A 72,089-nucleotide genomic window follows, 5' to 3' on the forward strand; every position below is an offset into this window, starting at 1 on the left:
GTTTCCCAAAGCGTTCCTGGTTTTTTTCATATGCAAAAAGGTCTTTGGGTGCAAGGAATGCTCTGGAAGGTAGTTAACATTTTAAAAGTTAAATTCAGAATTATGATCATAGATGACTTAAGTCATAGAAATTGTAATTTATACATTCATTTAGAATTTAAAGGTTTAAAAATCCTATTATTGAGGAAAAACAGCTTTAAAGTTGTTCAGATTAATCACTTGGCAATGTATAATGCTAATTAAATAATATGTTTCATACATTTATTGCAGGAACTGTACAAAACTATCTTAAATGGAACATGATGTTTATTAATATACTAATGAATTTTTGGCATGAAGAGAAAGAATGACCTTTAAAATACATGTTTGGCTATTGCCAAAAATATACTTGTGGAACAAAAGACTGCATTTGTGGTCCAGGGTCACATATTAAATAGTATTATGTTTTCATGACACCTTTCATCCAAACACACAAGACTTTTTTGTGTTTGGGTTACTCATATAAACAACATCTTCATTTTTGTGGCCGGAAAAGTCTGTAATTTACAGTGGAATATCCAGTCACAACACTTTGTTTACATGTAAGAGGTAAAAAATAACTATTTAATCCACAAATCTTATTTTCACAATGAGATGCATAACAGACAGCTGGACAATAGATACACTAACTTTTCATTTCATGTTGAGATGACATGTTTGTTTTTAAATCAAAAAGATATGAACCTCAGCTTACAAATAACTAAAAATCTTTATAATATCATCCTAAGCAATAAAAACTGCAAACCAAAATGAAAGAAGAAAGGAAATCCACATATGGACTGTGCACAGAAGTTATGCCTTAAAAAGGGTCCTACACTTGCACCTGTTGACTTGTGGGGTTAGATAAGATTACTCCATGCACGTTTTGCACAAACCACACTTTTAAAAATAATTCTTTAGTCAACATTAAGAAAAAGAATACAGTAAACCTCATAACGAGATCTTTACTCGTTAATAGCAACCTGGTGCACACTTAACAAAATAATGTTTACGTACGTTTCATGAGTCCCAAAGAAGAAAATGGGGATCTTATTAGGAGGTGGTTTGACAGCCCCGTCTGCAACATCTTCAATCTGCAAGAACAAAAAACGTATAATATAAGGTGATTTGCATGTTCATTGGTTTTTTTAAAGCTCATAAAAACAAAAATCCTTTTACACATGAATATTCCACTTTGCACAGAGTGAAACACGTGCAGCAAAGTATCTCCATGTGTAAACATTACAACTCAACACCCCTTCATTTACACTTTCCATGTGATTAAATCAAAACAATGCAAAACTCTCATCTCCAAATAAAGGACTTATTCCCATTTCCCAAATTATGCATCTAAAAACGACCCCCAACTAAAATAAACAGGACTTTGCGATCACGCGACCTTAGCTGCTCCTCCAGCAAACAAGTTAGCCAGCCTGCTAGCTTCATACATTCATTACCAAGCAAATACTACAAAACAAAACATCCCTTCACCCGCTTAGCTTCTAAATCAGCATACACTGCAGGTTTATCTGCACATATGCAGAGTACATTCGGAAATTAGAGGGTAATTAGAGGTAAAGCTGGTTGCGGAGGGTCTGTTGGGGGGTGTGCGCTCAAAGCACCGCAAACCCTGCGCGAGCTCCCGCTGCTCTTACCCGGGCCGGCCAGTGAGGGTAACCCTTCATTTTAGCGAAGACAAGATCCCCGGGCCGGAAGTTGTGCGGCATCTTGTCGTCCCTCTATGCACCGCTCCTCGTTCTGCTCGTTTCTATCCGTCCACGGTCCGTTTTTCAGGCCGACAGACAGCGAGACCTGGATCTGATACAGTACGTGAGGAAAGGCGGTTGGTTACTGCAGGCGGTTTCCGCCAATTCCATTTTTCGTCAGCGGAAGTCCCTCCCTCCAAGGACCGCTGATTGAAGGAACCGTCTGTCACTCTTTGCACAATGTGTACGCCGTTACACTGTAATTTTAATAAAATTTTATCAAGATTCGCGCTGACCTGATTATGAAACAAGTGTTAAAAATTACCTTAGAGTAAACGTGTATTTTATTTTTTAAATTTGCAAAGAGATTGCATTTCTTTACAAGTTTTTGTTCGAATTTAATAAAAATACAAAATATTTAGCGATTTATTTTTCATATCTGGGATCTTTATGAGGATTTTAGTAATTTTACATAAAGTAGTTTTAAGTAAAATGAAACATTTTTACACAGATAATAAAAAAGAGCCATTCATAACAAAAATTCTGTTCCACGTAACTTACTGCTGTGATCAGGTTTTACATGTTTGGGCAAGATAAAAGTACTTAAAACAAAAATATGATAACATTTCGCTCATCTATTCTAAAATGTATGAATATATTTTAGAGACTTTACAATGATATTTCATATTCTGCGGTAACATGTACAACAAAAACTTGATTTTCCTCTATAGAAAGTAAAAATAGAAACCAAAATGTGGTAATTTCGTTTACATGAAATATTACACATTTGAGTTTATTTCTCTTTTCCTAATTTATTATTTCAGTATGATGCACCCCAAAACTGTTATCATGCAAAGTAAAATAAAGAAACGTTTATTACAATTTATTTAATTTGTTTCTAACATCTGATTTTATTCTCACAATAAAAATACTTTTTGAGAGGAATGAATACATACAATTAAGTCTTAATACAATTTAATATTTTATGAAAAAACGACCGCTTATTTATTTTCATGCACAGGTATGAATATCTCTGATTTTCAGCTCATATAAACCATTGTCATTTTTCTTCCCTCCACTTGGTGTCGCTAAAACTCCACGTTTGCGTCACGACCTCTCCATGACCACATTTCCGGTTCAGAAACAGTCCCTTTCCCGTTGTAAACACATCGCTTGGGTGGTGGTGTGTCTGACAGTTATAAATAATTAAAAACAAGTTATCTTGCATTTTAAAAAAGCTCGTTAGCATACAGTTTATCTCTAAGAATGAAGAAGTTTTTCGACGACATCAAGAAAGACATCAAGTTCAAGTCAGCAGGGCCAGGGAAGAAACTTACAGATGAATCAAGGTAAAAACAAAACAAACATCAGATGTGTGTACGAGGTCTGTCATGAAAACTGCTCTACATTACGTCAACATTAATATGGTGAGATTAAAATGCCATTATAGACCTTCTCGCAATAGAAGTGAATGCCATTTTTACTGATATACGACAACATATATGCATGTTTACATTTCTCCTGATCCCAACATTGACTACATATATAGCACAGGCTACACATTTAGGTTTACATTGCTAGTTTTGGATCCAGAACACGGAACAGGATCGAGCTGTGAGACTATCCTTTTATAACGCTATAATTACGCATAGGTTAACAGGCTTAGTGTGTCAGTCACGTGGGAGTGACTTTTTTTAGAGTGTTATTAGTCACAATAAGGGCTTTAACTAGAGAAATGAGTGAAATCTGTTGTTGTTGTTTTTTGCAGCTCTAAACCTCAGGCCTCACAGGCTTCTCATGCAGCGTCCAGGAAGGCACCGACAGCGGGAGCACAGATGGCAGGGGCCGCGGCCCTCGCCAGGATCGAGCAGCAGCACCGGCCCAAGGTGCACACGTCCCAGGATGCCATAAGAAATCAGGGTAAACTATTTGTTAAGTTTTTTTTTTTTTTTACTTTTACAACTGGTGTGTGATATTTACGGTAAAAAAAAACATTTGGGAGAGGAGATTTTGTTTCAGTAATAATGGTTTGTTTTGATGTGGCCAAGTATGGTGACCCATATTCAGAAGTTGTGCTCTGCATTTAACCCATCCAAGGGTGCACACACACAGCAGTGAACACACATTTTGAGCAATGGGCAATCATTGGTTAATAATTAATATAGGGATGCACCAATATTTTTAGACCGATATTGATAATCGATAACTCTAAGATTTGGAGGCCGATATCTGAAATATTCCGATAAATATAAATATTTCAAAATGTTATATTTTTATACAATAATAACTTATTTTATTTAAAACGCTTCATAAAAGTTTGAACTGATCTTATGAAACGAATAGCCTACAATTACAAATAATTTAGCTGCTTTTATGATTACACCATAGACTGTAAAAGATATGGACGTAGTATTCGTGACGTCACCCATGGGTTTCTGAAGAGCGCAAATGAAGCTCAGGTGGGCGTGGCCAACCTGGGCCATTTTGTTTGCACGTCATCGCACCGATCGGGGGTAACCAAATAAGGGCAAAGAGGCGGAGTGTGAGTGGAGCTACAGACGCATGCTAGCATTTTGCTTAGACAGGCTTTTCTTTGGGAGAAATGCTTAAAGAGCATGAAATCCCCTCGTTTCAGCAGGGTGTTTTCACACCTCTACTTTGGAAAAAGTCAGAAAATTGGGCGTGTCCAGCTCTGTTTAGGGGGGAGTGTCGGAGGAACTAAAGTGGGAGAGTGTGGGAGTGTCTATTTGGGCACGCGAGAGTTTCAGTCAAAATACACACACACAGGAGAAAGTGATTTTAAAAAGTGTTTAACCTACATGGACATCTGTAGTGGAATTATTTGCCAAATTATTAAATGGTATTTAACTGCAGTTTGGCTCTTTCATTCAGGGAAGTCATTCATGCCCCTCGCAACAAACGAGATATTTGATTCGAGGATCTGCTCTAAGCGTGTATTTTTCATGCAATGTTTGATACCGCACGGCGAATGAGAGAAAAAAAAACTCAGCATTTTCCGGAAACTTAGATGCACACGGCAGGTAGCGTCAGAAAGCCGCGTGTGTTATTCCGGTCACTAAATGCGGTTAAAAACCCTACACGAGGTTAAAGTTTGGTTGTGGTCCTAACATGTTACGGTGCAATAGTTAACTTAGTTCGATACGAACAAACTGAATAAACAAAGAGCACTGGTCGCTCACTTACCAAATCTGTAGAGACAGGACAATCCACAGCAACTAGAGCCGTGTCTTTATTTAGAGGAGACTACAAGCGAATCCGATCTCAGCGTTAGCAGATGAGAACAGCTCTCAGGTAAACAATAATCCTCCTTAGACACGTAAGTTATTGTTGTCGCGCGTCGCGTACACTGTTAATCCACGCGTGAGTCTGAGCTCTCACAGAGAGAAAATGAAAACGAAACTTAACGGCAGCAAACTATAAAAGCAACACTTCACGCTTGTTTTGCCAACACAACGTGGCGTCTATGTCGTTTAAACACAGTAATGAATATTAATGAAGTTGCACAATAGAGCGCGCTGATTGGTTTGAACCAAGCCTTACTCATGCATTAATGTATCACACTGTAAGACGTAATAAGACTCACTCTGGCACAGACACCCAGTCTGCAAGCTGGAATACACGCTATTATGTCATGACCGTGACGCAGCTTCAAAAATTTGTTTCAAACCGGAAGTACGAATTTGCTCGAAATAACGCAAAAACAACCAATTTACACATTTTAGTGAAATATAGGTGTCCTAATAGTGTTTTTAGCAGTGTGGGACACATATACGACTGTCAACAGCTCAAAAAATGTGTTTTGGTGTTTCGTGACCCTTTAATACTTCTTTCAATACCTTTGACTCGTTTGTTTCTGACCACGTGCTTGGTTGTGTACTATATCAATAAAGTGTTTGGTCCCGGAACAGACTGGGTTAACGCAGGGGTCTCAAACTCAATTTACCTGGGGGCCGCAGGAGGCAAAGTCTGGGTGAGGCTGGGCCGCATAAGGGATTTCACACAAAAAAAGTCCTCAAATGTCATTATTAACAGTTTTAATTATTTCTTCTGAACATGAAGTGTCCTGAACATTAATAGAACATTGAGTGAAGATTATGAACAGTTCTTCTGAACATGGCATCTTTTGCCTACTCCTTGCTGCCAGAGACTTGACAGCGCTTCTTCTCACAAATCTGAACCACATTTGGCTTTAGAGCGGAAGCAGTTGAGACCCTCAGTATGGCTTGAAGATGATCATCATTAAGTCTAGACCTGTACTTTGACTTATTGAAGTTCAAGGTGGAGAATAACTTCTCACACACTTCTCACACACTCAAAACTTCCATTCCCTCACCTAAAAAAAGGCGTATATATGTATAAATAAAACACCCCCACCCCACTCCAGTCACATCAGTCTGTGCCAGTCTGTATCTACCTATAATATATATAAGATGCAGGCTGTAGCTAGGTAGGTGGCAGGCTGCAGATATGTAGCTAAGTGGCAGGCAGGGGCGGGAACAGCTTACCTTGGTTCTGGCCGGCGCGAGTTCCCTCCTACACTTCTCGCCCGTCACAGCGTCTAACAAAGGGGCGGGGTGCGTGGTGACGTCACCGGCTCCCGGCTCTCTCTCTCCGCTCCGCTGATTCTGTCAGTGTACAGCGGTCGGCGCGGGCCACAAAATATTGCACTAAGGGCCGCAAATGGCCCGCGGGCCGCGAGTTTGAGACCCCTGGGTTAACGGATCCGACATGTTACCCAAGGATGGAGAGGTGTCGAGCACTAAAGGGTTGGGGTGTTGGTGCCGTGAATGGTGTAGGGGTGTTGTGGATGTAAGTGTGCGGGGTGGGAGTGTCGCAGACGACAGTGAAGAGGGTTGGGGAGTCGCGGAAGAAAGCGAAAGTGAACAGCAGACGAGGGAGAATTGCGTGAGGGGGGTCTGTAAAATGAGGTGCCAGACCAGATTTCAGAGGTTCCGGATCTGGCATGTTCTGGCACAAATTATGCCCTGTGTATATGCTAAGTTCAGCAGCTAATCAGCCAGAATCAGCTGAGGTAACATGATGGTGACCAGCGAGACCTAGCTGTCTCTCAGGTGGCCACGCTCTAAATTATGCAGACTTAATATAAACAAAACGAATGAGGTATAAAGAAATTTACCCCTCTAACAGTTGTCATGAAGGGTAATATTAACTATATGAACCAAAATTGTTCTTTGTACCAGGCTGTACACAGCTTTTTTCTGTTGTAAAGTTGGCCATTTTAAATGTGGGGTCAATAGAAATTTGCTCTATTATGGAGCCAGGACTAGCAGAATTCGATGTATTGCAGTTTCAGTTACTTCCTTATTCCATTACGAGGGAGAGCGGGAGGTTGCCGCTTGGTTTACATGTGTAATATTTTTCCTGAGGTGATTTAAACCAAAAGATTACTCAATGACACTCTATCAAACATATCTACAGTGACAAGGAATATGGTTACTTACTGATTGAATTTAACGCACAGGAATACCACATAAAGAAAAGACGGACTTTGAAGGAATAAACAATGTGAGGAAAGCTCCTTTATAGTGCACTGGACAAGTCTGAACAAGTTTGACCCTCACATGCACGAAGCAGGGAGTTCTGTACAATTACATAATCTATCACAGGGCTCAACAATAAGGACTGTCCGGCGGCCCGTGGCCAGCGTGAAAGACGCTCGGGACAGTAGACAGGATTTTTACTGGCTCCTATTGGCCAGTAACGATGAGCACAATATTTTTTTTCGTAGCCTGGTAACAACACGTACAGCGAAAAAATGACAACATGGCAGCAACATCAAACGTCTGAAAAGAAAACGTCTGTTTCTAAAGTCTTGGAAGCAGCCAATTACTTATGTACAAAATTGAAACTGGAAAAAAAAAAAAGAGTTGTCGTCAGTTTGGCAAGCCATTTTTGTAAAAGTAATTTAGAATTGCAATAAAATAGCAGCACATTTTCCATACTGCTCTTTCATTTGCATAAATGTATAATAAATTATACATTTATTAACACTTTTAAAATGTTTAAATACTAGATTCACAGACATTATTATTATTTTTCCACAATATTCAAAATATGTGGCTAAGAAATAGCTATTTACTTTTCTTTGGCAGGGCAAGTAAAAATCTCAACCACTGGCCCGATCGGCCCAGTAGAACAAGTCCTTAGCATTGAACCCTGTATCAGCTTAAAGATATTGGCCTAATTTTGATATCAGACTGATAACAATAACATTAAAAATAGCATTTATCAGCCGATAACGAAATGGCCGTAGATATATCGTGCATCCCTAATTAAATGGTACCATTTTGTGTTGATTTGGTTTGTTGAAGATAATTAAATATAACACTAAAACTGCCAGCAGGTGTTAACAAGTCCCATTCTTCAAGTGTTAGTTCACCCAAAAATGACAATTCTTAATAATAAATATTTAATAATTTCTATTTTTTGTTGTTACAAACCACTGAGACCTTCGTTTGTCTTCAAAACACAAATCAAGATATTTTAGGTGAAATGTGAGAGGTCCCTCATCCTTCATAGACATCAACAGTCTGGACTCGTTCAGAGTTTACAGAATACACCAAAAGTAACATACCCTAAACCACAGATGTCCAAACTAGGGTCTGCGGGCCAAAGTTAGCCTATAGTAACTTTCGATTTGGCCCACCATCCCATCTGAGAAGAGAAGGAGAATGAATGGGATGGTTTAGAGATTTCAAATTCAAACGTGGCCTTTTATTAGTTTGTTTTATTGTTAAGCTACAACTAAAATTAAATATATCAGTTTAAATGCTTTAATTTAGTTTAAAATGTTCATACTGTCACCTGACGGATAGAGGACAATGCAGAGACTTTGGTGAGCAAATTAAGGCAAAGGCAGATTCTGCTTGACTAGAGTATTCAGCATTGAACACCACCGTGTTATAAATGTGATTGTTTTTATTGTAATAAATTGTAATTAAAAAAGTGCTACTGCATTAGTTAATACAGTTCAAAGTGATGTTTCTCTGTATTTTTAAATATTATGAAACAAATTATGAAATTAGCCATAGCAACTTTAAGGTAAAATAGTTTGCCATATTTGTCTGTGGCCCACAGCTATCGATGAGATTTAGTTTTTGTCCCTTCATATGAAAATTTTTGGGCACTCCTGCTCTAAACAGCCCAGTCTTCAGTGGTTCAACTGGAATATTATCAAGCTTCGAATATATGTTTGTGCGCACATAAAACAAAAATAACGCCTTTATTCAACAGTTTCTTTTCCTCAGTGTCAGTATAGGGTGCGCATTCATTTGTTGCGCTTAGTCGTTCCTCTGATGTATTAACTCAGATGTGTCAGTGCTTGGTTTTAAACAGATGAGTTGCACTCGGGTATCTGGTGGTATACATCAGTGCACAGTGCTTGTGAATATGCTCTCTATATACTGACACTAAGGAAATGAAGCTGAATAAAGTTTTATTTATGCTTTATGGATGGACATATGTAGTAACAGCATTTCGTTTGTGATTTGCGCATAGTTCGAATTGCATGCAAGTTTTGAATTTATTGTAAAGTTAACCTATAATATCATTTATTTGTCATTGTTTATAAGACCTGTCACTGTATAAATGCAGGCAAGTTTAAAGCAATAAAATACAAGAAACAATAAAGTTTGTAACTTAAAGATTATTTGAATTTTATAAAAATTTATTAGATTTTTTTGAAGGTTTTGCTCTTTTTTTACATTTCATTATTCAATTTATTTAACTAAAAAACTCCTAGCATCCCCAGAAAATGAAAATAATCAAATGAAAATGTAAATGATATCACATTCCTGTTAGTTAAAGAGCACCTACTGTAGGTTATACCTTTTTTTAGATTTAATATAAGTGTTTTGCATCTCCAGTAGGGCTGTTTATTCAAAACGAATAATTTTAACAGTATTTTCTCTAATATTTTTTCTTCTGGAGAAAGGCTTATTTGTTTTATTTTGACTAGAAAAAAAGCAGGTTTAAATATTTTGAAACCCATTTTAAGGTCAATATTATTAGCCCCTTTAAGCTATATATTGTTTGATTGTCTGCAGAAGAAATTACTGTTATACAATGACTTGCCTAATTACCCTAATTAAGCCTTTGAATCGCCCTTTTTTAATCTGTGTGAATAAATCAGGTATTAAAAATGAGGGATTAAAACTACTATGTTCGGAAATAATTTGAAAAAAAATCTTCTTTCCATTAAACAGAAATTGGGGAGGAAAAGGGCTGCTAATATTCAGGAGGGCTAATAATTCTGACTTCAACTGCATATATATACAGTTATTTTCCACCCTGCGAAGGAAAGAGAAATAAATACAATAGAATAAAAATATGAAACAAACTGTGCTTTAAGCATCTTCGCCCTAAGAAAAACACTTTAGCTACAAAAATCCTTTAGTCAAGAGCAGCGAGGGATTTTTTCATTTGTTTAATTAATAAGCATAAAAACAGGCGGCAGTAGGAATAATGCACTGTAGCTTTAATAGTTTCTCTGTCTCGTGTCTTTTGATTCTCAACTCGTTTGTTTATTACACAAATGAGGGTAAATATGAATAATCACTAAACACCGCATTTTGACACCTATTTGACCATTAAAGCGCTCACGTTAAGATGACTTTATATGCGTGCTCTGCTCGTCTCAGTGAGCAAATGAGAGCGAATGCTGACCACATGCTTCTGACTGTGTGTGTGCTGGCCGCATACACACAAACATAAGCATGCGGTCTTTTGCGCTTTTAAGAGCAACACATGTGTTCAGCAGCTGCAAAGGGGCGGTATATGATGCAATAATCATTTATCTCGATTAATGGTTTTTCATAATCGTTAGAAGCTAAAATCGAAATCGGATTTTCAATTAATTGCACAGCCCTAGTCTTAAAAATGTGTCTGTAAAGTTTCAGCTCAAAACACCCATCAGATTTTTCATTATACCTTTTACAAGATCCTTTTTTTTTACATTTTTCCACAAGGGGGCCATTTAGTCGTACTGCACCTTTAAGGATAGTCTGACCCGTTTCTACATGTCTTTCTGCGTGCCTTAATCTCCTCCCTCGGCTGCGTCAGACAACAGACAGGAAGAAGATCTCACGTAGCGTTTGTGAGAAATACTACAGTAAGAACTTTACCAATGAGGAATTTGTTGTGGAGATGCATCGATGAGTCACACACACACAATGTCAATGGACAAAGTTTATGTGCGCGTGCACACACAGATAAACAAACACACAAACAGACCGACACACACACACACACACACACACACACACTGACAGACAGAGCGCGTTTAGCTTCCCACTCTTTTTGCACGCATGTGACAGGATACAGGCTAATCTCCACTGCTGTATGGATATCTGTTATGTTTATGTACAAAATAAACCTGATTTAACGTCCACAAACTGGGATTGAAGCATCTTCCTTTATAATGTTCTGACACGCGGCTGTGCTGATGAAGTAATGCTGAAGTAAATCTCTGTACTTCATTACACACGTGCACTGTTTTAAAACATTTTAAACATGTGAAACTCACTCTTGATCACATTTGATGATGATTGATGATCCTAGCGAACTGAACAGACCTTTTATTACCGGTTGCTTTGCGCACGTCTGGTCTTGTTGACATGATTATTATACATGTGACTACCGGGACATGCTACGTGAAGCTGTCAATCAATTCGGTGGGCGGGGGGAGCGTACTCCTACGTCAAGTTGCGGTCGGTATGAAAACCGCTCCAATTGGTCCACCGTTTTTATGTTGTTAAATTGAAAAATTAAAAAAGGACTGAGTGTGTTTATTTCACCCCAATATGATGGTCTATACACTATATCAACATATATGTCTGTCCAAACAGCTTGAAAAGTAGATTTTTCACTATAGGTGCCCTTTAATGGTTTGTTGTTATGTTTCAGTAAAGCGAGAACTGGAAGCAGAGGCGGCTGCCGTAGTGGCCAGTCTTAAGAACACAGAGATCGAGGTAAGTCTGAGGGTTTTACTGGGTATTGTTCTCCTCCTCCGTGTGTATACGCATTATTTTACATTAAACTGATCATCAACTCTTAACACTGGACTGAGGCAGTTTCAATTTACTAGAACTTCTTTGCTAAGCTGCTTTGACACAATCTACATTGTAAAAGGGCTATAGAAATAAAGATGACTTTAACTGAATTTTAAACATCAATTAAAATGGTTAATTAATTACTATACATCTAAAGTTTTGCATATTGTGTATTTGTATATAAATTAATAGTATAAATGGAAAATGTTATTACATTGAAAGGAATTGAAAATGTTTGTGTTTCTTATTGATTGTATTTATTAACTTATTATTAATAATAAGAAACAATGTGTAAAATATAGGGAAATTTTATTTACTTGTAAATAAAAACACTCCAAAATATTTACAACTTCCAAATGCTTACATTTTCTTAAATCCTATTAGAAACATGAAAAAAAACAAGTAATTATGTTGTAATATGAAGTGGGATTATGAGGTGCGGATCCAAACCCAGGTTTATTATGAGAATGGCTTGGCAAGCAACGGTCAACACAGGGGTAAACAGATGTATACAGGCAATCCAGAGTCATAGTCAAATATCAGGCGATAGGTCAGTACAGGCAGGCCACAGACAACATAAACAAACAAACATAGTGAGGCAAGGAAAACGCGTCATAATGTCACAAAACTGTCAAATAAGACTCCGCAAAGGCTGTGTGTTAGTGTGCTGTATAAATAGTCCAACTATTCAGTCTTTGAGCAGCTTCAGCTGTGCGAGTGAGCAATCAGCCAGGATTAGCAACCGGTGTGTCAGTGCAGTGCATGACTGGATCTTGTAGTCCATATAATGGCAGATTCTATGCGATACTCTGCGTTTACTTACGATCTGCACAATCTGACACATATCATATTTTATATTTCTTTTTATTTCAAACAATAATTCAATTCAAGTTTATTTGTATAGTTTTATTTGTATTTTTTGTATATCGCTTTTCACAGTAATTATTAATAAAAGTATTAATAAAAGTCTATTCACAATAAAAGTGAATAGAGACTGGAGCCAATGAATTGAAATATATTTTTAGTCTGTCATATTCATTTACAAACAAATAAATTATTGACTTGGGGTATGTTGGGGTATGTAACTCGCCGCTGAACTATCATAGTATGATGCATCGTTTGGGAAAAGAACAATGTAGTGACGAGTGTTTCCCATTATAAAAAGAAATATAATATTTATTAAAAATGAAAAAAAAAAATCATACTTTAATAAAAATATTAATGATCATGATTATTATTATTATTAAGTAGAAACTTGTTTTTTTTTTTTTTTTTTTTTTTGAAAAGTCTACTTTTACAATTTGACACTTGTAAACTACTGCAGAAAGTTCTATCCAGCAGGCCCATGTCATATACAGTACAGATACTTAATAAATAACCTACTATAAATTAAAGGAATTAACGTCTGCTATATATTTTGTTTTCACAAGCTTTGGAGACGTAACATAAATTCCGCTTTTACATATTAGGTCACCTATAGCTTTCATCATGAGCCACGGCTGTGTTCAAAATGACATCAATGTTTACAAAGGGCACTGCGAAGGGAGCACAATTGTAAACATGAAGATCACTAAAACTGAACTGTCAAAATAGTTTGAAAGCAAATTACACCTAAGAGAGATGACCTTAATGCTTTTTTTAAATAATTCCAACTTTGAATGTTAAAATGTTCTAAATGAATAGGGCATAGGGGGGATAAGTGGGAATAGAACACAGCCAGGAACTATGTTTCTAACTACAGCTCCAGAGGTTTAGTTGCGAGTGCTCAAGTTTGCGATGCAGTTTGCGAATGTGCGTTGGAGCAACGGATTTGGGAAACGGCAAATCAACAAACTATGTTTGTAACGACGGAACTTGCAACCTTAGTTTGCTAACGATAGTTTTGGGAAACGCACCCCTGTACAGTTGCCTTTCATCTGTGGAATATAATTTGTCGCTTTAAAAATTCTGTGCTGACCAGTATTATATTTTAATATCAAAATATGATTTGAAATGCGATACAGAGGCAGAGCTGACAAACCTCACAGTCTCTTTTTTGAAACCACGTCATGTTTTGTGAGGAAAAGACAGATCGACCTTTTTACAGATTGATGATTTATAAAATTTAAGTCATTTGTACTCTTGAAGAGTCTGACGAACAAAACACCTAGTGTTATTAAAAAAGTTATTAAAAATAATTAACATATTTTTTGTAACCATTTAATCCCAGCATAACTTTTTTCTACTTTCTATACCTTCTTAAGGGCTCGGCTGTTCCACAGAGGGATCCATCGTCTTTCTCAGTGTCAGGAGTTTTCTTCACCTGTCCTCTTACCGGAAAAACCGTCACAAAGGCTGAAAGAGAGTTGCACATCAAAGAAGCCATTCTAATGGTGAGGATATGGCAACCATAATCTTGAACAATTACTTGTCTATTTCATTTATCTCAAGTACCTGTTTTTTTTTTCTTCGCAGAGATTCTCAGAGGATGCGATAGAGGCCTCCATTATGATGATTCACACCTTTAACAAAGACAAAGAGAAAGTCAAAGCTGCCATAGACATTATTAGCAAGTACGACTGTTTAATGCTAACAACATAAAGTAAATAATAACCAATTATTAATTATTAGAAAAATAATACACAAGTTGGTGATGCGGCTAGAATGTGAAATAGTGAGTTTGCATTATTTTCTAATAATTAAATAGACCAGTGTTGATTATTGTGAATATACCACATACACACTTAAAGACATTGTTAAGATGTTGTGCTTCAAGACATTTCTCAAGATATTATCTTAAAACAGCTCCTGTGTGCAGTCCTAGTTTATTATACGCCTTATTGAATGTTTTGAGTTGATTTTAGGCAAACTGAAATCATTCAGCGCAGTGATATGCAATAAAAATAAATGATTATTGTGAAAAGCACTATACAAATAAACCTGAATTGAATGTGGATCAGTAATTCAGTCAAGAACTGACTGCAACTACTTTAGCCGTGTGTTTACCTGGAAATAACTGCACGCCTCAGAATGTTCATCAGCCAATCAGAATCGTGCATTCAACAGCGCAGTAGTGTAATGATGCGATTATGTGTGAACAGGTATATCGAAAACATCTGTAAGAACCCAACTGAGGAAAAGTACAGGAAGATCAAAGTTGGCAACAAAGTGTTTCAGGTATGATCCTTTTCATTGTCTGGAAACTATATTAGGTAAACAAGTGCACGCATCTTATATTGATGCGGATTGACCTGTGTTTACTAAAGGAGAAGGTCAGTGGGATTGAAGGAGCTCGAGAGTATCTGCAGGCTGTGGGCTTTGAAAGCAGCACGCTGCCGATTGATGGAGAAGGTAATAATAATAACATTATATTCAAAGAACAATGCAATTACGTGGTCTGCTGATGAATTAATTGCATGTAAATATTGGCTTTGAAAGTGAACTCCAAAAGAATATTTAATATTATGTTTGAGGAAGATATGATAATGTTATTATTTACTGTCATCATGGTAAAGATAAAATAAATCAGTTATTAGACATAAGTTATTAAAACTCAAGGGGGAAGTGCTAATAATTTTGAGGTCAACCGTATATATATATATATATATATATATATATATATATATATATATATATATATATATATATATATATATTGTGTTTGGAGACTGGAGAGACGGGACAGGGTGAAATATTAATAAAAACTTTTACAAAATTTTTTAAATAAATAATCTAAATAGTTTGTAAATAAATATGCGTAATTTAAAGTCTGCATGATCCAGGAGTTCCTATTTCACAATAGGAACTATTGTAAAAAAGAAATTTTCAATGGAAATGGCTTCTCAAACGATAAATAATGTATGTCGGGGCTTGAATTTTGTTCTTTGAGAATTGATTAGATTAAAATTGTTTAATTCCCACCTCTAGGTCTTTCTGTCATAGTAATTAAAGGTGAAAACCCTTTAAAAAACTATAATAACAAAAATTGTTTGCTCTCTTTGCAATCTTGTGATGTAAAGCTGTTTAGTGAATTACAGTTTTTTATTATTATTATTTTATGTTTACAAAATGCTTCAATTTTTTTTTTCTTGAATACATTTTTTTACAGTAAAAAAATTCCTGGACTTTAATTTAATGGTTAAATAAATCAAAAAGTCGGTGGTCAACCTAATTTAAACAGAAAAAAAAAACATTCTATTCATTTCTATTGAACACAAAAGAACATATTGTAAAGAATGGAAAACAAATAATGTGGCGACTCGGTGGTGCAGTGGGTAGCATGATCGCCTTACAGCAAGAAGGTCGCTGGGTTCTCCGGTTTCCCCCGCAATTGCGGGATCCCTATAGTGTGTGTGTGAATAAGTGTATGAATGTTTCCGCTGCATAAAACATGTGCTGGATAAGTTGGTGGTTCATTCTGCTGTGGCGACCCCAGATTAATAAAAGGGCTAAGCTGAAAAGAAAATGAAAGAATCAAAACGTCTGTCATCAACCTAAACTAAAGGGATAGTTCCTTTCTGTTGAACAAAAGATTTTCAAGAATTATGGGATTATAACTGTGTTTTTTTTATCACTGTAACCTCATGATTTTGTGCAACAGATAAGTAAAGTACTTTTTCTTTCTTTTGTACATATTTTTATCAATAGATTTTGAATGTTTTTGCAGTTTGACATTTTCTGGACATTAATAGTTAAATGAATCAAAAAGTCTGTCTTCAGCTAAATGAAATGAATAGTTCATTTCTGTTGAACACAAAAGAAGATCTCTTCAAGAATGTTTGAGACATTTAAAGTAGGTAAACAAATACTACAGATGTCAATGGCTACAGTTTTTTAACATTCTTCAAAATGTCTTCATTTCTTCTCAGGCGTAAGAAAACTCATAAGGGTTTGGTGACAGTGGATGAGTAAACTTTCACTTTAAAGGTAACGTGTTTACTTTTTTTTTTTTTTTTTTGCTTCTCAGAAAAGACTGAGGATTTCCTGGTGTTGCCTGAGCAGGATTCGGATGCTCTGGAGCAGATGAAGATTCATCTGGAGCGGCTGCAGAAAGGCGAAGCAGTTCGAGCCAAGCTGGACCGTCAGCTGCAGGTCTTCAGGCCATCCCAGAACGCCACACACTTTGAGCTGCCGCCAGACTTCTATAACCTCAGCGCAGAGGAGCTGAAGAAGGAACAACAGCTGAAGTAAAGGCATAAAACATGTGTGAACAAGCTGATGAATTCCTGGCATGTTTTAACGAGCTTCTTTCTTCACAGGAGTGAAATGGTGGAGAGAAACGCAATGCTGCGAACGAAAGCCATGCGCGAGAAAGACGAGCAGAGAGAGAGACGGAAATACAACTATGCGCTTTTGAGAGTGAGGCTACCAGATGGAAATATACTCCAGGGTGGGTAGCTTTGGATTGTTAGTAAATTTACATAACATTACTAGCATGTCTGTCCCGTACTAATCTGTAGTGATGGTGAAATTAAGCTTTCTGAACCAGTGAACCGTTTTAGTCACTCGAAGCTTTACGAATCAGAGCTCGCTGAGGACCTCTGCTGGGTAAATTGTGGGAAAGCGCGGTGTTGCAAAAATGTCAAACGTTCACAACTGAACAACTCTTTCATGTAGTAATACAACAATAGTAATATAAACAAATTATTAGTCATTTATTCATTATAAGTAATTAGTAAATAAATTATATTAGTAATATAAACTTAATTACTGTAGTTTTTTTAAATATAAGGTTTGTTACATTACACCACCGATGACTGTAGTAAAATACAAGGTGTTCAAAATTATTTACATTTATTGTATTCCAACCAGTCCTACACCCACCCATTCCTTAAAGAGGGGATCGAACCAGTGATTCCTGCATGAGAGGCGAATGCTCTAAGGATGAGGCTATGGTAGTGAGGCTTTCATGGTGAACTCGCCAGCGGCATGGCCTCCGTTAAACACTTTACCAAGTATGCAGTGGCCTATTTTTAAAAAATAAGTTGTAAATAATAAAACAATCGTAACCCCTATTTTTCACGATTTTTCACAATTAAAAATGGCTGATAATACAGCAGTTATTCCCAGAAATGTGCGGACAATTTTGCAATTAAAAATATATATGTAAACGTAAAACATTATATGTATTTACTATATTAGGTAGCCTACTATGTTAGGTGTGCAATCTGAAACAATGACACAAATCATAAAAATAAAGCTTCTTTATTTTGGTCTCTTGTAAAGACTCTTATTAAGCCAAAGGAAGGTTGTATTACTCTTCTTTTTATCCACGATCTTACTTTCTCTCAGATTTCACTCCCTGTGCATCTGACATCATGTCACACTTATGACACGTGTTAGGGCTTCCCCTACCGTAATACACCTAAAGCAGGGATTGCCGTAAAATGGGAGGGAAGGATTTTCTTTTAAGTGTAGGGAAAGAGTTCCACGAAAACTTTTATCGATTTAACGCTCATCATAATACCAGCTATACATGTAAAGCACAAATAATGTCCTTCAGTTCGGCCATCACGCTTGATCCAATCTCATCTCCTGTCTGTTTCATTGCTCCAACTTTCTTTTGCAGTCTGAAGCGTGTCAAACGCACAAAATGCCCAATTCGCGCCACAAAATGTCTACATCTCATCTTTGCTTTGACTTGATGTAAATCACTCGTGTTTCATCTGTGTCTGCTCACTGCACAAGCTAAAAACTCCAGCCTCCCCTTCCTCCGTGTAATGTAATGGTTGTGAGGACGCAGGTGAGACGTCATTTTTCGAGATACATCATGTGCGCTGCGTTTGCCACGACTATAAGTCACGTAAAACAATTCATTGCAAACTGAAATAAATAGAATTTAATTATATTATATATATTTTATGAGATTTACATTTTGTGTGATTATTTTGTGTTAAAGAATTTTGCAAGATCGCAAAAATTTTCAACTTTTGGTTGATTTTGCGTTGGAGTCTGCGATCATGGAATCGTGAAAACAAGGGGTCCTGGCTAAGACACTTTAGTATGGTTCAAAAGCTTTTTACTATAAATTAACTATTGTATTTTAGTTGAATTACTAGTGTGTGGGACCGGTCCAGTGCTTTGAAACAGCAGAAATGCATGTAATCACAATTCAAAGCAGTCACGTGGGTATAAGTGAAAATGAAGCTTCGAACATCATTGATAAAGTGATTATTAAAAAAAAAATCAAGCCCCGGTACACTGCTTCATTTTGATATGTATCATTTTTATTGACACATGCTTCTAAACCTTGGTGCACAACGTCACATCAACACTAATCCACTTATCCAAATAATAGCAAACACAAGAGGATGAGTATAGATGACACGGTGAGTGTGGAATCATAGAAGTTGTCGACTTCATTACATCCTATAATATAACTATATTTCTGTCAGAATTACTCCCTATACACTTACACACTCAACCATGTAGTGCATGAGTTTAGTCATCCAAAAAAGTTTTTGTCCTCGTTTAGCGGTTGCCAAATAGCGAAATAAACGACCAAACAGCCAAATTGTGAAATAAACGACCAAACAACCAAATAGTACCTGTCATGAGAACAAATCACCTACATTAGAGAATGTAATTTATACTATCAAAAAGAAGTAAAATATTCCAACCTTGAAGGTCCTGTGAAATGCTTTGATTTGTTGTTTGACGTAATCTTCACCGAAAGAGGGTGGGACATCCTCCCCTTTTATAAAACAGCCAATAGTGTTTTGCTTTATCGCCGCTCTGCCAGTGAGAGTGGTTGAGCTCAAGGGCATTAAATGTGAAGCGCCTTGAAGGGGGCGGGGCATGTCAGATACTAGAGAGCTTTTGATTGGCCACGATTTGATGGAAAACTGAAGTATGAAAAAAATTAAAAAGTAAAAAAAACTTTATCTATTTAGGCGGAAGTGACGAACTGCAAGCTTTACACTTTTATATCAGTTTTATATCTTCTAAATGCAAATTTTATATATAGATATCCTAAAAACTAACAATACTGATACTAACATCGACATCTAGCAAATCGACAACCGTTAAATGCATTAAGTGTTCAACTTTTTTTTTTTTTTTTTATCAGAGGAGCAAGTACATCATCTGGGCATTAAAAGTGCACTATTATTCTTAGTTTTCAGTGTGAATGCGCTATTACTTGCAGTAAAAAGTGGCATAGAATACTGTACAAGTATGCGATTAGGGACGCACCTTGTGTTTAATGCTCAGCTACAATATATATATATATATATATATATATATATATATATATATATATATATATATATATTGTTTTTACAGCGCATTGTGTTCTGCGCCCTGACTGTAGATCATTGTCTCTTGTACAGTACAGAAAGCGTTCAGCTTGCCAAATTAACATAAATCATCGATCATTAGCGTTGTTTCATCAAGAATGCAAAAAGAGTTGTTACTGTCCGCAGCAAGACAATCATAAAGGGGGTCGCACATTGTATGCGCAGTCATACAAACAGGTTTATATCAGGGTACGCACACGTATATCAGGCGCCGCAAGTCGGCAGCTGTCTGTGGTTCCCAGCTACAACTCAGGACACTGTTCATATTTCTGCCGTGCCACAGAGCACCATCTGTAGCATTTCATTTTTAATACCATGCGATTGAGCACGTCCAGTGTGTTACTTCCGTCATGTGCGCAGCATATCCAGTGTGCGACCCCCTTAAGGATGGAGTCTGCTTTATCTTTGTGGATCATTGACTGCAGAAAACAGAACATTACGCTGGATGCCAACATAATGCGCACAAAAGCTTTATAAACCTTTTGCCGACAGCGATGAACGTTTGCGCCTGGCAAAAGGTTTTGATCTTTGGTTATTTTCTATAATACTGGATTTATTTTTATACTAAAGTTTAAACTTTGAGAATGTTTAAACAAGAGAAAAGTGTGAAAATGTTAATGTCTCTCTGAGAAAAGTGTATAGTGTAGTGAGGGGTTTTACAGCCTTATAACATCTATAATAATTGTAAAATAATAAAGCTGACTTCTTCGCAGATTTCACCTATTGTGGGTTATTTTTTAGAATGTAACTCCTGTGATATGAGGGACCACTGTAAGAGAAATATATATATTTAGTTCTATACTATATTTGTAAAGGTTTTAGAAAAATTAATTGTTTGAAATGTAAGTTGTCATCAACACTACAAAAACAACTTTCTTCTATCTCGCAGGTACTTTCCTGGCATGGGAGCGTTTGTCAGCACTGTACCAGTTTGTGCGCGATTCGCTGGAGAACGACTGGCAACCCTTTGAGCTGATGGCACCCGGAGGACAAAAACTGAAGGATGATGAAGAGACGCCCATCAATGAGTGCAATCTGGTAGGCCCACACTCCTGTCAGTTTTGAGATCACTTTTTAAATTTCGTTTTCTTAGCCTAATATAAAGGGGGGATCCAAAATACACATGGAAGTGTTTTCTTTGCTATATTTGAATGTGTTCTCCTGCACTTTAACATTTTAAAGCACTTGGAATATGAAAAACATCTACCATATTTGTAATCAATCAATTGTGGAAGTATGATGGAATTTATTTTGCATCTTCCAGGCCCCGGCAGCTCTTCTGACCTTCTCCTGGGACGCTGCAGTGCAGGCCGACATCGCCGCTGCCGGAGGAAAGACTGCAGTTCTGCTAAAACAAGCTCTACTAGAGAACATCAAGAGCCTCAGCTGAACATTAAGCCTCCAAATGTCACTGCTGACCCCCGCATACATCTCTTGCTGCTCCCAGTGAGTCTCCCATCATAAACAATCCCACACGGTTTCACAGGACGGGCCTGATTCAATTGCGCATGTGGATTTTATACGGTGCTAAACTCACTTTGACTTTGTCCTGTCATATGATATGAGGAGCGTCAGCACCTTAAGGGCCAATTTCCAAGCATTCTGTCCTGTTGTAATGCATTCTTGCTTGAGGTAACATGAATAGTCGTCATGTGATGAAGCAAGTTGCTTGATTTGTGTGATTGGAAATGCGGATCTGTTGCACTTTTTAGCTACAGCTGAGAGAGAAGTGTTGATGTAACGTAAAATCAGAAGCACTGTTTAAAGTTGAGCACTACCAAGTTTAGGTTGTCTTTTGTGTTGTATTAATGTTTGGTTTCCTGCCTAACGCATGAATGTTTTAATGCAAGCTTAATTACACACAGCTCTGGTCTTTAACAACGATCTACCTCCTGATGCTAATAAACATCCGCTCGTTTTAGCTGTCGACTAGTTAGTTTATCGTATAATTTAACCCAACTTTACTTTGTATGGAAGGTCAATAAGGCCAAAAGTCTTTAAATGAAAGTTAAATCGTGTTTGTTGTCTGAATTTTTTTTATAAATGAATAATTGAGGCACTAAATTTGAACCCATTTCTTTAGTTCACATTAATACACAAGTTGTTTGGAGTAGCATATATATTGGCAGTGCCAAGATCAACATTTCTTCAGTACGCATAGACTGACCATTTCATGCCAGACGTAAATATTAGTACTACATAATTAAATATGACATCTAATGTTTGTAAACTTATCCCAATATAGCTCTGCATCACATGAAAACAGTCTTAAAAGCAGTTTTCATTGCTTGCTGTGTACAGTTGAAGGCAGAAATAATAGCCCCCTTAAATTTTCTTTCTTTTTAAAATGATGTTTAACAGAGCAAGGAAATGTTCACAGTGTGTCTGATATTTTTTTCTTCTGGAGAAAGTCTTATTTTCTTTATTTCAGCTATATATATATATATATATATACATGCATATACACACATACATATATATACACACACACACGTGAGTGTGTGTGTTTAGAAATGTGTTGAAAAAAAATCTTCTCTCCGTTAAACAGAAATTGGGGGAAAAATAATAAATGGGAGCTAATAATTGACTTCAACTGTATAAAATCAAATATTATATGTTCCAATATAAAGACTTTTGGCCCCAACCACCTTCCATATTATTATTATTATTTTTGCAAGTTGCATGCAACCTAAATTGTATCATATTATTTGTGCAGTTTTCGAACTGCACACGCTCTTTATGTTCACCTCACACATGCAATTTTTGCACAAGGTTTGTCCATGATGCTCCTGTCCCGCTGTGCTCAAGTCATCTGATGTAGTTTGTATTTATAATCACGACATCAGGGGAGTATTCCAGAAAACAAGGCTAACTTGCTGTCACATACTCTGAACAAAACAAATTAGCTTGCTCAATGTAGACCAGTTTCTAAATCACACCTAGAAGTTAATCCATAATTCCATCATACTTCTGGTTAGCTTGTTTGATGTTAATACATTTAAATGAACGTCAGATTAAGCTAAAAATAGATTCAATTGATAGTGTCTCTTTCTGGACATAATATTTTTAATTGTGACTACATGACGCAACTCATGTAGAATATGAAGTCATTTAATTGAGCTGAGGAGAAAAAACACCAGCGCAAGACAAGAAATTTCTAGTGCACACCAGCTTAGCTAGGGCTGGACGATATGGCAAAACTGCAATCTCGATGATTATTTTCCATATTGAACGATAAATATTCTGAAATCAGTTGTTAATGCTTCCAGATTTAAAACAGTACCACAACAATGACTGAAGCCACAAAAATAAGGTCCATTAATTGGCATTAAACTTTTCTGCCAATAAATTTTTCATGACCTAAAATTTAGTACATCTCTAATATCAATGCACTTTTAGTTTCCCATTGTTGCACATTTCTGCTGTGTGATTGTCATGAAATATCATTTATCGGCTCAGCCCTATGCTGAGCTAACAAATTAAGTATAGAGGGAAAAAGTGTTTGTCAAATCGTACAATTAAGCTGTTGATTTAAAAAGCCGACACAGGTAATCAACTAGAATATCAGTAAAAGTATGTGCTACAAACCAGTGCATAATGATTAGTTCAATATCAGCCAGCTCGTACAGCTAAGCAGCGGCTAACACAGGAAGTTGGAAATACATTTACAAAGAAAAGGTGAACAATATTACACCTTTATTATTGTAGAATGACTGTAATTGTTGCAGAAGAACATTGTCAGAAGCTTGTTCCTTTATGAAACCATGCTGTATTGTCAAAAATGAACAGTGCTTGTGCTTTACACTCACCGATTTGTAGACATCAAAACGTTGTTCTGTTGCTTTTGATGTGATGTATGAAATAAAATGCATCGTCCGATAAGAGGAACCAAACTGGCTTTCACTGTGCACAAATCGAGCATTTGGAAGGAAAGACGTTTCTTGACGGCAAATTAAAAGTTAATCATTTTTTTAAATAATGCTTTATTTAAACAAGCTTTGTAAGAAACCCATTACAACTGCAAACTACGGCGCAGTTTATTTGTAACAATTAAGAAAACACTTCGCCATAAGCTGCTGGTTCCCCTTCTCGCCCCCATGCTGGACGGCCACCTACCATTTCAGCCTCTACACCGTTGCTCAAAATAACAAAAGTAGTATTTACACCGTATATAGCAGCATGGCGAGTGCTAGATTTATACAAAGCCTCTTGGAAAAGAAAACAAGGGGAAGGACCTCCGGTGGGGGTAGAAGAATGAAATAAACAGAAGTGGAATATAAAAGTGCAATATATTTCAATTGTCGTTATTTTTGAAAGACATACACCAGTTCAAGTATTCTGAGAGGAGAAACAAAAACAAAATATCTAAATTTAAAACAATGGGGCCGAGCACTCAGCATCAACGTCCTGATTGGTGTCAGAGAATCAGCAGAGCCTTTACATACTCTGAAAAAGTGGGAGCTCTCCTATGAAGAAGAGCGGTACACCAACTAACGGACCTCCACTTAAAGAAGAGGGAACATTGATTCATTCAAGGGACCTTTAATACTGTGAGATCCTTCGAATCGGGTGATCGGATTTTGAGCGTCTGGTTCATGTGCATGCAAACCCAATTGGAAGAGGTCAGGCGGTGGCAGGGGTGGGACAGGGCAAGGCGAGAGCAGCAGTTTCGGATGCACTCGTGTCCATGGGCTCTGTTTCTCGATCTGTTTGTGGCAAGGATGTGTTGGCGTCCTGTTCAGAGGATCCTGTGAAAAAAAAAAAAACTTAGTTAAAAAAAAACTAAGTTAAGTCGATTTGTCTTGTATCTGTACTTTACGTTCACTCCTTACATTTTTTTTACATGACTTTCCTTTGAATGCGTTTTGTGGTGAAATCTATATTCTCTTGTCATTTCGTAATTTGAATGCTTTTTTGATTCAATCGATCTATTTTTGTCAGCATGCCTGTATGCGGTTTTTCAACCTCTGATTACGCACCGCAGGTAGGTTGTTTATTCAGCTTACTATGGGAACGGCAAAAATGTCGAACGTGGATGAGACAGAGGAGTTAACGATGTAATATGACTGATGTCATGGTTATACTGGATAAGTTGCGTTTTGGTTCATCGGATCACAGGTAAATAAACATGCCTTTTCAAATCTGGCATTTAACCCTCTACTGCATGTATGATAAATCTATAAAAAGATAGTTGACTGTTTTTCTTTTCTTAAAATGGATTAACTTGAAGTGTTGTAAAGAATATAAATATATATATTTTGTTAAGGTACTTTATGAAATGTTGCCATATGGCAACAATGTCCAACAGTGGATCTAACTTGTACATTTCAGATTTAGAACTTTCCTTATAATTAATAATTTTGTTGTTTGAAATGACTTAATTGGTGTTGCAGTATTATAAGCTTCAACACAGAACTTTTGACACCTTATACATGCTATACTTACACATTCCAACAGCTTTCATTTATTTCATTCTTTTTTGCTGAATATTATCAAAAACAAACCTAATATTGTATCATCATGTAAACAACATGCAGTAAATACACATTTTCTCCAGTAAATACTACAACAAATAATAAGTCTAATATATCCAGATGCATCAGAATAATGTAGCTACTAGTTAACAATATTTGTTTTATACTATATATACACTATACTACACCTGTCTTATCTGCCTCTGAGCTAATTTACCTGTACTCTCTTTATCAAATGTCCATCTGCATCATTCTCATGGTCACTAAAACCCATCTCATCCTCATTTTCATCTGCAGGAAGAGCCAGTTCTGTCCTTTTCTTTCACTTACCATATAACATGGTGGTGCTCGCTAATACTCTGTTCCCTGTATTGATATCTATTCAAAAGTATTGTTGCCATTAAAACTCAATTTTATGCATAATGCAAATGCCATCAACACATGACTAATCAACATTATATTACTAGCTTTCACAACTTGTCACAACTTAAAAGTTCACAGCTGACATTGCTAGCCAGCTAACCCATTGCAATATTGCACATACCACTATTGCACAGTCTTGCCATTTGGTAACACACACATTTGATCGATTAAAAAATAAATAAAAAACTGAGTTGTGAATGTCTTATAACTTACTGGAGGTGATGTTTTAGATTTTTATTTGTGAATCTGCCATTACTTAATCCTTTGCTTTTATAGACGTTTACATTTGCATTCAGCGACTACTCACAATATACACCAGTCTGTCAGAAATCACGCTACAGAAAAACACTGCATGTCATGTGACTTAACCAAAGAACATCCTTGGCTACTCTAAGGTCTTCTCTTTCCAACAACAACAAAAAAATGTAAGTCTTAAAGAAACAGTGGCAGGGAAATGAACTTAAGTATCATGTTGCCATTTGGTTACACTGTGCAGTAGAGGGTTAAATGGGGTTAAAAACTTTATGAAAACTTTATGCATTGAGATTTATTTCCTTTGTTACAACATTTACATTTAGTCATTTAGCAGACGCTTTTATCCAAAGCGACTTACAAATGAGGACAAGGAAGCAATTTACACAACTAAGAGCAACAATGAATAAGTACTAAAGGCAAGTTTCATGTCTGTAAAGTCTAAGAAGGGATGTATTAGTAGTATTAGGAATTTTTTTTTTTTTTTGTACAGTTACTGTGATATTCAAAGAGGCAATTGCAGATTAGGAAGTGTAGTTGAGACTAAATAGTTGAGTTTTTAGTCGTTTCTTGAAAATAGCGAGTGACTCTGCTGTTCTGATGCAGTTAGGGAGTTCATTCCACCAACTGGGCAGATTGAGCGTTCGCGAAAGTGATTTTTTCCCTCTTTGGGATGGAACCACGAGGCGACGTTCATTCACAGAACGCAAGTTTCTGGAGGGCACATAGATCTGCAGAAGTGAGTGCAGATAAGAAGGTGCTAGGCCAGAAGTCACTTTGTAGGCAAACATCAGAGTTTTGAATTTGATGCGAGCAGCAACTGGCAGCCAGTGCAAACGGACTAGCAGCGGAGTGACATGTGCTCGTTTAGGTTCATTGAAGACAACTCGTGCTGCTGCATTCTGGAGCAGTTGAAGAGGCTTGATATAGTTAGCTGGAAGCCCAGCTAGTAGAGAGTTGCAGTAATCCAGTTTGGAGAGAACACGAGCTTGAACAAGGAGTTGAGCTGCATGTTCAGATAAGAAGGGTCGGATCTTTCTGATGTTATAGAGTGCGAATCTGCACGATCGAGCAGTTCTAGAAATGTGGTCAGAGAAGTTTAGTTGGTCATCAATCGTTACTCCAAGGCTTTTCACCATTTTGGATGCAGTAATTACAAATGAGTTCATATTTCCTAGTATAACATTTATATTGTTTATAGTTTTATCATACATATTATGTGTATATACACTGTAATCTTCATTTAAATATGTACGATAAATTGCAAGATAAATATTCTAGAACATCAAAAGTATACTGGGTGATTTATGAACAAAATTATAATGCAAAGGTTCAGCAACTTATCACGTTAAATAAAAATTTACGCAAAAATGCATTTAAAAGCAAAACAGCATTAATGACTTATGTAAAATATACATAATACTCTAAAAACAAACAAAACAAAAAACAAACAGTGAAATCATACGAGTGTGCCGTTTAAAGAAAATGAAGCAGCTTTAGCATGCAAAAAAGATTTGAAGTCAAATACATTACAAATATGGTTTTTATTATCAATGTATGCTAATATGTTTTGGACAAAATGTAGTTAAATTTAAGCCATTTATTAGTTGTAAAAATACAGGTCAACAAAATTATGTTTTGGAGTATATGCACAAGTATGGCAGCTGTTGTTTTTAACAGCTGTTCAGTTAAGTTGTATCCAGGTGATGACACACAGGGCAACTTTGAGCAGTGTTGTTGGACAATATTGTAGAGTGATGTTGCTTGGCTACTTCACGGCTAAAATAGGTAACAACATTTTTGCAAAAAATTAAAATAAAAAATAGAAATGCAAGTTATTTTGTATAGATGTATATATGATGTACAGTGTCGTTACCATTATGAAACTAAAACAGGTGTAGTAATTAATACTTTTTACTTAAATACAGATTTCAGGCAGTATTTCTTTACCTTGAGTACAAAAAGTGTAATCAGTACTTCAACTTTTAGCAGAGTTGTTTTAAACAGGTGTATCTGTACTTCTACTTGAGTAAAGGATTTGTGTACTTCTACCATCTCTGCTGAATGAATTAAGTGCTTAGTAGGGATGCTCATTTCAGTTAATTTTGCCAACCAAAACCGCCGCTCGTTAATCGGTTATTAACGGTTAACTGGTCAGATTACTATTAAATTATTATAAAAAAAATTAACAAATTGACGTGTCTATTTTGTGTCTGACAAATAACAACAGAGCATCTTCAGCACATGCAGTGTTTCCAACGGCATAGAAAAACAGAATAAAATAAAAAAAACAAATAAAATAAATAGGCCTGCCCTACATTATTTTCACTTAAATAATTTATATTACAAAACGAAAACACTGACTGATCCTTTTAAAGAACCGGCATAGGCTGTTTTTTTCTAATTATGTTTTTTTCTTCTGTCAAATAAAAATTGCAGACTTCCTCAAATTGCCCGCTCCACAGAAAATATGCATTTATTTAATGCCCCGCTGTTATTAAAATATCACAAAACCTTTTTGCATTTTTAATAGAAATCATTATTTTAAAGATTACGTCTTGATATTTCCTCTGACTCCCGGTTCAAGTGTGCGCGCTGCGTGGTGAAAAGACAATGACAACGCGCGCATTTGTTGACTTTTTGTTTACAGTTTTGTTGTTTAGATATAATATTGCATTTATTTGCATACATGCTTTAAAAGCTGTAAAATGAAAGCTTAAGCCCATTTGTTGTGTTTATGACGCAGATCCAGGAGGCCATCAGCATCAGCGCTGGTTTGGCATCAACTCGTCTGTATCAAACCGCAATATTTTTCTTCCATTTTGCTTCTTTGGCTTATATGTCTATAGGCACGTGTGGTCATACGTTAAGGTCCCGCGAGTTAACAAATATGTCTGATCACAGCAAACATGATTTTTTCACTCCAAAAACGTGAGGTGCACCACGCTCCCTTTGACAAGGAAAAAAGGCGCAGTCTTCATTATGTCACTATGAAACGACTGAATTAGCTGGGTATTGATAGTGCAAGAGTGTTGCTGTCTATGTAGTTACAATTGTGAAATTCAAGGTTTGTAAATTCATACAGCTCTGGATAACTTAAAACGGCGAGCACTTGTCTCTCCCATGTCTTTAAAAGTTCTCTGTAAGTGTCTTGACAACACAAACTGCTGTTCTGGGATGAGCCGCGTGCAAAACAATTGTGGCTTTTAGTAAACCATTCAAATGATGCCCTTTAACGCAAGAAGCGCATTCAATCGCCCTCTTATGCTGCCAAACTATAAATATATAAAATAATAATTTTAATAGTTTAACTAATACCATTAATTGGTTACAAATGCACCTTTTAACGGTTAATCGATTATTTTGAGCATCCCTAGTGTTTAGTTTTTAACAGCAGATTTCACTACATAAAACAATCAATAATAAAATTAAGATTTAAAGCACTGATTTAAACTAATTACAAGTGGTTATAGCGAGCAGTTTACATGAATCTAGTGATAAAAGCAAACGTACATGCACAAGTGCTCTTCCTCATGAGCATTTAGGTGTACAGGTAAAAACCATCCACAAAGACAAACCAAGCTAGGAATAAATTCATAAGAGATGGTAATGCATTTTGAAAATCTCAGAATGGACTTTTTTTTTTTGCCACATGATCATTTACTAGAAGCACTTGATGAATAAATACAATGACTGATATGGATGTCAACAGTGCTGTCTTAGATCTACACACGTCCATATGAGTAAATAGTTGTTTGGCTGTAAATCTGCTCCCAAATCTGCACTGGACATATTAAAGGGTCACGAAACACCAAAACGCATTTTTTGAGCTGTTGACAGTCGTATATGTGTCCCACACTGCTAAAAACACTATTAGGACACCTATATTTCACTAAAAAGTGTAAATTGGTTGTTTTTGCGTTATTTCAAGCAAATTCGTACTTCCTGTTTGAAACGAATTTTTGAAGCTGCGTCACGGTCATGACATAATAGCGTTGTATTCCAGCGTGCAGACTGGGCGTCTGTGCCAGAGTGTGCCTTATTACGTCTTACAGTGTGATGCATTAATGCATGAGTAAGGCTTGGTTCAAACCAATCAGCGCGCTCTATTGTGCAACTTCATTAATATTTATTAGTGTCACCGTCTTTACACCACAGAGACGCCACGTTGTGTTGGCAAAACAAGCGTGAAGTGTTGCTTTTACAGTTTGCTGCCATTAAGTTTCGTTTTCATTTTCTCTCTGTGAGAGCTTATCTGGATCACGTGTGGATTACAGTGTACGCGACGCTCGACAACAATAATTTACGTGTCTAAGGAGGATTATTGTTTACCTGAGAGCTGTTCTCATCTGCAAACGCTGAAATCCGGATTCCGGATGTAGTCTTCTCTTCATAAAGACGCGGCTCTAGTTGCTGGTGATTGTCCTGTCTCTACAGATTTGGTAAGTGAGCGACCAGTGCTCTTTGTATATTCAGTTTGTTCGTATCAAATAAGTTAACTATTGCATTGAGTGCAAACATGTTAGCACCGCATTTTGTGACCGGAATAACACACGCGGCTTTCGGACGCTACCTGGCGTGTGCATCTAAGTTTCCGGGAAATGCGGAGTTTTTTTTCTGTCATTCGTCGTGCGGTATCAAACATTGCATGAAAAATACACGCTTGCAGCAGTTCCTCGAATCAAATATCTCGTTTGTCGCGAGGGGCATGAATGAATTCCCTGAATGAAAGAGCCGAACTGCAGTTAAAGTCCGACATTTAATAATTTGGCAAATAATTCGACTACAGATGTCCATGTAGGTTAAACACCATCCCTTTCTCCTGTGTATTTTGACTGAAACTCGCGCGTGCCCAAATAGACACTCCCACACCCTCCCACTTTAGTTTCTCCGACACTCCCCCCTAAACAGAGCTGGACACCCCCACTTTTCTGACTTTTTCCAAAGAAGAGGTGTGAAAACACCCTGCTGAAACGAGGGGGTTTCATGGCCCTTTAAGGGAAAACCTGGAGAATTAAATCAGGGCATATTCATGAATGTCTATGAAGTGTTGAAGGCTTACGCCACTTAGTAGTCAGCCCAGTATATACGTTTAAGCTAAACAATTTGCAAATCCACTTCAGATAATCTAATTATGCTGTCCACAATGGACAACCCCGAATGGTAAACGGATTTTACCGAGTAAGACCTTAATTAGCTCATTCAGGTGTGTTTGAATAGGGTTAGAGCTAAAATCTACAGGACACCGGCCCTCCAGAAACAAGTTTAGTGACCCCTGGACTAAATAGAGAAATGCTTCATTATTCCTTGTATAGTTCCTTGCATGTATCATGCTAAAGCCGTATGCTCTTCATCTTATGTGAATGAAATCCATGCTAAAAATCAACCATCGATAGTGTATTGATATTTATCAATCATTTAATAGTTGTTGAATTTCCTAGCAACAAACCATACTAACCAGATTGCTCTCCAATGATGATGCAATCATCGTCTTCATCATCCTCTGTATCTGCCTGGAAGCCATCTGTCTCCATGGCCTCAGTCTAAATACAGGTAATAAACAGCAGAGTTAGACGAGATTTAAACAGATAGACCAGGATATAAAAAAATAAAAAAAGTAGAGGTTTTCACCTGTTCAGATTCACCACATTTCTTCATATACTTGGTGATGGAGTGGCTGCTGGCGCTTTTCCTCTTGTTGGAGGGTGTGGTAGAAGAGTTTGTGGTGGGCGAATTGCCCTGTGAGCCGCTATGCTCATCGCGGGTGACATTTGCCCCAGAGGTGAGGTAGCTCCACTGGCAGGGAACGGGTAAAGCCTCCTGAGAGTAACGAGCCAGAACATCTGCATGCACGTACCAGCAGCAGCGTTTAAATGTGGAGCGCTTTTCATACACGGCGTTCTCCTTGATGATACGCCTGACATGGATCCTATTCGTAAACAAAAAGCCAATATTCTTAGCAATGTGTTTTGTGTAATGTTGTACATTATTGTACAATAATAGTTATAAATTTAGTGTACATTTTTGAAGCCTGTATTATTTCTTAACCAAAAACGCTTTTAAACTAAAATTGACTTTACATAAATAAACCTCCAATTTGAGATGTATAACTTTCCTGTTACAATAACTACATGTGTAAATTAGCAATTAGTTAGTTATTGTTTTCTTTTTTCTTTTTATTTTGTATTTGAAGAAAAATCATCTCCAAAAATTCCCTTACTAAAAAGCATGCTGATTTTAGAAATTCATCTCTCCCTGCTCGAAACAGACCCAAATACTTCAAGAAGGTTAAACAACTTCATATTAGTCTGAAAATAACCTCAATGATTTTACACGAAAAATGTAAGATTTTAAGACCATTATGAATGAAATTTAAGACTTATACAGGGCTAAACACTAAGGACTTTTTATAATGGTCTGGTCATTTCTTTAAATAGTTTTTGTATTAATTGAAGGGATTTGTTACTTTCGTTATCTTTCCTTGATTAGGTAATTTAATTAGGAGAATTTGCTAATTTTAGAATGTAAGAATTTGAAAAATGTCTAACAGCTGTTCTTAATTGTATATCTTTACAAAAAAACATAACATAAATATATAAAAAAAAAAAATGAGTTGAATCATTGGTGATTGGGTTTCAGCTAGGGTTAGGGAGATAGACGATGGCATCGTCTATTCCCGATCGTCGATAGACAACACCATGCTGAGCCGGCATCACATCCTCTGCTCCGTTCCCGTCGCAAACCCGCTCACGAAAACACACACTTAGGACCCGTTTACACTAAAACGTCTTGGTTTTAAAATGGCAATTTCGAACGAAAATGATCCACATCCACATTGTTTTACCTAGCATTTCTGAACAGCCCTCCGTCCGCTCACGTCGGACAGTTGTTAAACATGATATTTAATTAATCTAGTCTCTATGTAACAACTCTTCGGTCTTTTGAATCTATCAGGTAACGCGTCACAGCGTCAGTACACTGCTTTAGTCTTTCACACTTGTACTAAGTAATTTTAGTGAAAACCTCAGATACTGTTGGTTGGTTGCTGTTGGTTTTACACCTTTTTTACCAAGTTTGTCGACGCTATTATAACGACACTGGTCACTCTGTCTATTCATGCCAGAGTCCTGCGGAAAAAGTGATAGACAAGTGCTAATTTGTGTGTAACTTATCTTAATTTATTTTGGATTTGTTTATGGGTAGTTGAAACGGTAGGCTACAAATCATTATTTTGTTATGAATGAATTAATTATTCATAATTAATTAATTCACCTCCGCCTATGACGATGCCATCAACCATCACAATATTTCACACTAGACATCATACTATGCCAAATTGGTCGACATCACCCAACCCTTGTTTTAGCCGATTGGGTACATTTACTTGGACACAGTAAAACTAAGATTTGTTAAAAATTATTTAAGACCTAAAACACAATATTTCAGAGAATTTAAGACTTTTTAAAAACTAAAATTTTGTTTTTGAAATTTAAGACATTAAGACCCCGCGGATACCCTGCTTTAAAAGCAAGTTTTTTTCTTCTGCGTTAAGAGTGTACAGATAATCTGATGTTGCCTGTGTGCAGACGCATACCCTTCGCCACAGTCTGATGCGCACTTCTAAAAAGTAACTACATGTTGCAGCTACACAGCACAAGATATGATTGGTTAGCTTGGTAGTGGCGATGAGTGTAGGTGTGGGCGGAGACAAGAGCAGAGTGAGGCCGGTGGCACGAGTGTTAAACAAGTGTGCAGTCACACAGAGGAGCATCAGATGGATACCTCTGTTTAGTGTTTACTTTATAATTAAAGTTGTTGCACGTTGAGTTTGAGCTACTTGTACAGTAAGTTAGTATTGCAAGCGTCTACATTGTAAACAAGACACCCACTAAAAAAATTAACAGGCGGAACATAGAAACCCCACTACCAGCTAAAGTTTCAGAAGAGTTATTGTTAGCACAACACAAACAAAACACAGAAGAAATAATGCACGGCTACATGCAAGGCTTGCGGCATGGGATACATCGATCACTCAACACAGAAGTATAAAACAGCCTTAAGCCTAAGGGTGCTGTCACATCTGTAGTTGGGCTCATTTGATCCGGATCAAGGGCAACAAATGATACATTGTAGCATATCTCTGCCATTTTTGGGTCCTTTTCACACCACACTGATTGCTTTGGTCCAAACCAGTTGAAAAGAACGAAAATGCAGTCATGTGACAAAACCCTCATCACTCATTGGCCAGATGTTATTGAACGCATTTTCTAAACTACTTTTCAATTGGTCAGAATTAACTAGCAAGAAAATGCCAATGGAACTCCCGCAAGTAAACAAACTGAGACACAAAATGTCACTTTTTACTATAGACGACTGCCCTTTACATTTTGAGGATGAGGCCGTACTCACACTAGGTACAGTTGCCTCGAACCGGGCCAAAGCACGCTTGTCCCCCCTCACTTCTCCCTCGACGGCCCGCACTCACACCACAATCGGGCCTCGGCACGCTTACGTCATTGCTGCTGCGCTGTTCAGTAGAGAAGCGCTCTCGCTCAGCACAGTGGAGATTTCTCTAGTTATATTGTTTTAGTCGTTTGATATGCAGTGATATGCAGTCAAATATTTCGCCAAACAGTCCTTAGGGATGCGGTGACATGCAGTCAGATATTTCGCCAAACAGATCCGCCACTTATGGCGCTTGTAAACAGTCATAAAGCCCTCGTGCTGTAGGAATGAGGAGGTCTGCTGAAGGTGCGCAGCTGTCGTGCTGTGAGGAGTTTGCGTTCACTGAACAGTAAAAATGATTAATAAATCTATATGAAACAGTCCCTTAAAAGTCACGTCTCGCTTTCAGTTTTCAGTTTCAAGTAAACCGTGCTTAGGCACACCTCTACCAACCGGGCCAGGGACGGCCAAGTGAACCGTGCTTGAGCCCGATTCAACCCGATTCACACTTCTCAAACGATCCGGGAAACGGGCCTGGGCACGGTACGGATGGCATAGTGTGAGTACGCCCTGAAGCGTGACTGCGGCTAAAAAAAAAAAGTTTAATGCATCACTAATGGTGAAGGCACATCGCAAGTCACTTCAGAAGGAAGTGTAAATTAATTTAGATAACTGTGATATGGCCATCTTCCAGAAATATTTCCAACAATCCATCAGGAAATGTTTTTCCCTCTCTCTGTCTTTCTCCATTTAATATTGTTGGTAAAGTGCTGTCAACAAATATTTTTTCCTCCACACCACCTAAAGATGGGGCCGTGTATCGGACTACGGCAGCTGGATTAGTCCAAAAAGGCGCAGTAGTTTTTTTGATTGGGTCTATTTTAGTTTGGATCATATTCTCAACCACAATCGAACCGTTCCAGGGTTCGTTTGAAAGCGTACTGTGACCACCTCTTCAAGGCAGGTGTGAAAACACTATAACTCACTTTTATTTCAGGGGACTATATTTATGATATAAAAGAAAATGTGTGCATAATGAAATCTAATTTTATTGACCTTATTCTGACTTTGTTGAAGGAACTAGGACAGGGGTGGGCAAACTCGGTCCTGGAGGGCTGGTGTCCTGCACAGTTTAGCTCCAGCTCTAATCACACACACCTGCTTATAGATTTCTAGTGATCTTGAAGTGATCTCTGATTAGTTTGTTCAGGTGTGTTTGACTAGTGTTGGAACAAATCTCTGCAGGGACACCGGCCCTCGAGGATCAAGTTTGCCCATCCCTGAACAAGGATGATGTTACAGTCTGCATGCCCTATGAAATGACATCACTACATAACTCTATAGAATCTGTTTTGCATGATGACGTAACCCCTGAGGATCAGTATGGCTGTGAACTGATTTACCTGGGTGGAATGCTCTCTGTCGTATTGAGAAGGCTTTCTGTGGGCGAGGAGGTTTGTTGGCGACAAAACTCGAGGAACTCGGTGATTATCACCTTATTGCTATTCACATTCCCATGCAGCAATGGCAGCAGCATTGTAAGCACTGGAGGGAAACGAAAAACACAATAAATGAATTATTTAACACGAGTCTTTTCAATTGTCATTATTCATTTTTTAGGTGTCAATTTTCACTGGTAATTTTCAATGCTTTCCTGCACAGCTAATGGTGTGAATGTCTTGCTTTGTAAACTAATGAAGGTGAAAATGTCATCATAGCTTTGTTCTTGCATCACACTTGAACATTGTTTAAGGTTCAGATAAACAAAACTGTCGAGCAATGAATAAGAAATTGTCCAGCAAATTAAGACAGCAAAACAGAGTTCAGTTAAGTAGTCTTCAGGTTTTACTGTATAATATCTGATACCCAAGTCAAGCATGTACTCACGTTTCTCGTTCCTCTGCTGGCGTGAGGCGTCTTGTTCAGGGGTGGAGGCCTCATCTTTAGATAAAGGCTCCAGCATGCAGACAGCGTATGGTTGCAGGAAGTCAGGCAAAGGCTTTTCTCCTTCCCAAAAGCAGCCGCGTACCACAGCCTCCAAAACCTTCACCTTCCCTTTAGACATCAGCTCATTCTCCCATTCACGAGCCTTCATCCTCTGACGCACCTTCTGCTTCTCTGGGTCTCCACCCTCCTGCAAGAGCAGACCATTAGCATTGAGACATGACCAAATGGGGCAATTAAAAATGGATGATTATAATTAACTTTTAAGTACCTCATCTTCAAGTGCTCCTTCCCCTTCTGAGAGATAACCATGGGGCACAAAAAACCCATCATCATCATCGTCGTCCTCTCCTGCTTCGTCGTCGTCATCCTGGAGCAAAAAGCCAGATTAACATCTCCATGTTCAAATATGTAAACCACAGCTAGTTTGTAGCAGTAGAGTGATGTCAGATCGCTCACCCCCTCACTGTGTGACAGAGACTCTCCTGGCTCCTCCTCCTCCCACTCTTCATCACTGTCCACCTCATAATCCAGCAGATCCTGATAAAGACACAGAAATCACCTAGAATTTGTCAATTTAGGTTCCTAGGAAAGCACATTAAAAACAAAATAAGCTTTGGTAAACAAGATACAAATGTCACCACAAAAGTTGAGCTACTAAGACAATTTTGTGTTGGGTGAAATTGACATACACTCACTGGACACTTTATTAGGTACACCTGTCCAACTGCTCCTCTCCAACTGCTTGTTAATGCAAATTTCTAATCAGCCAATCACATGGCAGCAACTCAGTGTATTTAAGCATGTAGACAGGGTCAAGATGATCTGCTGCAGTTCAAACCGAACATAAGAATGAGGAAGAAAGGCGAATTGAGTGACTTTGAACGTGACATGATTGATGGCGCCAGACGGGCTGATCTGGGCATTTCAGAGACTGCTGACCTACTGGAAGTTTCATGCACAACCATCTTTAGGGTTTACAGAGAATGGTCAGAAAAAGTGAAAATATCCAGTGAGCGGCAGGTCTGCGGGTGCAAATGGCTTGTTGATGCCAGAGGTCAGAGGAGAATGGCCAGACTGGTTCCAGCTGATAAAGGCAACAGCAACTCAAATAACCCCTCATTACAACCAAGGTAAAAAGAGCATCTGTGAACAAACAACACGTCCAACCTTGAAACAGATGGGCTACAACAGCAGATCACACCGGGTGCCACTCCTTTCAGCTAAGAACCAGAAACTGAGGCCACAATTAATTAACATAGGCTCACCAAAATTGGACAATAGAAGGTTGGAAAACCGTTGCCTGGTCTGATGAGTCTCAATTTCTGCTGTGCCATTCGGGTGGTAGGGTCAGAATTTGGCATCAACAACATGAATGCATAGATCCATCCTGCCTAGCATCAACGGGGGGGTGGTGGTGTAATGTGTGGGAGATATTTTCTTGGCACACTTTGGGCCCATTAATACCAATTTAGCATGGTGTCAACGCCACTGCCTACTTCAGTTTTGTTGCAGACCATGCTCATGCCTTTATGCCCACAATCTGCCCATCTTCTAATGGCTATTTTCAGCAGGATCACACGCCATGTCAAAGCGTGAATCATCTCACAGTGGTTTCTTAAACATGACAATACTGTACTCGCACAACACAACACTGACCTCCAGTCACCAGATCTCAATCCAGTAGAGCACCTTTGGGATGTGGTGGAACGGGAAATTCGCATCATGGATGTGCAGCTGACAAATCTGCAGCAACTGCGTGATGCTATCATGTCAATATGGATCAAAATCTCAAAGGAGTATTTCCAGCTTGTTGAATCTAGGCCACGAAGCATTATGGCAGTTATGAAGGCAAAAAGGGGGTCCAACCTGGTATTAGAGGGATGTAACTAAGAAAGTGGACGGCGAGTGTATAAACAAGTGGTAAAACAAAAACTGAAATTATGATTTATGTTAACTTGTGTAATATTTATGATTTACAAGAGCATCATTTATTGTTTTCGGGAAAATAGGCATATTCATAGGTTCCTTACTACAAACACAGAATGTTTTAATTTTAAGTAATTTGTTTTGCCATTAAAGGGAGTTTGCTGTTATTGTACAGGCCAACTAAGATGGGATCCAAAATTTTTGCTAAAAAAGTTATGCATGGCAATTTAAAAAATGCAAAAAAATTGCCATGTTTTTTTACCTTGTCCAGCCTCAACGGGCAGCGTGGCGAGATGTGGGTGCTTTTTTTGCTCCAGGTTCCCCAATAAGCTGGCCGATAGTTGTCATGGAAATGCAGGAGCTTCATGCGGCCGTAACGACTGCGGTCTGGTCCATCATCTGCCTTCTGGCTCTCAGTTATGACCACACAGTCTCTAATAACACAGAACATACACCAAATAAAATGTCTTTTGACATCCCTCTAACAAATGCAGCTGACAGTGTTCTGCACGAGTATATATTGAATACAAACAAATCCAAGCAACAGGCTCAGTGTGGCTTTACCCTTGTGCACTATGCCTGGGTCTGGTGGGACCTGAACTGCGAGGTTTGTGCCCTGTCCAGTCCTTCAGTCCATTCAGAGTACTGTCGGGTTGGGCAAGATAGCGGTCCAGGTCCTCTAGCACAGAGTCTTCACATTGTACTCGAGTTAGCGGTGCCAGAGACATGTGTGCTTTGATCTCAAACGGAGCAAACTTCCCGCAGGCAGAAGCCAGAGTCTGAAACACAAGAACATACAAAAATGCCTACATTAACACATTACTTGACAAAATGGCCAAAAAGAACAAATACTATGAATGTTAATGATTGATTATTTCAAACATTTTTAACAGAACAAAAAAAACTGGTTTAAAACAAGTCAAAGTTGAGTGAAGGACAATTTTTAGATTTGAGTGAACTACCTTTTAAAGACGCATCTTAATCAATTTGATCACTGATTACAGGGTTTAATTGAAGCTTTTTATTATTCATGTTTTTATAAATGTATATTACAAATATCATATGACAACTGCATTTATTGATGAGCAACATTCCAACCTAAAACATAGCAGCCTGTACTTGGTTAGCTAATAAGAACAGTGTAGGGCAGATATAGACTCAAACTAGGGCCTAAAGGGCCAAAGTTGGCCCATGATAATCTTTAATTTTGCCATCCACTAAGAAAAGAGGCAGAATGTTGGGGGTAATGCTTTTAAAACACATTGTCATTTCTAATTTTAACACCAAAAGACGTGACACCTCAATTTATTGTAATTTGAGCGTTGCGTTACAATTTGAATATGTTTGGGTTTTTATGCTGCTATAAGGAACATCTGCCATTTACACAATATAAATTGTAAAGACGCGATACTGCATCATTAAAATGCTATACGAGTGTAGTCTACACCATAGCCCTCTATGGCTCTGGCCCACGTGCACTAGGGCTGGGCGATATGGACAAAATATCATATCTCTGTATTTTTAGGACGAACGATGGCATACGATATATATCCGGTATTTTCCCATAAATGGTCACTTTAGAGTCAAAGCCTTTATTAAAACTTTATTAAACATTTTTGAGCAAAATATATTTGTTTACAAATAAACAGCTGCACAAAAAAATAACAGCTGCACAAAATCTTCGATAAAAACATAGTACGGGTTTTTCTCCTGCTTAAAACTACAAGTTGCACAACATTTCAAATTATAAAAAAATGATTGATAAATAAATCAAGTACAGTTTTTTTTGCCTGCTTAACACTATACACAGCTCTACTGTGCTGTTGTGCAAACAACAAAGTAAACAGAACCATAGAAAACAGCTACATTGTCAGAGCAAAAAATTTACACTTAAATAGTAACACTACAAAACGTATTGTAGGATAGAAAAGAACCACATAGAATGTAAATATGAAACACAGTATTTTATGTCACAATTACAGTGTTTTTATAAGTAATCCTGTATAGCAGTTTTGTGATTTACAAACAACAATTCAGCTGTATGTTTTTGCACAATTATTAAAAAGTGCACATATCGAAGACGTCTAAAAACAAGTCTTTCACTCCATGTAAAAAAACACAGTTTTTTTGTTTTTGACTAAACTATTTTTACTAAATATTAAAGGAGATGAAAACGAATAGACTGTAGATATGAAAAGTAACGAAATAGTTTCAGAGTACTGTGATTAAATGCTGGTTAAGCATATAAGAGCTAAATGTGTTTTAATGTAAATGTAAAGAAGAGAATGTAATAAATACTGAACTTATAATCAGTGAATATGAGGTGGTTTCACTTTCAAAATGCGGTATAAATTTGTCCCATTTAGGTATTTTTAATTCTTTTGAACACATTCAGGTGCTGCTTGTCAATTTGACAAGGTGTCTACGTTCGTTCTTGTATGAATATTCTACGTTCAAATATTGTATGACTCTTGGAGTGAATTATTCATTTGCGTATGCGCTTATTTGTGCAAGTGGAGCTTGCGTGCTACCTTGGAGTGGTTTATTTTGCACAGAATGCACACATGTGGCTTTAAACCATATCGACATGAAAGATACTAGATAATACCGTACGGCGTTGGGGAATCATATTGATACATCCCCAGAACCCGATATACCACCCGGCCCTAACATGCACTTAACCACAAATGCGGAAAGAGCAGAAGTTTGTGAGGGATTTGAACTTGCTGAAAAAAGCGGCGCTCATCATGTTTTCAACACAGTTTTGGATGAGATGGGTGAATAGCCCTAAAGGCATGGTGCAAGTAATAAATTATTATTTAAAAATACCCTATCTTCATGGTGACGCGGCGCCGCCTGTTGAGTACGCCTAATTATGGACGATATGAGGCTATGGCAGCTGTTGTGGAGCCCTTCAAATGGGACAGGTAAAGAAATCATATTTTCCACTAATATCCACATATTCAGTTGCATAAGTAGAGGGTTTGCATAACCCTCTGTTGCATAGGCACACACAATTCACACACTCTGTTCTTGCACCATGTAAAGAAAATGTGTCTCGAGTTTCTGATCATCTGATCGGCCTTTGTAGATATTGCAAATCAATCCCCCCACCAAGCGATTATCGGCCAATAGTGATCGGTGACTGACTACTCGATCTGAGCATGGTCCTTAACACTTCCGGAGGTTGTTAAAATTGTTTTTGATTAAATTTTATTTACAGTTTATGTGCTTATGGGGGTGTAAATGCTTATGTGATTCTTACCTTTGGTGCCAACTGGGTCTTGGGCTTTTGCAGAAACCGTGTAATCTCAGCCTTCTCAGCTTTAATTCGCTAAAACAGATGCAAAAATGCTATGAGGGCCTGCACAGCTTGCCAAAGTCACATCCAAGACTCTCAGCAATGAAACACTCACATCTTTCTCTTCCTTTAACCGTTTTTCCTCTTCCTTCTTCCTTTTCTCTTCTAGTTTGGCCCTAAATAAAGTTTAAAACAGAGTTAAATTCTCAAATTAGGGTAAACCCCATCGCAGTTTCCATTGTGGTGAAACACTGGGTCACTTACTCAATTTTCATCTGCCGTTGCTCTTCTTTAGCTTTTAATTTATCTGCTTTTTCTTTTTCGTCCCTCTCCTTTTTTTCCCGCCGCTCCTTTTCATCTTTCTCCTTTTTCTCTTTTTTCTCCCTCTCCTTCTCCTCCTTCATCTTGCGGGCCTCCTCTTTCTTCTTCTCCTTGGCAGCTTTGGCCTCCTGTTTCAGCCGTTCTTTCTCATCCCTCTGTCGCTGCTTCTCCTCCTGCTCTTGAACACTCTGAGGGACAAAAAGACAAAGGGCTATTCAGCTGAAGCACAAAATTCCACAGCGACAACAATCAATTCACCTTTAACTCTTTAACAATTGGATCAAATTTGAGGGACGGGGAAAAAATGCATTAACCTCTAAAGGCCAAACTTCAGCCATTCACAGCAACTTTACTGGTTTTGTGATTAAACTCAAAGCTTCACAGTCATTGTAGACAGACTGTGCAAACATTTCTCATTCATTCAATGTAGGTCAATCTTCTGGCATTACTGTTTTCAACAAATTATAACCACATCTAAAGAAATAGTTACATTTACTCAGCCTTCACAAACCAGTTTGAGTTTCTTTTTTCTGTTGAACAAAATAAATAACCTTAAAAAATTACTTCCACAGTATTTGCTGTTTCTGCTATGGAAGTCAATGTTCACAGGTGTTCAACAAAAAAAAACTAGATAGGCTCCAGCGCAGCCTACGCGTGGATGCATAGCTCTCTCCATGGCTGACGCGCACCTCTCAAAAAATGTAACTACATCATGTAGCAAAGACGCTTATCGCAAGCTTTGTGATTGGTCGGCTTGGTAGCGCTGACAAGTGTGGGCAGGACCGAGTGCCGCGCGAGCTATAGATGGAAACTGGTGTTTTGTGTTTACCTTATGATTAAAGTTGTTGCATGTCCCCCAGTTCCCACGAAACAAAAACAAAACACCAGCGAAGAAACAGGACACAGAGGAACATAAAAACCTCACTGCCATCTAGCGTTTCGGAAGTGTTATTGCAGAGCAACACAAACAGCGCGTAGAAGCATAAATGCATGGCAACACGCAAGGCATGCGCCGTGGGTTACGCCGATCACTTGAAGCAGAAGTATAAACCAGCCTTAGAGGTGCTTTCACACCTGTAGATTGATTGTTTTGTTCTGAAACAGGGATTAAAATTGATACAATGTTGCTCTTTGTTCTTGGTGCAGTTCGCTTTCACAGGGCAAAGTCTTTAAATGGAACAAAACAGTTAAAACAAGTCACGTATGAGTAAACTTATTGCATTAGTCAAGAGTTCTACGGTTTATTTTTGAGAGTCCCGCTCAGCTGTCATGTGCTGTTATTTGAATTAATGACGATGAGCAGTAAAACATAAGGAAAAAGTTGGAGTTTAATTTTAAACGATGACAGCCAGACATCATCGCCATATATAAATTAGAGGTAAAACTTTCTAATACAGAGCCGCTGGCTAGAATTATGCATTACAGGCTTTACGTTATTCACCTTATTCTTACCGTACGAGCGAGCGCAGCCACTTAAATTGTTTTGGCTCAAGACTTCCACTCTCATTCACTTCCATCAAATTTTAGAAGTTAAAAACAGCTGGTTATGCTGCTTGATGTTGCAAACTGACATTTTTCTATTATATGATTATGCTATGTTTGTATAATTATGCAAATGCTTGTTTGTAGAGCAAGTAGTATAACCGTTTTTGACAGATTTATTATTCCTAGTCATTTTTCCCGTAGGGAGCTTAATCGAAAGTTCTAAAACAAACGAGAACGAGAGCACTTCCGTATTGAAAAATAAGGTCAATAGAAAGAAATAACTGAGACAGCAGTTTGTTTAATTTTAACAACAGATAAACAGCTCCCGTTATTATTGGCATGCTTTCAGTTTCGTATTCGACATGAAATGCACATTTACCAGCAAAAATGACCTACATTTACATTTTACATTAAGCAAACCTAAGATAAAATATGATAAATACCGCATTATTACATAATTAAAAGTATAATTGTAATGGAAATGTCTAATATTTAGCAATATTACATTCAATATATAAATTTTCTTTCTATTTGTGTTGTTTGAGAAACATTGTTTTGTTTTTTTTACCTTAAGGGATCGTCTCTTCACTTTATTAGCTGCATTTATCCGTGATGTCTGCAACAACAACAAAAAGAGATTGCACTAATCAATAGATTGCACGATAACAGAAGCGTTATATGATATGAGTAATAACTCCTATCTACTCACAGAAGCAGGGGTGGTTGGAGCACTTTTGCTGGGCTCTGGTGAGCTCGCGATCACAGAGGCGGAGCTGGTGGACCCTGTGGACAGCACAGACTCATTCCCATGACTGACTTCAGCCTCCTGCTGCTCCTCTTCCTCCTCCTCCTCCTCAGTGTCAGAGTCCTGAGTGATGTCCAGAAGCGGGAGGGCATCTACATCTTCAGCTTCATCCTTTTCAGTCTCCTCCTCTGTCAGTGGTATAGTCGGTTCTGTAGATTCTGTAGTACCTTCAGAGGTCTTTGTTTTCTCTTCACTAAGAGGGCAGGTGGCAGCGATAGGAGGTGCCGGCTGCTGTTTGGCAGAATCGTTTGAGTCTTCAGTTAGGTCGATAGTGGCTTCAGGGGCTGAGCGGAGCGGGGAACGCTTCCGCCGACTCATGAAGCAATCAAGAGGACCACGGCCGTTCACCAGAGCCGGGCCATGGTGCGAGATGGAGGAGCTGTCCTGATCATTTTCCTGATCACTGGGTTCAGAACACTTGGGAGCAACGGGACCTTTGGTTCTTTTGGGCTCATTGCATTCCTTGGGTTCAGGGTTGAGCCTTTTGAAAGGCAGACGTGCTGAAGGGAGGTGACATTGTTAGATGTGTAAGAATCTAAATATCATATGCATGTTTATATGGAAAAACAAGTCTTTTATCAAAGAAGGTCCATACTGACTCCAAAAACACATACTGATGAGATCAGGGCCTGGTGTGTGGACTTTGGGGGGTTTTATGACAAGTTCACATGTTGATTGGTCAATTTGAATGTCTCAGCATTTGGGCTTTAGTCACATGGTCAAGAAAGATACAAAATATGTGTAAAACTCTGCCCTGGCTCTTTCCCTGTCTTTTCCTGGTCTGTGCTCTTCTGCTCTGCTCCTCTCCTCCTCTGGAGTCTATCTTCTCTGCCTCTTAGAGGCCTACTTACTCTCTTTGTCTCTCCCTCCCTGTGTCTCTCCTTCTACATCTGGTAACTTTAATTTTACATTTAAGCTGTGTAAAATTCATATCATATGTTTTATTTAATATGTTATCATTTTATACAGTTATTTTGTAATCAATTCAGTTGTAACCATAGCAAGTTATTGTGATTAAATCATTTCATTTTTAAGTATTTGTAAATTACTTTTTAACATCAACATTTAATTGTTCCATATTGCAATACAATACGATCACATAATATCAACACTCTCTCACATTTTAACCTATTAATACTGCCCTTATTTCTGTATTAGGTATGAGATTGCAGAAAAATGGTTTGACTAGAAATGTACTGTTTTTTACCATCATGCTGATAACTCTTTAGTCACTCTGCAGAACTACAATTCAAACAAATATTAATTATTCACTTTCATAGTCATGTTTAACGCCTGTCTAACGCCTCTGTACACCCTGCTCTCTGGTTTAGGAAAGGCTTTCCTCTCCACACCAGATATCTCAGTCCCAGTGGAGTTTTTTCATCAGCAGCGAACATTGTAAATGTACAAAGACCTCAGCTTATGCCAGAGAACAGATATGCTGATATTTCTTTTTTTTATATTATCCCAGCACAGTCAAAGCTTTAGTTGTTTTATATTAATGGGTCTTCATTATTATTTTGAAAAATATGTGCAGCATTTAAGAAAAAATTAAAGGGCTCTTCACCTTAAAATTGTTTCAAATAATTTTGTTAAAAAATCATGACTAAAACGTGAGATTAGTATCATGAATCGTATCACATCGTGAGTCAAGTGAATCGTTACAACCATACTACTAAACCTTTTGTGAACCCAGAATTGGTAAACATAGTAGTTAAAAAATTTTTTTGCCATACCAAATTATTGTGGGGCATTGTTTGATTACCATTGAACCACTGAAGTCACAGCTGCTTTTCCACTTTTTTGCCAAACATTTCTAAGAACAGTCAGGTAAAGTTCCGGTTGTGTTTCCATGTGAGCCTGGAATGACGCGGCACGAATACAAACCATTCTCAGGCCAGAATTCTAGGAATAGATAGACAACTGTGCTGAACCGTGCTAAAGTGGTAGAGCACATTCACACATGAATGCCGTCATCACTCTGTTGCCTGGCTGCCAGTTTCTCCATAGTCAGCCAGGCGGAAGAGTGCTAACTTTATTTTTTGTTATTCAACAAACTAAATATCAGAAAAAGAGAGTCCCAAAAACAGAAATATCTGATTATGCATGTAGCTGTTTACGTTACCAACATTCCAAAGAGTTTCATTATCAGCACCACAGTAGAAACTGGAACTACTCTGACTGGCCCAGATCAGCATGGAATGGTTAGGCAAACGGAACCATTCAGCCAGACAGTGGAAAAGCAGCTATGGATTGTTTTGACAATGATTTTGTTTACTGTGTACAGTAATTTTCATTTTTGGATGAACTATGCCTTTAAAATGGACGTAAGGTCATTTACACAAGCAACAGTTACAAAAGATAAACAGCCCTTAATAAAGGTTAATATAAGAATAACTTGTATATTACATCCTCTATTTTAACTTAAGTGTTACACTGATGCCAAAAGAACTTTTCTGTTAAAGCTTTAATAAAAAAAGTTAAATATTGCAACCTTTAAAGAATTAACCTAAAAATGGTAGCATGCTTTTAGATTTATAAACATAAATTTTCACTGATGGCCTTTTGAATGGATAATGTGTGTTATACTGCTTACTTTTCTTGTGTGTGTGTGTTTAATATATATATATATATATATATATATATATATATATATATATATATATATATATATATATATATATATCTGTGTGTGTGTGTGTGTGTATAAGAAAAGTAAGCCAATATACTCGAGTATCTTGCACTTTTACACAATTACAATGCATTTTGGCTATAAAGAAATTGTAGAATAGTATAATCAAAAACTTAAATTATGCATTGGCTCTGGTCCTAAATGCATGACTAAACCAAACAAAATATATTTTGTAGCATGTCATAACTTCAATAGCCTAAATTCCCAAAACTAATGTTGTTTACCTTGAACAAGCTTCTTGTTGGTATTAGCTTTGCCCACACAATCCATATCTGAAATAAACAAAAGGTGTTAAGTCAAATGCTTAACAAACACAAGTACAAATAAATCAAATGACATTAATGTGACATGAACTTTGACAAATCGCAAAAATCAAAACTTGTCAGAAAACATGAGTGTTTGTTGTCAAAACATGTCTCGTCATAACAAAGGTGATTGCTACGTCTGCATGCTAACTACTGACAGTCACAGTCGAACATGACCTCACTTTTTCTCTTTTCTAGCATAAACGGTAAACCTTCAGGTTTTGAGTGTCAAGAAGCTTCAAGATAAAGTATTAAGAGTTGGAAGAAGGCAATAGACGCAAACAGGGTGATAATGTTTATTTTTAATCTCCCGCCATTCAGCGAATGATGGTTTGCAGGCCTGTGGCGACTGAGTTTGGCTACTGAACCTGAGCCATTAACTTAATACATTAACACTAGACTGAAGAACAATGAACCAGTTGAAGCTCAAAATAACAGGTGTGAGACATTTTTTTAGAAATACTCGAGAATAAAGGGAAAACAAACAAAATACGAGATTAAATGCACATTTTAGAAGTAAAAACTTAATTGTCAATAACAAATCCGACCGAATAGCTCACTTGCTAATGTGCTAATTTAGATTATAAAACTTTCGACAACCACGAAAACTACAAGCAAACAAAACCTTAATAGCATTTTTATCATTTTCAGAGACAAATATCCAATAATAACCTTTTTCTGAATAACTGAAAGGTAAAATATGTTTTTTTCAGTACTATTGTCCACTTAAATCATTCATCTGCGTTGAATTACGACATTCCTATCGATGTAATTAATCAGTAAATAATGTATTTTACAATAAAACCCAGACCTCTGCGTGGAGTGGAGGCCAAAGGCTCTTCGGCCGCGAGCATCACGACCACCATCCGCGCGCCCTTCGGCTCCGTGCGCTCGCGCTCGCTCACACTGGAAATCTTACACGGAAACGGGGAGCGCGATTTTGGACGTCTTACACAGCTTCTTACGGCCACTCATCGACTCCACGACTTTTCCAGGGTAACGTTAACTTGTCAACCGCTAATTCGACAGGTTTCTGTAACTTTTGGAGGTTTAATTTGTTGTTTTTTTCGTGTGTGATCCTGCTCCCCGCGTTCCCGTCTCATCCCCGGCCAGACTCCCTCGCGCTCCCCGCTCAGAATTGGCGGGAGCTTGCCGCTGGCCTGGATCGAAAGCTGTGATTGGTCAGTGGGGCACTACGTCGTATGAACGAAGATACACGTTATTGGCTGATACTCGTAGTCCTGCCTTCCAACACGTAGCTTTGAGCTGCGATTGAACAATGAGTATGATTCTCGAATAGGATTGGCTTGAAGCAAATAATAAGTCAAAAAGTTATTCCGTGCAACTGCTTTGACTTGGTAATTTTTGCGGCAGATTTTGTTAGTTTCACGAAGCGAAAACCGTTTTGACAATTACAAAGTTATTATTTTCTCCCAATAAAACAATGGACAGCAAATAATTAATTGTTATTTGAACTAGCAGTCCTTTAAAGGTAGTTTAAAACAAACCATCACGTTGTATCTCAGTACCTGCTTCTAACATTTGGTAAAAAGTAACACGCTTCTGCAAAAAATAGCAGAAACGTGTCATATTTATCAATTGCCACAGGGCAGGAAAACTGGTAAATTATCTAGTCACAAGCGCAGATACCACACCTTTGATAGTTTTGCGATGGGGCTTGTAGTCTTTACCGCTTACAATTTCTGTCCGCTACGTGCAAAACGTGCCAACGTAGAACTACATTTCCCACAATGCACCAGAACGCGCCACCACGTGATTTCTAGAATTCAATGCGGACTGCAGACGCATCCCCATCAAACTATTTAGCGGTACACAGGTAATGCATGTTTATTATTATGAGTTCGTGCTTTTTTGCATTGTTAAAACATCGTTTATTCTGTTAAAGCCATGGACTATACTTTGCGCAGTTACTGTATAGTTTGTCTGTTGTTTTTTTACTGCAGTTGTGTTTGACAGTGCAGCTGCTGGCCTGTACTGTTTTCACGTACAATTATTACTGTCAAATATCCTATATATAGGATTAATACAATCATATGCTGCTAGTTATTAAGCATTTATGTTCTTAAGAGAAAGCTTTTATGAACTTATGTGGTTCAACAGATATAATTTAGGAAAACTACTTATATTTTAATATGTGTTATTAGTTTTTTTTCCCTTTTTTATGATATTTGTGTTCCTTTTAGCATTAAAAACCATCAGTCCGTTAGTTCAGGGAGAGGAAAAGTCCACCTTCACCAGAAGGATCAACATTGTGAACTTTCTCTAAATTGAAACATGACAGGTGAGTCACGTTTGGTTTTGTCATGTAATAACTATGAATCTCACCTTGTTCATGCTGTGCTTTGGTATAAATCTTTTTTTATTTGTGCTTTGTCTGACAGATCGAACAAATAACTTCCCTCCTTTGCCAAAGTTTCTTCGTATAAAGCCATGCTTTTACCAAAATTTTGATGAGGAAATTCCTCAACCCCACCGCCAGCTTGTGCGTCGCGTCTACAATCTTTGGATGTGTGAGTAAATAATTGTCTATTTTAAAGATATCCATTTCAGTTCTTACCAGAGAGTCTATCTTATCTGAAGATTGTGATTACTAATGGTTCCCACCAGTCACAGAATTTCTTGAATGTCATTGTATCAGGAATTTTTGTTTGATGCTATTTTATTGCATTGTTTCAAGACTATTGCTATTTCTTAGCTTCATTTTATTCCTTTCACACTCATCAACTGGCAGTCGATGTTAACTAAAGCTAACCATTCAGGGGTGCGTTTCCCAAACAACGACGTAACTCGCAGCTGAACTGTCATAGTACAATGATGCATCGTTTGGGAAAAGAACGATGTAGTGACAAGTGTTTCCCAAAATGCATAATTTCTCTGTCGCAGATCCATCACTTGAACCACGTTAGTTATAGCGTAAAACGCCCAAAATCACTCTCTAAACTGGGTGGAGAGACAACTTCTTTAGATTATTTAGATTCTTTAGATATTAGATTTGGTAAAAACATGCACTCGCTTTCCATATTAACTGAAATATATGGCACATATTGGGCCTGTTTGTTTTACAAATATTATTGAAAATGACATATCATATTCTAAAACATAAAATCACTTACAAACGCTAGCACGTGTTCTAATATCATATATAAATCATATAAATATTGAGGCGATTTATCATGAAATGAAATTTAATAATTATTATGTTTTAGAAATGAAAACAAAAATCATACTTTAATAATAATATTAATAGTATTGATGATGATGATTTTAATATTATTATTAAGTAGGATATTGTTTGTTTATTTATTTGTTTTTTAAAAGTCTATTTTTACAATTTGACACATGTAAACTACATAAAAAAGTTTTAACCAGCAGGCCCATGTCATATACAGTACAGAGACTTAATAAATAACCCACTATAAATTAAAAGAATTAACGTATGCTTTTTGTTTTCTTAAGCTTTGGAGACGTAACATAAATTCCGCTTTCAAATAATAGGTCACCTATAGCTTTCGCCATGAGGCTGTGTTCAAAATGACATAAATGTTTTTAAAGTGCACTGCGAAGGGAGCAAAATTGTAAACATGAAGATCGCCAAAACTGAACTGTAAAAATAGTTTGAAAGCAAATTACACCTAAGAGAGATGACTTTAATGCTTTTTTACTTTTCATAATTCCAACTTTGAATGTAAAAATGTTTTAAATGAATAGGGCATAGGGGGGATAAGTGGGAATAGAACACAGCCAGGAACTATGTTTCTAACAGCTCCAGAGGTGTAGTTGCGAGTGCTCAAGTTTGCGATGCATTTTGCGAATGTTCGTTGGAGTGACGGATTTGGTAAACGGCAAATCAACAAACTATGTTTGTAACGACGGAACTTGCGACCTTAGTTGGCTAACGATGGTTTTGGGAAACGCACCACAGGATAATAAACATTTTAGAAGCTTTGGCTTTAAAGTGACCACTTCAACTAAAACTGGGTGCCAAAATAGTTTGTAAAACTTCTGTAAAGCTATCAAATACAGAAGTGCAAGCTCTTTGTAGTCACGTAAACATGTACCTTAGAATTGTTTCAAAATCTGAGGTACAGTAAATTATCCTTTGTTGTTTTCATATTGTCTATTTAACTCATACACTATGATGTTGAAGCTAAAATCATTATAATATGCAAAGCACAACAGCGGCTTTTTTTTTGTTTTGTTCATTATAGGTCATGGAAACTCAGCTTTTTATTCAGGAAAAGTCAGGGAATTTGATATTTGGTTAATTTTTAGTAAATATTATAGTGTTTTTTTTCACCGTACTGACACTGACACCTCCAATTGAGAGATGTTGCACAAATTAGCTAAAATGTTGCTAGAATTGGCTTTTATGTATGGGCGATATATATTGCATCACCAAAACTGATTGAGGTCATGTCCATGTGTAGTGTGATAAGTCTACATGTTGATTATTGTGACAGGCCTGGTCATGAGAGAAAAAAACATGTGGTTATGAAAAAATTCAGGACAAATTGTGTTTGGTTTTGCAATGACACGATTTAAAAGGGTAAACCATAGCAGGATCTACATTTTTAGCTAAACTGCATTTAAACATTAAGCAGTCATGGACACTTGGACGCATGGGTATTTTGAGGTTTGCTGTCGAAAAACGAAAATTTAAGGAAGAAAGTTTGAGATGCATTGAGAAAAATAGCTTAAAGATTAAATTAAATTGTAAAGTAATGCATTAGATTGTTACTTTAGGGCAGGCATGTCCAAACTTGATCCTGAAGGGCCGTAGTCCTGCTGAGTTTAGCTTCAACTTGCTTCAAAACACCTGCAGGAAGTTTCTAGTTTAGGGCATGTTTACGCAACACATTCTTGTTTTGGAATAGAGAAATTTGACTGTTTTGGTCTTTAATCAGAAATGAAAAACAAATGACAGAAAGAGTTAAAAAAAACAAACAGACAATATCTCTAAAAATTACAAGATTAAAATGTGTAGATTATTTAAATAAGGCAAATGCTTTGATTAACCCAGGGATTCCCAAACTTTTTTATTCCAGGATCCACCTAGGCAAGTAATTCAATCTCAAGACCCACCATAGTATTTTAATATGGAAAAATGGGTAAAAAAAAATGTCTCCATTCAAAGCAGTCAAAAATATATGGTGTGTGGCTTTTCGGATTTTGCGATTTGATATGCACAAAATGAGACTTGAAGTGCTTTTTGTGGGATGCTGGTTGTAACTGTGATCATTTTTTGTTGTTGAAAAAGATACTCTTCTTTTTTTAGAATAGAGTATGATCAACCTTTGATTAAGCCCCTTGAATATGATCAAGCCCCATCACATCACAATAAACTCCACTGCTAGTGTTTAGTCATAAGAAACTAAATAGCTTTTTGATCGACTACTATAAGCTGGGAAACGTCAGATAAATATGCCAATGCAATTAACATTATTGCTGAATAAATCTAATATTTACACATTTGCTTGAGGAAGGAATGATGGGGGTATGTGCATTACTATTACTATTTTCCATAACATCTATGCCCTTCCATAACATTAGCTGACGTTAAAACTAACAGATAGCACTACAGCTATTTATTGATTAGCAATCTGTCAACGTTGGGATGTAAAAAATACGGGACAACAAATAGCTTCAAATGATAGAATACATAGCAAACATTAGAAAATATTGACAATAAAATAAAAGGTTTAGCCTTTTAAAATCAATGGCCTATACAGAAATTAAATAAAGCTATAAAATCTATTTCACTTTTAATTGTATTTGCATATTGATGAAAGTTACTATAGTTATTTAGTGAAGAGCAGCAAATGAATCTCTCATTGTGTTTTGTTTGATAACAGGTGTTAATGTAAGAATGCACAGATGTATAATGAAAATATTCGAATACTTTAGTAACTGTTTGTGTTTATTTAAGAGAAAATTAGTTGTGTTTAAAATAAAACATGCAGGACGGAGCAAAAAAAAAGTACTTTTCCGAAGGTCCCTTACTGAGAGCTCCGCTCAGCGTGAGCTCTACCAGCTAAACACAGATTGCGAGGGCTCAAACGGAGCAGTGCTCGTAATGTCGAGCGAAAAAAAAGAAAAAGACAGCTGTGAAACATAACCAGCTTTGTCTTTTTGTAGGAAACACACTTTATATATTTTTAGGATAAGAGGTTTTAGAGTTCTTGCCGTCTATCGTACTGGTTTTGATTCACAGCAATGTAAATATAGCTGCAGCTATGTGACGTTGCACGACCCACCTTTGTTCACTGTGCGACCCACAGTTTGAAAACCCCTGGATTAACCATAACTAATTGTGTTGGTATATTTTGCAGCCAGTTTAGACCAGTCATTCTGAGTTTAGTAGTTTTTCTGAGTCGTTTACTGTAGATTCAAGAATGAATTATTGAACGGACCCTTGATAATGTCTCTGGGCCCCCATCCCCCCCATCATTACATTCTAGCAATAAACACGACTCCACAAATTACTTAAAGTTACTTACTTTTTTTAAATGCATAAAGCATAATATATGACAAAAGGTTATGTATTTAACAAAAAAAAAAAAAAGTTATTTCGAGTCATTTAACTCAAGTCCAAGTCAAGTCTCAAGTCATGTCGAAGTCAAGTCGAGTCTTTTTGGATATTTGTCAAGCAAGTCTCAAGTCCTAAATTTTGTGACTTAAGTCTGACTCTAGTCAAGTCATGCCACTTGAGTTCCCCATCTCTGTTTCCCCGTGTTCGCGTGGGTTTCCTCCGGGTGCTCCGGTTTCCCCTACAAGTCCAAAGACATGTGGTATAGGTGAATTGGGTAGGCTAAATTGTCTGTAGTTTATATGTGTATGAATGTTTCCCAGTTATGGGTTGCAGCTGGAAGGGCATCCGCTGCAAAAAAACATATGCTGGATAAGTTGGTGGTTCATTCCGCTGTGGCGAACCCTGATTAATAAGGGGACTTAGCAGAAAAGAAAATGAATGAATGAAAATAATGACCTTTTAAAATGGCATCTTTAATAAGCCAAATGACTAACTTTGACCTATAACCACACTTTTTTTTTAAAGCCATATTCTAGTGTGAGTTATTAGAAGAGTTTATTTTGAAAAAAGTATAAAATCTATTTGTTAATTTGTTAAAAACTTTGTTTGTGTCTCTGGATATTACAAATAAGTTGAATGCAATGCAAATGAGTTTTTTTTGTTGTTGTTAATTTGTTAGAGATGTATAACCTTCTAAAAAGGTTATGTGTTTTATTTTTGGGTCATTATGGGGAAAAAAACTTATCAAAATCATCTTTAATTATATCCATGTCGAACATCTTTACACCATATCTAACTTCTGGGACTGTGTTGACAAATATGAATATGGATGTATGGTTTTAAAAATGTATTCGCTTTTCATCTGAAAGTTGAAAGTGGGAACTTTACAGAGTTATCTTGATATTGTTTTGATAGAAATATGATTGCTTTATATCAGGGGTCACCAATCCTGTTCCTGTAGAGCTACCTTCGTGCACATTTTAGTTGCAACCCTGACCAAGCACACCTGTTTGTAATTATCAAGTGCTGCTTTAGGCACTATTAATTGGTTCAGGTGTGTTTGGGCATGGTTGGGACTGAATTCTGCAGGAAGGTAGCTCTACAGGAACAGGATTGGTGACCCCTGCTTTATATACATTGAAATGTTAGGGCTACATTCTAGGAATAAAAGTTAAAATCGTCATATACTTTCTCATAATTTACAAACAATGATATTAGAAATAAATCTGTATATTTCAAAATATATCTTTATAAATTTCAGCAACTTCGATTTTCTTTTACAAATAAAAATTATCATCAAAAAGCAGTAAATACAGTATGGTAAACAGATGGAAACATTCAAAAGTGACTTTTTCATATTCATTTATTTATAGCTTATATTAATCAAGTTAACATTTCTGTCATAACACAGATCTCAAATATAAAATAATTAGATTGAATAACACTCAAGGATTGTACTAGAATTTACATTCATTTCAACATACATTCCAAATCAGAAACTGAAAAGCAGAGAACCGATAAAAGATTTTATTAAATAAATAAATGAACACACGGTTAACACTAACGCCACCGGCCTTGTTCCGCCCTCACGGCTTGGGGTTATCGCTGTTATCCAACATCATTGTAGCGCCAAAGTAAAGCTGTTATTTTTGGACAATTATATCATGATTTTGAACCACCGCCTCTGAGATATCCACAGCCATGCTAATGACCAAAACTTCTGCTTTCCCAGTGTATTCCATGACATTATGTGTGAACGTGGTGGGCTGCATAGCCTGGTGGGCCGGCGGTGGTAATGCCACCAACTTTGGGTTTTCGCTGCTCTGGCTGCTGATTTTCAGTCCGTGCAGTTACACCTGCTGGTTCAGACCGCTTTATAAAGCATTCCGGTAAGCACATCCTTGTTTTGAGGGGAGGAATGTTAGCGTTTTCACTTCTGATTGAATGGGTTTTGTCTTTTCAGGGCTGATAGTTCCTTCAACTTCATGGCGTTCTTCTTCATTTTCTTCCTGCAATGTGTGCTTGCCTTTATCCAGAGTTTGGGAATATCCGGTTGGGGCGTTTGGTGAGTGGGATTTAAATGTTGGGATGATCATTATGTAATGAGAGCTTCAGCAATTAACTGTTCGCCCCTATGGAATTATAAGTTTAGTTTACAATCTGAGCAGATATGGATGTTTAAAGTGGTTGGATATTATATAGAAATATAATATGAAATAGACTTTTTCCGCATATGTTAAAAGTAGAAACTAAATAGTGTAGAATATATATATATATATATATATATATATATATATATATATATATATATATATATATATATATATATATATATATATATATATATTTTTTTTTTTTTTTTTTTTTTTTTTTTTTATGTTGTATTAAAACAAAATGAGTGCAGTAACAAAGTGTCACATGTATGAAAAAGTTACATTCAATGGCAATTAAGTGAATATTTTAGGAATTGTTTTTGTGTGTGGTGTTAATATTAACTGATTAACTAATGAATCACATAAATTGCAGTAATTACATTTTTGTTGAATCAAATGAACTTTTCTAGTCTTCTCAACTTGAAACATTGTAGAACTTTAGTTGAAACCTGATGAACTTATTAAAATCAGTTAGAGTAACAAAACATTGGTTGTCATGACTTTTTGTCATCATTTTTACAGTGTAAAGGTCAGAATAGCTGATGAAGCTTTTATGTTTGTTATATTTAAGACTCAATCAAGCAGACTATTTGAACTTTAAGGGATGAAATTTTAAGGCGTATTATTTAATACTGGAGTACTGCAATTTATTTACAAAATGTACACGTCTATAGACTTAAGTTAAGTTATTAATGAATAATTTTGAAAGATGTTTAAAATATTACATTTAATCATCTCAGTGTTATGAAATGCCGCTAAATCAGGGGTGACGCATGTATGGCCTGCGGCAAACTGGTTTAATCCGGCCCGCGAGATGATTCTTTAAAGTATAAAAATGAGCTGTAAGTTTTCAATAAAAGAAACTGCTGTTTCAGTTGTGTCCACTGACACATTGGCAAACTGTTAATTTCATCCAGTCCAGAAGCCTGAATCAGCGTCAGTTTGACGGTCTTCTCAAAGAGAGCTAGAACATAGATGTGCCCTGCTATACCATACTGAGGTGATCTCACAAGGAAACGTAACAATTTGACGTTTTGTCAGTTTAGTGGCTAATTCAAACAAATTCACCTATACCACAAGTTCAAATTTTCGTACGATTTAAAAAAGGAGGCGTGGCACCCAACCACACCCCTAAATCCAACCATCACTGGTGGATAAGCAAATCGAACTAAATTTTACGAATGAGATTCTACAAAATCATATTAATTAGCCACTAAACCAAAAAGCAGGGATTGCTGTGAGACCGCGTTGTCCTCCGGCTCCAGCTTTGTTTTTTGCTGATCAAAATAAAACAAAGAAAGCAATCTAAAGTTGTTTTATGTTATATATATATATATATATATATATATATATATATATATATATATATATATATATAAACACACCGTGATTTTAACGGTCCGGCCCACTTGGCAAAAGATTTGCCTTCATGTGGCCCCTGAGCTAAAAATGAGTTTGACACCCCTGCTCTAAATCATCATGTACACAGATTTATCTTTCTTTTTTTTTTTTTTTTTCAAAAATGACATTAGCTCTGCGTAATAATCTCCTTGTTGTTTAAATGCTGCATGTTTTGTTTCATCATCTTGTATGAAAATGTATTTTCACTTTATTAAGTTAAATAAGTTTATATTAAACTTTAATCTTTATAAGTTTTTTCTACATTGTCATTTTATTCTATTGATGTCAACTCAAACTGTTTTGTCTTTGCAGTGGTTGGATTGCCACAGTGATATTCTTTGGCACAGATGTAGTCGCGGCTATATTCATGCTCATCTGCACTCTGCTCTTCACTGTAAACGCACTTCTCATGGCATTCGTTCTCATCAAGGTAGGATTTAAAACACACACACACGCGCACACACGCACACACACACCCCTTAACGTGAAAAAATTATTTTTACGTTAAATAATTAAATCACAGGGTGGCACGGTGGCTCAGTGGTTCACCTCACAGCAAGAAGGTTGCTGGTTCGATTTCCAGCTGGACCAGATGCCATTTGGATTTGAATAAACTGAATTGATCATAGTGCATGAATGAATGTGAGAGTGTATGGGTGATTCCCAGTTCTGGGTTGTGGCATCCGCTGTGTAAAACGTATGCTGGAATAGTTGGCGGTTCATTCCGCTGTGGTGACCCTTGATAAAAAAGGCATTAAGCTGAAGGAAAATGAATGAATTAAATCACACCTAAAGATCAAATTTACAGTTTACTCACCCTCGAGTGGTTCACATGTTAATTATTATTTGGGGTTTAACACAAAAGCAGATATTTAGAAAAATGCTGGAGGCCGGTAACTATTGACTTCCATAGAAGGAGAAAAAAAATACTGTGAAACCCATTGGCTACTTGTACATTCTTCAGAATATCTTCTTTTATTTTCAACAGAAGAGAGAAACAAGTAGAGGTTAAATAAATGATGACAGAATAATTTCATATTTTGGGTGAACAGTGTCTTTAATATTGTTTAATAAGGTTCATCGACTGTATCGTGGCGGAGGGGGCAGTTTTCAGCGGGCACAGGAAGAATGGACCACCGGTGCATGGAAAAATCCAACTGTAAGAGAAGCTGGATTCAATGCCATCTCTGAAACTGGCCCCAGCCTGCCCCAGTACCCAGCCGCTGTGCCCAATTACCCAGAAAGCGGGCCCTGGTGATACCACTTCTGATCTACAGATGGAGCCAAAGCAACACTGGTTGTCCTAATATTAAAGGCGCAGTTTGCAGAGCGACGTTGCCCAACATTTGTGTGCCAAGAAAACACTTTGGCCAGATCACAGACTTGTGTATAGTTTTTTTTAATATAGCAAAAAGATCTAATGCTAATTAATTCTCATAAAATTGATGCATTTTGATCTAGCAAGCTCATTTAAAGTGTGAATGATGATTGGAAATGTCAAACCACTGTTCTGGGCGCAAATATCACAGAGAAGGTAAAACGGCCAAGTCAAATAAGCAAACTGCTCCTTTAAAAATGTGTCAACATATACTACCCTCATACTGACAGAAATGCTGGAACGGCAGTACACAAATCTGGGAATACCAAACTGTTACATTGATCATTCATCTCAAATCATCTGAGCCTTGATTTATATTTGAGATATTTTAGGGTGTGTTCACATTTGTTGTTCAGATTTCCAGGTTTTGTTTAGTCTAAACCAGAGGTGTCCAAACTCTGTTCTGTAGGGCCGGTGTCTTGCATATAGTTCCAACCCCAACTAAACACACCAGCTAATCAAGCACTTTCCAGGTATTCTAGAAACTTCCAGGCAGGTGTGTTGAAGCAAGTTGGAGCTAAACCCTGCAGGACACCATCCCTCCAGCGCGGAGTTTGGACAGCCCTGGTCTAAACCAAAACAAATATCTTACATTTGCGACCAATCCCAATTCTACCTCTTAGCCTTTTCACTTCCCCCATAGCCCTATAAATGATGAATCGTTAGCACCACACTACAAACGAAGGGCTATGCAAATCTCCAAATACACCAGCAACATGGCTGCAAAAGCAAGCAAGGAAGCCCACAAATGTAAATGAGCATTAAGGATTTTTTACTACAAAAGCAGCATCTGATTTATTAGGTTAATAACATTGTTAACGTGGTACCTTCACGATGTTCAGAAAACGTTCTGCTTATGATAGTCCCTTATAATGCAAAATATTCCACATAATTGAAATTCTAATAACGTTACCCGATGACTTGACAGAATAGGTCTGAAGATGTTTTTTACAGCTCGTCTAGTATAATGTTAATGCTGTTTCTTGTGGTTACATCATGAATAAGCACGGTGTAAATACAATTTCGTGCTTCTTACAACATGATCTGGCAGAAACAACAGTGATGCCTGATGAAACCCGAAGGCTTATACACTTTCAACTTGAAAATGAACAGCGTTGGTTTAAATATTCAGTCAGCAGTGGCACGGATGTGGGTTAGGAGACTATAATCGGATATCAAGATCACCCAGCCCTATTCAACCTGCAAGGATGTTTTTATTTTATAATATAATAACTACTATAAAGTAGTTTTGGCCAAAGTGCATCTATAATTTTCGGTTTCTGCCCAGAATTGTCATTTTGGCTCATCCCTAATAATAACGAAGTTCCTTTAAGGCAAGTAATTTCACTTAATGCCATTTTGAAATGCCTCTCGAGCAGTATGCTCGGGCATTCTGTCTGAATGGGGAATCATCAAATTCTCCAAAACTGTTTGCCAAGCTTACTCTTACATACATGGAATCACCAATAAAATTAAACAACAACCGTCTCATAAGTTTCATTTCTAAACGTCCGAGTCAAACACAATAAGATTCTTTTTCAAGTTGTCTGAGCTAATGCGCACTCGAAAGGAACGAGATCACAACACCAACCTCATTTAAGGCCATTCTACACATTATCACCTTCTGGATAATACAGATCTCGCTGGTCTTCACAAGTAATTCACAACTTTGTCTTGACTGTTACACTTTTCCCCATTCAAAACTGTACGAGTGACACATCTTGTGCATTCTAAAGTCTTTGTTAATAAGCAACAACAACGAGGAGGAGAAAAAGCAGGTATTTTTGAGCATTCTGTCATTTTAATGATTGTATCTAGTGCCATCATGTCCTGGTTTTGCTTCTGTTTGATGTCTTTGTTAATAGTCAAGTTAATTTTGTTTGGTGCACTCCCAAAATTCTGATGGCGGCGACTTATTCAAGTAAACCACACTAACAAAGCCAAGTGTGAACACACCCATACTGACATTCCATTGACTTGTTTGCCAATAAAATCAATAATTGCACATCCAATCACTAAATTTGGAGGATTATAGAGATAGATGGAAATCTCACTGCATCGCACATAATCACATTACCGTTTTAGGGAAAGTGATTTCTAAGAGAGGAAAAAGCATGTCCAAGTGTTCTTTTCTAAATCATGGCAGCTTTTCGATTTACCTCTGGAAATTTGGTCTTGAATCACTTTCGCAATTACTTTCAATTTTATTGTGCCGACTTTTACAATTCACAAGCATGTCTTTGTAAATGCACATGACACCCCCATTCCCCCTTTTTATACACTGCAGATGTTTTTATTTTATATGTATGACTGGAATGTTTCCTTGCGATCACATGTTGTGCCTGCTCTCTTTTTTTGTTTTAAGCTTATCACGTCTTCTCAGTGAAGACCGCCTTAATTCTTCATGCATATTATTAAGCATGTTTGAACTAACCTTCCCTTAAGTGCTAGCACGCTACATGCTCCTACTTTTTAACTGTTGGTTTCTAATCATGTATTTGCATTTCTTTCGAATAATCATTGTGCTTGGTATTGGAGCATTAATGTTTACACTTGAGGTTGGCTGGAGGAAAGACACTCAGATTCAAAATGTGACTTGATTTTTGATTCTTTTTTCTCAACATCCCTCCACACAGCCACAGGAGGGTGATTTTGCAGCATTCTACAACTGGCCTCGGTTAGCCTGTGTATTTAATGATCTTGCATATGAAATGTGACTGGAACGACTCTCTGAGTTCAGTTCAATAAAAACATTCCTTTTCATCATGGACTTGCTTTTAATACATTCGTACTCTTGTCTCAATTACATAACAGCAGTATTGGGATTTATTAGATTCTATAATTATAGTCTACTTTGACCCTCAAATAGGTAAAATTTAAAGGCTGGATTAGTTGTGAAAATGTTATGAAGGCACTGTTTTCTGCTCTGCAAAACCACTTTAAATTCTTGAACTGATATGGTTAAATGGAAGCCATATTCAATTGGTTTACAGAAGCTTCCAAATTTAAATATGGTAATATGCTTTTGATTTCAACCAATCACATACCAATCTGACCAATCTCGGCAAAGTAGGAGGAGCTTAGAGAGACTGGATCCTCGAACAAACCATTTTAAGGCCTACAAAATGATAGTACAAGACAATTTAGTATTTCTTTGTTTGTTTTTACCTTGGATGGATGTAAAACTATTTTAATAGACTCCAAAACAAAATAAGGAACATTTAACACAGCACAACTGAGGGACTTTAGAAAATACACAAGTACAACACCAGGTCACGGCACCAATTGATATTCAGCTGTTATAATTGTGTTGTAACACTCACTGAAAAGCGACATGTGAGGTATGGGGTTTTGCAAAGTTAGATGGTATCATAGTGCAGATGCAGGTCCTGATTGGTAGGATGTATGATCTTCATTTACCTTTAAGGGGTTCCAGTTGTTTTTAACATTCATTTTACAAACCAGGATTTTTGTTCTTGAACTTGAAAAATACTTAAATACTTAAAAGTGCAGCATGTAAGTTTGACACCCAGTGGTTGAACTAGGTATTACACTTGAACTTTAGAACTGTGACTCAGTGCAAGCCAACACATATCAGTGATTCAGCATGTACATTTATTAACGTTAAAGAGGTTTAATATGTATTAATTAGATTATAAACCTTACCATTTAGTTGGAGTGCAGCGAGTGAACTATTCTGTGCTTCTGAATGGCTGTATTAAATTTCTGTCATGTTTCATCTGGTACAAACAGCCAAATATCTTATCACTGCAAATCTCCTCACGTAGCGTCTTGTTAGGACACAGGGTTACAATGTAACCTGCTCACCTAATGCTTACGCTCTTAATATTTGTATTATTTGCTAGTTAATAAACCACCTCATGTGGAACTCTGAATCTGCATCTCATTTCAGAGCCCACTACTGTCCACTGGAGGTTGCATTTCAGTCGCGGACGCATGCTTTGAGAGCCTTCATGACTGAATGAATGAAATGCACTGTTTTCCATTAAGGCAACCCGGGGTGCTGAAATATAATTGACTAAACAAGCATTGGGCTGGTTAAAGGGACCGAAACAAAGACAGCCACTCCGGCACGCAAAGCACATTTTCAAAGTAGAATATCTTCAGCATTCTCTTCAGACTTCAGCATTATTTTTCAGATAAACAAGAATGTTTACTTAGCAAATTTCCAAAATATCTGCAAACTATTATATTATGGTATTTTTATGCTTTAAAAAAGTCAAAAACCTACATAAAGCACCTTTAAATTTGGCCAAAAATTATACATTTTTACTTTTTATTAGTATCAATAAAAAAATAAATAAATATAAAAATTATACAAAATGATTTAGTAAAAGAACATCAAATCTCAGACTCATCAGTGATATACTTAAACAAATGAATGCCCGTTGAGGGATCCCCATTCCTGTGGAAGCCAGTCACTTCTAGATTACTGTTCGTTGTGACACACAAGCTGACCATTTGAGGTTTACTGTCCATGACATCATTTCCCGCAGACTTATATTCCATTCTTGGAAGATTCCCATGGCTTTTGATTGGTTGCCTCCCACAACACATGAATGGAGAGATGTGGCCCATGTACAAGTTCCAGATCAGCAGGCACGCCATCATAATGGACAGCATCGCCAGCGCCACTTGCATCGCTATCCATTTACTCTCACTGGCCTGATTTTTAGAAACTGACGGCGGTTCTTCAGGTTTAATCAAACCTGATGACGTTGTGTAGATTTCATTAGGTATTCCCAACGTGGTCTTAATCTTATCTGTCACAACGACTGCTACTTCTTCACGCAAGTCATAAATGGCCAGTGTTTTGGTGTAGTGTTTCCCTTTCGCCTGCTCCACTGACACGCATGTGTAACGTCCAGCGTCAGCGGAGGAGGCGTTAGAGATAAGGATTGCATCATTATAAATTGTATACTTCCTGTTTGAGTAAGGCAGTGGCTTTCCAGCTAAATTCCAGTTCACTTGGGCCAGGTTGGAGTCTGGTCGGCACAGCAGCCTGATGTTGTTTCCCAGTACCAGCGTACGGACCTTTGGTTCAATGGGAGCTGGGGACGAAGGAAACATGGTTAATAAACAGGTTTTGCAGATTTCAATAAGTCCTTTTTAAGTCCATTATGAATGAAATTTCAAGCTTAAACAGGGTTAAACACTGAGGATTTTTTCAAATAACCGAGTTGAGCCAGTTGAGTTGAGTTGAGTCAGACAAAGTTCGTCTTTCAATTGCTTTAAAATTCACCGGAGAATGATCAGTTTACACAAAGACAGCCTCTTCGAGCAAAAGGATCCCAAGGATGGGCTCACAGGCGTTTTTAAAGACAATGTTACAATGTTTTAGATAAGAATTTCTCTACAGCTCCTTAACTCTTAAACAACCAGTAGATTACACATGGCTGTAAATGAATATAATGTATTTGATCTTTACTTCAGCAAAACCTTTATCAGTTTTATAATATCAATACATTCTTGTCAATAATCAATATAGATCATTTCAATGTGGTCATGTCATTGGCCCATGAACATTTCCTGCTAGTTATCAAACTATTTCATAACTAACTTAATGTTGAAACAGCTATCATAATGTTATTAATCAATATGTGGCTCTTTCTGGACTCTTGGAAGCTATACAAATTAAAAAACTAGAACAGGAAATACGTTGGGACCATTGTTATTGTTTACATGCTTCAAAATTGTCAATATGATCCTCAATAATAAAAAAAACTTCCATCACATTTTTTTAACACTGATTAAAATTAAAAGCTTTAAAATATAAATAAATTTACATTGACAGAAGAGAAATAAATTGAAATAATTTAAGAACGGCGAGACATTTTTTCAGTGAATTTAATACTTTGAGGCCTAAAATTTTAGATTTGAAATGTAAGACATTGTAAGACCCTGCGGACACCCTGATGATAAAGATCGGGATTTGAGGTTTACTTTATTTAATAATAATAATAGTAATAAAAAGATACATACCTGTTATTGGGCACTGAGTGGCATCTCCATCTTTAAGACTTTGTATCAGGTTACTAAAATGCAAAATGCCTGATGTTAGATAGCGAGTGTCAATTTTGTTTATATACAGTCTAGAAGATTTAAGATATGCAAAAAAAGTTTTTGGCAATATATAATCAAAACAACAAGAGAATGGTCTACAGCACAGGTGTCAAAAACAGTTCCTGGAGGGCCGCAGCTTTGCACAGTTTTGTTTTAACCCTGCTTCAACACACTTGAGCTGCTGTCACACTCGAGTTTGAGCATACGAAATTCTGTAGTATGGCGGGGCAGGATTAAACAAGATGATTAGACATTTAAAAAAAGTGAGCGATTGCTCCATGACCAGAGAGGACATGTTTTGATTTTCAATTGGTCTCACGCAATCACATGAAATGGTTGCGCAGGTCAGAGTTCACCAAGTGTAAACTTTCCAAAGCAGCGAACTGCGAAACTTCTCCCATAAGCTAGCATTTCTGGTCTGATTCAGTTGTATGGGTATGAATGAAAGTCTATGTGGAGAAAAGTGCAGTGCGACCGCAGCTTTACCTGTAGGTTTCAAACAAGCCTAAAGGACTCAATTAGTTTGATCAGGTGTGTTTAAGTAGAGTTGAAACTAAACAGTCCAGAGCAGCAGCCCTCCAGGAACTGGCTTTGACACCTGTGGTCTACAGTTTCCTACATTTCAAGAATGCAAGTTCACGGTTTAATCCTCACTATTAGAGAACTATGTGGCATATTTTCTAAAGCACACTATTATGAAAAACATGAATAAATTTGAAAGATCACAATGAAAAAACATTACATAAGACTTTCAAATGACTACATTATTTTTGAGAAAAAATACAAATAAGAATCAAGCGTTTATAAATTACACTCTACTGTATGTCAATCATCTGAAATGTGACTGAATGTAATTAATGTTGAGCAAAGCACCACACATTTGTATTTGTGTCAATTCATAGAGACTAATAAATCTACAATCTACAGAAATTTCATCATTATGAAATGTGAATATCTCAGAATATTGATATGGTCATTCTTTGTGGAAAAGAACAACATGAACATTCTGCTAAATATCTCTTTTTAAAGAAAACCATACAGGTCTGCAATGACCTAGAATAATAGAAATTATTCTTTCTGTAGGATTCTAGGATTTGTTTCTTCCCTCCTGATATAGAATGAGTGTCTTACCTTTTTGCATGCTCAGTTGAGGCGGGAAATCTAGAACAGCGTTGAGCTGGGACGTCCCAGGCACAGTATGGGTCTCTGGCCAGCACACAGTCCAGACAGGAAGAATAGCGACTGCAGTTGCTGACAGGCATCTGGACGACCCCGGATGCAGAGCCTGCATACAACTAGACCAAACAAGACAAGTTTTTTTTTTTTCTCCCCATGACGAACTTCTTTAAAGAAACATTCTTACTCTTTATAATCCCTCACAATTACAGTCAATTACAAAATTAATGTCATTTTGTGGAAACTACTTAAATAGTTTGTAATTTTTATACACTTTTAATCAAATGAATAGGAATGTAATTAATAACCCAAGAAACTCTGTCAATGTGACCCTATGATTTGAGACACTTTCCTGAAAATATTGATTCATACAGGACAATTGTTTTATTAACTAGTTTAACATTTTGAATTAGTAATTTTCATTTGTGCTCTTTATGTAAAATACAGCATTACCCAAACAATATTTGTCAAATGGTGAATGGACATTATAACAGAATTACACCCAAACGAATCTGCATCAGATCACATTGTTCACACTAGAAGCGTGTTAAACCAAAATAAATCAGGATATTATTGAATCAGCACTGATAAATATAATAAAGCATTATGTAATGTAACATAATAAGTGAATTATACCTAAATTAGGCAGAATGGAACGTGAATCTGAATATAATCCAATAAAAAACAATTATAAAATAACAAATAAATGCATAAAAAAATTAATGAATAAAAATTACAATTAAACATTAAATAAAATTATTTAGATAAATAAAAAAATAAAAAATAAAATAAACAGTTAGTAAATTAAATTAATAATAAAAATTAGAATTAAATATTAAATAAAACACTTTTGAAAAATAATAATGTAATTAAATTAAAATAATAATAAAATAAATAATTAATAAATGAATCAAATAAATAATAATTACAATTAAATACAAATTTGAATTATAATAAAACATTTTAATAATAATAATAATAATAATAAAATATTTAAGAAATCAAATAAATAATAATAAAAAATACAATGAATATTAACAAAAATTATTTTGCAAAATAATAAAAATGCAATTAAATTATTAAATAAATAATTTATAAACATAAAACATAATTATTAAATTAAACATTAAATAAAATAATTTAGAAATTTTTCAAATAATAATAATAAATGTAATAAGTCAAATAAATAATAAAAATGACAATTAATTATAAAAATTTATAAATAATTAATAAATCTAATAATAACAACAATTATTATCTCACTCACACACACACACACACACACACACACACACACACACACACACACACACACAAACAAAATGAACTATACTCTAATTATTCATAATTAAATGTGATTCTGAATGCAAATATGTGGGGATCTGATATTAATTGAATCATTTTCTTGTTTAAATATTTCCTAAATGATGTTTAACAGAGCAAGGAAATTTTCACAGTGTGTCTGATAATATTTATTCTGAAGAAAGTCTTATTTGCTTTATTTCGGCAAGAATAAAAGCAGTTTTAAATTTTTTAAACACCATTTTAACCATTGAACATACAAAATGAACATGAATATATAATTAAGTATAAAATGAATAATTGAATATACCCAAATGATTGTGCATCTGAATAGAATCAAATCAGCAAACCTACAGCTAACCTCAGTTGTGCGTACCTGATTCTGATGAAGTCGGAGGACGTCAATAGCCTCTTCACTCTCAAACAGTTTGACCTCTTCAATGATGTGCATTTCTCCATCATAATTCACTGCTTTCTGCACATAACCGTTTGCTGATGGAAAAAAATAACCTGAATTACAAAAACCAGATCCAGCTTTTCAACACTACTCAACATAAAAACAACACTGCAGTAGGCTGCAATTGAAACAGAAGGTGCAATTAACATTCTTGCGACTCTGACTGTTTACACACACCCTTTAACTGACTCTGCCCTAGAGGCACATGGGAACTCACCTGTGCCCACAAACATCATGGGATAGGACTGTCCGTCTGCTGCCGTTACCATATCTACAACGAGACGCGTCAACAGGGGCCCTCTTTTGAGCAGCAATGGTTTTCCTGTAATTGGATGAACGGCATCATCCATTAGAGGACGATCTCGGATGAACTGGAGGGTTTTATCAGGGATATTCATCGAACTTTTTATTCCTGAAGTCCTCGCTGCGTTGTTGATACACTGGGAAGATGAACATTTGTGAGATGACATATTATATAAAGTTTTTATACACTGATTTTATAATAATAATAATACATTTTATTTATGATGTGCTCTTTTTAAACTCAAAGTGCTATGAGAAAAAATGCACTAACAAGTAAAACATCTCAGTAACAAGCCAAAAGTCACACAGCAACAATTAATAAAACAGAAACTTTGCAGATTTTATTTTATCATCAGAAGCCATAGGTATTCATTTTGTGTTGTCTGTGTCAGTTCTTTTCACATCACCTATATAATATATAACTGCAGGTTAACTAGATTTACATATAATAACAACTTTACCTGTTAAAAGCTATTAGTAAAAAGTTACTAATGAAAAAGTTAAAGTTATGAGTAGGGTCAGACAGAATCTGCTGCCATTTTTTGCCATTTTCTGCATCGTAACTAAAAGAATATATGAAATAACAAAACAATAGCATTTTAACTTAATGTTTACAATGCAAATCCAATTAGATTCACTTATTTGGTAGACAAAGCAAGTCTCACATAATACATCTACTAAAAACAGAGAATATGACTTTAGAAACTGTATTGTAAATTAATCAAATGAACAATTTCATGTCAGGCAATATTATTACTGAAATTAATTTAAAAAAAGAATAAATATGAATTTACACACATTTATACAAGTAAATAAACAGACTCAATAAGCTAAAAATCTGAGGATTTTTCACATGGGCCTAAGTTACTAATGAATTAGGTAAACTTATTAGTAACTATAAAGTTTTGGTAACTAATAACCTGAACTTTTCTGAATTTAATTGCAATGTAATAATGTGCACCTTTTGTAAAGCTGCTTTGAAACTTTTGATTTATTATGAAAAGTGTTACACAAATAAACTTGTCAAATGAAAAAAAAAAAACTAATCAAAATTCAAATAAACTGGCTTTTTAAAATTGAATTAAAATTAATTGAGTTCTTGATTTTCAAAGTTGAAAGATGAATTCTTTTGAACAACAACAACAACAAATAAGGGAGACAAAAGTGTGCCATCATTATTATCATATTTGTTTGCAAAAGAAGGCTGTTCTGGTTAGTATGGCTGCATGTATTTGATCAAATTTACAGTCAAAACTGTAAAATATTATTACAATTTAAAATATTTTTTTACTGAATGTAGTTTGAAATGTTGTTTATTCCAATGATCTGACATTTTTAGCATCATTATTCCAGCCTTTTATGACACACAGTCCTTCAGAAATCAATATAATATGCTGGTTTGCTGTTTTTGTGTAGTTATTAGTTTTGCGGAAACTGATATGTTTTACTTTCAAAATAACATTATTTCATGGAAAAAAATGATATAATAACAGTTTTTACTGTCTTTTTCTGCCCTAGAGGCCTTTGTAATTCAATGTGTCCTTTAAAAATGAAGAAAAATACATTTTATAATAATATATAAAAATAATAATACAATTTTAAGTATCTTAAGCTCAAATAATCAAATGCTTTCTGTATGATCATGCAACACTGAACTGTAATGATAATAGTAATAATAATAATAATAACAATAATAATGATAATAATAATAATAATAATAATAATAAAATTGTTAATGAATGATTAAAAAAATCTGGAATTTTTTTAACTGCCTTATTTTTTTGTAATATATTATACAAACATACAGTTATTTTTTATTATTATTTACTTACAAAAATGTGATCAAACAAATGCAGCCCTAGAGAGCAGGCGTGTCCTCAAACCATTAAAAAGTGAACAAATTTGTGAATTTCTTAAATGTCCACTCACATCTCCTGGCCGAGGAACAGGAAGGTCTCCGCTGTATGTCACCCACTTAACATCAGACATTTCCACCGCCACCTCTGTCTTAAATTTGCCACGTGAGAACACGTTGCTGATATCAGTCACATTATATGCACATACAGCTGACGACTGATCCGTTGAGCTTCTGCAAACACACAAATATCATTATCATTTATGGCCTATAAATGGCATTGACTAATCTGGAGGTAAGAGCCAGACGATCCTTTCATTATCAGTCCTTCCTTTCAGCATATCTTAATGACATGCAACTCATAACCTTTAGCTTATGATCATTAAGTGCAGTTATTTCAGTGACTTTTATTGATGCATAGCAAACTGAAGTCAATTATATATATTTTATTGTGATTTCATTTGACCTTATTCCGTTTTTTTTTTTACATAATCTTTAACACTAACAAACCTTATTTAAGCTAACTTTATTTATTATTGAAATATCCGAGTAAATTCCTTTTTATTCTTGTTGTAATTTTGAAGATTTACTAATAATATATTTGTCGTTTTATCATGCGTACCTATCATGAGTTTTTGATAAATCTTTTGTTTTAGCTTTTGCAGTGAATTAAAAGAAAACTACGGAACCCCGGAAGGGACGTAGTGGGGGAGAAAAAAAATGGGTGGGTGAAAAAAAAATAATGGGTGAAAGAAAAAAAATGGGTGGGAGGAAAATATATATTTCTAAGTTTTTTGCGTTCTCTCGCAAAGTTTTGCGTTCCCTCGCAAAGATGTTTTGCGTTCCCTCGCAAAGATGTTTTGCGTTCTCTCGCAAAACTGTTTCTCCACAAACACTTCCTGTTCACTGCACTCACGTAAACCCTCCCGTTTTTGCCGAAATTCTCCCGTATTTTACCATTCTATCCCACTTTCTTTACATTACTGTGCGTATGCTACCTATGAACCAGTGAATGCATGTATAAGCGCTGACTGACAGACGCGCTTCGTACAATAAACTGATCCCAGATCAGCGTCTGTACACGCCATTTACAGAGGAGTGGGTGTATGTTTAAACAGACAAATACACTGAATAATATGAAACATCTCCGTCTTGCATGTTTTATTTTAAACAGCTTATTTTCTCTTAAATGAGCACAAACAGTTTCTAAAGTAATGGACTGCTTTCATTATAGATCTGTGCATTCTTACAGAGACACCTCTGTTATCAAACTAAACAAAACATGAGATTCATTTGCTGTGCACTTGTTTGATAACAGAAGTGTCCCTTTAAATGGCGCGTACAGACGCTGATCTGGGATCAGTTTATTGTACGAAGCGCGTCTGTCAGTCAGCGCTTAAACATGCATTTACTGGTTCAGAGGTTGCAAAGTGAAAGGCGACAATCAGCGCACAGTAATGTAAAGAAAGTGGGATAGAATGGTAAATATGGGAGAATTTCAGCAAAAACGGGAGGGTTTACGTGAGTGAAGTGAACAGGAAGTGTTTGTGGAGAAACAGTTTTGCGAGAGAACGCAAAACATCTTTGCGAGGGAACGCAAAACAACTTTGCGAGGGAACGCAAAACATCTTTGCGAGGGAACGCAAAACTTTGCGAGAGAACGCAAAACATCTTTGCGAGGGAACGCAAAACTTTGCGAGAGAACGCAAAACATCTTTGCGAGGGAACGCAAAACTTTGCGAGAGAACGCAAAACATCTTTGCGAGATAACGCAAAACATCTTTGCGAGATAACGCAAAACATCTTTGCGAGATAACGCAAAACATCTTTGCGAGATAACGCAAAACATCTTTGCGAGATAACGCAAAACATCTTTGCGAGGGAACGCAAAACATCTTTGCGAGATAACGCAAAACATCTTTGCGAGGGAACGCAAAACTTTGCGAGAGAACGCAAAAACTTA

The 72,089-nt window shown here is 36.7% G+C and overlaps 5 protein-coding genes across 8 annotated transcripts in view; 2 read left to right on the forward strand and 3 right to left on the reverse strand.

The window, feature by feature from the left end:
- Window positions 1-1,871, reverse strand: part of hdgfl2 (HDGF like 2) — a 19,693-nt gene extending 17,822 nt beyond the window's left edge. The window contains exons 1-3 of one of the 2 annotated variants that reach the window (XM_009296311.5): window positions 1,674-1,871; window positions 1,036-1,112; window positions 1-62 (exon numbers count right to left, since the gene is read on the reverse strand). The exon at window positions 1-62 is cut by the window's left edge and continues 77 nt beyond it. In XM_009296311.5, coding sequence (XP_009294586.2) covers window positions 1-62; window positions 1,036-1,112; window positions 1,674-1,745 — 211 coding nt within the window. In that variant the 5' untranslated portion in view covers window positions 1,746-1,871. 2 annotated transcript variants of the gene reach the window in all.
- Window positions 1,872-2,803: 932 nt separating this feature from the next.
- Window positions 2,804-22,018, forward strand: ubxn6 (UBX domain protein 6). Its single transcript, NM_001044780.1, is given in 11 exon segments — window positions 2,804-3,073; window positions 3,493-3,644; window positions 11,670-11,734; window positions 14,059-14,187; window positions 14,270-14,367; window positions 14,896-14,971; window positions 15,061-15,145; window positions 16,761-16,980; window positions 17,053-17,183; window positions 20,981-21,129; window positions 21,356-22,018. Coding segments are annotated over 11 exon segments (1,314 nt in total). The 5' UTR covers window positions 2,804-2,990; the 3' UTR covers window positions 21,482-22,018.
- Window positions 22,019-24,361: 2,343 nt separating this feature from the next.
- chaf1a (chromatin assembly factor 1, subunit A (p150)) lies at window positions 24,362-49,140 on the reverse strand. Of its 2 annotated transcripts, none has more exons than XM_073936616.1 (16): window positions 48,997-49,140; window positions 47,387-47,434; window positions 44,375-44,970; window positions 44,234-44,281; window positions 42,124-42,368; window positions 41,975-42,035; window positions 41,824-41,892; window positions 39,123-39,337; window positions 38,821-38,992; window positions 37,089-37,169; window positions 36,901-36,999; window positions 36,573-36,819; window positions 36,089-36,230; window positions 31,872-32,169; window positions 31,699-31,783; window positions 24,362-24,839 (listed from the first exon to the last, which is right to left on the reverse strand). In XM_073936616.1, the coding sequence occupies exons 1-16, from the start codon at window positions 49,055-49,057 to the stop codon at window positions 24,715-24,717; spliced, it is 2,592 nt and encodes an 863-aa protein (XP_073792717.1). In that variant the 5' UTR covers window positions 49,058-49,140; the 3' UTR covers window positions 24,362-24,714.
- Window positions 49,141-49,280: 140 nt separating this feature from the next.
- On the forward strand, window positions 49,281-58,901 carry scamp4 (secretory carrier membrane protein 4). The gene is given in 7 exon segments (NM_001025525.1): window positions 49,281-49,304; window positions 49,672-49,769; window positions 49,870-49,998; window positions 55,750-55,906; window positions 55,981-56,082; window positions 57,884-58,001; window positions 58,647-58,901. Coding segments are annotated over 6 exon segments (696 nt in total). The 5' UTR covers window positions 49,281-49,304; window positions 49,672-49,762; the 3' UTR covers window positions 58,830-58,901.
- A 3,644-nt stretch (window positions 58,902-62,545) lies between these two features.
- Window positions 62,546-72,089, reverse strand: part of si:ch211-129c21.1 — a 26,103-nt gene continuing 16,559 nt past the window's right edge. Inside the window, exons 10-15 of one of the 2 annotated variants that reach the window (XM_073936615.1) lie at window positions 70,201-70,360; window positions 68,186-68,408; window positions 67,888-68,003; window positions 66,165-66,328; window positions 64,953-65,005; window positions 62,546-64,021 (exon numbers count right to left, since the gene is read on the reverse strand). In XM_073936615.1, the coding sequence (XP_073792716.1) occupies window positions 63,312-64,021; window positions 64,953-65,005; window positions 66,165-66,328; window positions 67,888-68,003; window positions 68,186-68,408; window positions 70,201-70,360 (1,426 nt within the window). In that variant the 3' untranslated portion in view covers window positions 62,546-63,311. 2 annotated transcript variants of the gene reach the window in all.

Source organism: Danio rerio, chromosome 22 (genome assembly GCF_049306965.1).
Source record: "Danio rerio strain Tuebingen ecotype United States chromosome 22, GRCz12tu, whole genome shotgun sequence".
Lineage (NCBI taxonomy): Eukaryota > Metazoa > Chordata > Actinopteri > Cypriniformes > Danionidae > Danio > Danio rerio.

Bases quoted from the DNA above. Each gene is read 5' to 3' on its own strand.
- chaf1a (XM_073936616.1), bottom strand. From the start codon at position 49,057: ATGACACGTTTCTGCTATTTTTTGCAGAAGCGTGTTACTTTTTACCAA. The intron at 37,170-38,820 runs GTAAAAAAACAT...TGTCTTTATCAG, and splicing joins GCCCGTTGAGGCTGGACAAG to GATCTGCTGGATTATGAGGT. The intron at 36,820-36,900 runs GTACTTAAAAGT...CTGCTCTTGCAG, and splicing joins AAGGAGCACTTGAAGATGAG to GAGGGTGGAGACCCAGAGAA.